Source organism: Empidonax traillii, unplaced genomic scaffold (genome assembly GCF_003031625.1).
Source record: "Empidonax traillii isolate 1590-97213 ecotype Southwest subspecies unplaced genomic scaffold, ASM303162v1 scaffold780:size295419, whole genome shotgun sequence".
Lineage (NCBI taxonomy): Eukaryota > Metazoa > Chordata > Aves > Passeriformes > Tyrannidae > Empidonax > Empidonax traillii.
In genome coordinates, this window is record NW_020955973.1 from 221,552 (window position 1) to 293,640 (window position 72,089).

Genomic DNA, 72,089 nt, shown 5'->3' on the forward strand with positions numbered 1-72,089 from the left:
AAACCCACAATCTTTCTGATTACAGATCTCAGACTTTGTCAGGGATCAGTAAAAGCCCTGATCCCACTCTTTACAGAATCAGACAACTGCCAGTAAGGGCACCTTTTGAATACACCAACTGCTACAAAAGCCCTTCATTGTTAAAGCAGGCTTGGCTAAAAATCCACACATCTTTTTGTGCTCTTTGTATGAAAGATAAAAAATTAAACAGCCTCAGCATACAAGGGTGCATAATAAACAAATATGCCATTTTACTGAGGCCACAAGCTTTCTGAACACTGGTAATTGGTCTGTGTCAGTAAAACACAAGTTAGTGAATATTTTTCAACTGCATGAAAGGTGTTAAATCGGAAAAATGCTGAATTTCTGTACAAGACCTTGGCTGAATGACCAAAAATAACCTCTTTTCTGTAGATAAGCAGAGAGAACAAGGCACATTAAGACAATGGGGCTACTGCTGACCATTAGTTATTGACTTCAAAGGGTCAGCTCCTCAGACAGAGGCTCAGAGACCTTTCTAAATCATGGAGAGAAAAAAAAAAATCACATTCCTTGTTCAAAAACTGTCCACTACTAACATCCAAGGAAGCAAACATTCTTCTGAGATCATCCTGTGCATGAAGGAAGATAAAAAGAACTTCTCAGCTTAAGATGGCCAGTTGTCACTTTAAAAAGCAGAACCTGCTAAAGAAAAAGCAAATTAATTTGTAACAAACCCCAACAGCAAGCAATTAAGGACTCCACAAAACCTCTAGCTAATGAAAGATGTTTCCTTCTTTATTATTGTGTAATACTTTTCACAGAAACATAGTATTTACAAATATACACATATAGACTGCTGATCATAAAATGTTACTGAAGAATTAGTCAAAAAAATCAATTTACAAAAACCGAAAACTTTCCAAAGATATTCTGCCTGAAAAAAATTCCATGAAATTTCAAGGAGATGCTTCTGTACACAAAGACAGGTTTTAGCTCCTCGAGTTCTGGTAAATCAGACGAGTTGTGAACCAGGTGAGCCAAGCTCAGCTGTACATTTGAGATGAGGCAGTTTGTTTTTGTTTTTTTTTTTTTTTCCCAATTGTTCTTTTGTCACACAATTTCTCGATGGTCAGTTCAACAGGTCTCAGGAGGCACTAGTTTGGATGTTTTTGGAAGCTGCAAGCATTGCTCTCACTTTGGCCATAAGATCCTGTAGAAAACAGAAGGAAAATGATCAGTGGTGTCTGAGCTAAATCTGCATGGAAAGGGTGGTTCATGTTCCAGTCACACTGAAAACCTGGATTTGTGATCATCAAATGTTAAAACAGTCCCCAGGCTAAAGGAGTGAAGTAATCTGGAGAAAGCTCCTGTGACAGCAGCTGAAGTTGGGATTTACCACAAGGCTACAAAGTGCTCTGCATAAATATTTAGAGCAGTTTCTACACAACAAAACACAGAAATCGCATCAACTGAAAGGGAAAAAAAAATCTTTAAAAAAACCCCTCCTGTAATGAGCACACAGCTAACCACTGAAGGCTTAAAAAATGAAAAAGAAGTGAAAAGAGAGATGGTAAGACTGAATGTCACAATTACTCTATAATAGAAACCCTTTTTTGCTTGCTTTGTAAATCTGAACCAAAAATTTACACAGCAGAGGCATTTTCACAAATGACAGTGACATTATTCTGAATTTGTCTACTTGTACCTGAGTGATTTTACTCTGCACTGAAGACACAATTGCTGAAGAGATTTGGCCATCTTTTTCCTGAGAAACTCCCCTAAAAAAATAAAGCAAGAATTAGAAATCTAGAGCGTTTTAAAAATGTATTTCACTCATCACCACAATTTTGAGTTTCATTGTACATCTCTCTCACACGTTAAGTCAACAGTTCTCTCATTCAACTAGAAGCCGTAAATCAGAAGAATCACTTGTACAACTGATCAGGCACATCTGAGGAGCAGCCTGGGAATTTTTTTACAGGACTGTTCTATATTCTGTAGAAATAATTTAATTATGAGCCTTGTGCATGCATTACAACTCAAACCACTCTATTAAAAGTTCTACTTCAAAGAGTCATCCCATCTAATGCAAGTTTCCAATTTCTGACTCGGAATGCGGTTGCAGAATTTTCTGCACCAGTTTTACTGGAAGAGCACATAGGGATGTTTACTCCATTAGGCAACAGAGATCCAAGATCTTCATCAGACTGATGAAGTGCTGTGCTCCTTTTACTTTTGACAGGCACACACAGATTGCTCCTCACCACGTCTGGTCAAGGGACACCCTCCCAGTGAAGAGACACGAACACTGCAGGGTCACAGAGCACGGTACCTGGAGCGTTCCTGGCTGGATTCCCTGCTCTCCACAGGAGAGACACTGGTTGAATGTGCGGAATTTTTGTGTGTGGATGGTTTGCCTGGTGACGTGGATGGTGAGGGAGACCTGGCTCTGGATTTGGTACGTGATCTAGACCGCCTCTTCTTCTTCTTTTCATGGGGACTTCTGTGGGAAGAAAATGTTTTATTGAGGGATATTTAGAGCAATATTACACTGAGTCAGCTGGAGATACTTTTCACACTTGTGAAAGATGATGTAGCTCTCTTCCTCAGGATATTCTCCTGCATTCAGCGAGCATCAGTTTTAACTCCACTCTATAATTATGCAAAATACTTTATCAGCAGCTCTTTTTAACATATCACATTAGGCAACTACCATCTCCTGAGGTTCCCACTTGGAATGCTGCTTCAGGGGTACACAGGAATTACTGGCCACTGTTTGACAATTTTCCCAGCTCATAAATAAAAAACCACGGAACCACAGCTATGTAAAACATGTACAAGGCAAAGCCATGGTTTGTTTGGTTTTGAAAAGAAATTACTCCTTTCCTTGTGATCCAACAAGCCACAGGCTCAGAATTATCAACAACCTGCTGTGCTGCACTCAAACCAACCTGGACCAGGCAACATGTCTCAAGTGCAAAATGTTTGCAACTTGGAAATCAGATACACAAATATTTGTCACTACAAGAGCTGAAACAAAAGACTGATGGGCACCTGATGTGTTAATTATTGACAGGAAGGGAACAGAGGTACTCACCTCCCAGGCAATGTGAAGCTTGAAGATAATTCAATTAGTAATATATTAAAGACAGAACTATCAAATTTTTTTACCTGGTTATGAACTTATGTCTGTATGATTTACGTGCCAGTATTGATATTTCTATAATTAGAATAACTAGAGTAATGCCTTAATTAGAGTTGGGCAATAACTCATTGTGGGCATCTCTCTCTAGTGTGTAACTGCAAGAAGTCTATTCAGAAGAAGGGTGTTGAAGCTTCTAGAACATCTTAAAAACACTGTAAAACTTCAGGCCATCTTCCAAGTATCACATTATTTATTCCTTTCTTGTACAACTCGGAGTGAAATAATTCTAAAAATAATTTATGATTTAAAATGCTGAATGGTCAAGCAGGAGACACACCAACACTGCATTAAAAATAGCACAGGGCTGTGAAAATAATTCCTGTGTGTGTTTATAGGAAGAGAAGCATTTTTAAGCTTCCCTATCTTTTCTGCTTAACCAAATTTGCATACCGAATTCCAACAGAAGCCTCTATTATCTTCAACTGATGAATGTTAAAAACTGAATCACTGAAGTATACTCATGAAGTTTTCAATTATACCTACCACACATCAATTAATTAGAGGCTGTCAAGAGATGGAAAGTTATCTTAAGAAACAATGGGAATTTTTTAATAAAGCTGAAAGGGATCTCTTTGCTTCTTGTTCCACAAGAGATATGCAGAAAGGATTTAAAGACAAAGTGGCTTTTTGGTAATAACAGGTTAAAAACAGACTACATGCAATGTGCTCTTGAAAAAGGTACCTCGATTCATACCTCACATTCCACTCTGTCAGTAAAATAACTGAAAAGAGTAAATCAAACTGTTTGCTAAACCGCAGTTGCCCTAAATTGTGTAGATGTGACGTGATGTCAAGAAAGCTGACATCACACTTGCACTACGGCCAGTGCAGGTCACAGGGCTTGCACGAGCACAGCATGAGAAAACGACCCAACAGGAGGGAAATAGGACATTCCAAGCAGAACCTGAACTCCCCTGGCCAGGAGGCAGCAGTGTATCAACATTCACCAGCGTGGTTGTACATCTGGTGTTCAATCACATGCAAGAACAGGGAAGAAGAACAAGAGCTTCTATTACTACATTTTCTGCACAGAAGTTTTTTTTCCATCAAACTGAAGGCCCAGGAGATAGAAAGGTAAGTTCTAGCTGGGGAGTGGAGAGCACACCAGGCAGTGTTTGAGTGTGCCAGGTGCCAGCCCTCTCCAGGCCTGGGCACACTCACTTGGAGCGGGGCCGTTTCCTGCTGTTGCCGGGGCTGTTGCTGATCCGATAGGCCGTGGGGACGCTCCGCTCCTCCCGCCGCCTCTCGGGGCTGTGAGCCCTTCTCCTGGGAGACCTGGATCGCGACCTGAGCACAGAAGAGACACTCAAAGGTTTGATTTTGGTACTTATTTCATTCCTTCTACCTCAGTGGGATTGTGCTGTCACCCAATGCAAGTGTAACACCTTCCAAATGCCTATTTTATACCAATGCAGGGTATTAAGTCTCCAAGACTTGTCAGCTGCACAAAAATTTCTTGTCCATCCAAGACATTTTAAGATGAAGTTACCCACTGCTTTTCACTCCCAACAGGGAGGTTAAAAAAAAGGAATTATTTTTTTGGTATTGTCTGTAATGACAACTTCTGTATTAGTTAACGGAAAAGTTTTCCTTTAGTCCAGCCATCTTTTGTGGCAACAGAGATCTAGCATGATCCAAAAGGTTGTAACGTGTCAACACTTTTTCCTGTTAGTGCAGTTAAACAAACAAGGAAAGCACAAGGAAAACACAACATGAGAAATTCTGGCACACTGCTGGAGGGCTGGCAGCTGTTTTTCAGGAAGGAGCCTGTGCCACGGCCAAAAAGGAAAGGCAGTGTATGATTCCACATCCTACTGACCCCAGTGACTGCTCTGTGGCAGGGGATTCAGATGTGACGAATTTTACAGACAACAAACTTTAGAGGTGCCTAAACCCAAACAGCTGAGATGCAATTAAGAGTATCAGTGTAACACAGTGCATATCATCTTATAGCTGGATAATCAATACAGTGCATTTAATCTCATTAATGATTAAATACAGAGTTAACTGGGTTACATTCCTGTGGTCTCCCCCTCATCAACTCTGCTTTCACCCTTTTTCAACTCCTGTCATACCTCTCCTGCAATTCATCCATCATATTTTTTCACATGCCACCCAACTGCTTTGTTTCCTTCTGAGCTTTGATGTTCAACCACTCAGTCCTCTATTCCCCATCTTAATATTGTCTAGTTATTTTGCTACAGCAACATCCACAAATTTATTATCCAAGTTCTCTCCTTGCTGTCATCTCATCCTTATATATTATCACCAGGTATTTTACAGACTAGAGTGAAGAAGCATTTATTGAACAAGTCTGCACTCTGTAATTAGAAATTAACGATTCATTATTTCATTGAAAACGTTTTCCAAGACCTGCCACAGTTGATGATATTTATTTATTGTCTTCAGGGTGATTGTACCAATGCCTATGTAATAAAGAAGTGCAAAGATATTTTAAAGAGATATACAGCAAAAAAGATTGTTAGCCAATCGATAGCCAAAAGTTTTAAAGAGATGTATAGCCAAACATAAAGAACATAAACAGTATTTTTGAACACAAAGGATATGTTTGGCCTCCAAACCCACCTTGAATGCCTGACAGTTCTATAGGCAGTGGGAAGTGAGTGCTTTGCTTTTGAGTGTGACCTGGATCTGGACTTGGATGATGAATGATACTTGAATGGTGATCGAGACCTCGACCGAGATCTTTTCTTGTGCTTTTTCCTTTTCTTCTCCTTTTCTTCATCCCTGGGAGGATCTCTGCTTCTGCTTGAAGGCCTTTCTGCCTGTCTGACTTCCAAGGTGGGTAAAGTTCTGACTGCAGTCACAGGACATGGTATACTATTGACAGTCTGGAATCAAAGGTAAACAAAGAACAGTGTTCACTTTGCAAGTCAGTGGTGCTTCATGGGGATTATGTAAAGGGTGCATAAATAAGGCTGACATCTTCAAAAACATCCATCTAGCAGAATGTACCAGAGGCCTGTACAGTTCCCCAAAGATACATATGCAAGTTGGTGTATGCATGCTAAGACTGTCAGCTTAACTAGGACATAGTTCTGAAGTTTGCATCTTTAGTTTTCAGAAGAAATGTGTTCTAAAAAGTGGGTGCTATCAGATATCTTTTATTTAAAAGGATGAACCTGGAAATGCAATCAGGAACTACTGACATTTGAAGTTAAGTTTTCTTTCTGAACTCTGCAAAACAAATGTTTTGAATGCAAAGAGTTGGGGAAAATCACAAAAATTATTAAATATCAAAGACAAACCAGTTCCATGCACAGTTAATGATCAAGTGAGTAATTCCAACTGCAAGAGATTAAGCAAAACCACCCTGAGACATTTTCAAATTATCAGCTGGTACCCTGGAGAGTTCTGCTCAATACCTTGTTTAGAACAATTCAAGTCAGGCACTCCAGGTACGCTCCTCATTTCAAAGCCTGTCATTCCCCCAGCTGCCATTTCAAGGCAACTGGAGAAATCAGTTTCCCTCTGTCATAATTTCTGCTCCACCTGCTCTGACACTTTCACCGTTTGATACAAGGATACTTACCATGACTGGAATAAAAAATAACACATTAAAACCTGAAATAAGCAAATTAGAAACAGGTGATCTTTTCCTTTCTTTTTGCCCTTCTCCTGCCATGAATACATCATGGCAATAACTGGCCACATTTGAATAATCAAGAAGCCACCTCTGCTTCACCTTGGAGAGCCAGGACACTTTTCTGTGCTGTAATAACTGCTGTCACAATACTCACAAAACCAGCAGTAAAGCAGTACTAAGGTTTGCTTCAAAGCTTACAAAAATTTTACAGCATGATCATTTGAGTGACTGGTTTACCAGAGGCCCATTTCCAGTTTCACATATTCCACATGTAACTGCAGACACCTCCTCTCCAAAACTTCAGAGTTTCCTAAGAGGCCAGCGCTGCTGACTTTTGTTCCCTGACAATGTTATTCAGCTCTTTATACAGCACCTGATCCTTCGCTTTGAACACTCCTGAATATGTAATAGCCCAGTTTGCCTTGAAGTAGACACCTCTAATAGCTTGAAACAAAATAGCTGTAGGCAAAGTAGAGTTAAGAGGAAAACAAGAGAGGGAAGGAAACCCCAAAGGTTTTCGGTGCCCAAGTTCATTTGGCCGCATAAAACACAAGATCTCATTAACTCCCTTTTTGGCAGAGGCATAAACGAGTGACACATTTACTTCTGGTCCTGCAGTGAAATACAACAGGTGACACACAGGGAGAAGTCCCCCTCCTTCATCACTGTGTCCAGGAGCTGTGGTGACAATTGTCAGTCACAACAACAGGATCACCAGAACAAAAGTGCTGTTTCCCTCGGGGACAACTCTGGTTGCCTTCAAACCAAAAAGCCACCAGCAAAAGGATCTGATTCACCACCGGAGCAGGAGAGAAAGGCAGTGAAAGCACGTCAGCAAGTTGCTAGGCCACAAAGCAAGTTTCTAGGTGTATAAATAATGCCGGTGAGTAAAAATATTTGGAAAGAAAACAGACTTGTCTGGAGCGTCTGGCAAAGAGACAGCGTTGACAGTGGTTTGTATTTTTACTCGTGGAACCTGATCCAGGCAAAATAAGGTAATGGGAACTAAAATTGGAGGCACGAATGCAGCAAAAGATAATTTTGAAAAAAAGAAAAAAAGGAATTAAAAAAATCACACGAAGCACAGAAGCATTTCCAAAAGGCAGGAACACTCTGCTTTACTGAGCAGGCTCTGCCACTTCGCAGCTCAGAAGAAGAGTTTTGGAAAGCATGGAAACAAACTGGTTACCTGATGAATTTTATTATGCATCTCAAGGGATAAGAGATTGACATTTTTTGAGAGCTCTTCTAAGAAGTTAAACTGCAAATGTTCAGCTAGCATTCACTGAATCTCACTTGTCTGTCCATTTTGGGTAACAGCACATTTTTCTGGGCCATTACTAAATGCTACAGTGACAGACAAATTCACTGGCAGAGTTGTTCTTCAGCATTTTATTTGCATGACTGAAGAAGGCTGACTAAAATAATGCTAAAAGATGATTCAACAACTCTTGTTTAGCAGGAATGGGTTAGGAAAGAGCTCTGTAATAAGGAGAATTTATAGCTATATGAGAACAGAAACGAGCACTTCAGTTCATTACAAGTCATCTGCATATTTGCAGTATTCATAAGCCCAGAACACACATTAGTTATTCTGGGGTTACAGTACTTAATCAATACACAAAGCCAAAATTAGAAGTGAACCAAAATGTGCTCACTGCAACAGAACAAAACACTGGTTTGTTCAAACAAAACCAACTGGCAAAGAGCATTGTTGATAACATTACTAACACTGCTGTAATTAGCTAATACTTCTTCAGTAATTTGAATCCTATATTACATCAGAACTGAAAGAGTTAATCAACAATTCTTTTACTTCAGTCAAATCTGAAAATACTCCAGATTCTTTTCTACCACTGTATCTTTTTTTACTGCAGGTTCCCCAGAGCTTACAGTGAAGTATTCTCTGACTGAGAATTAATAAGCAACTGTCCACCAGAAACGGGAGTGTATTATGTTTTGTATTTATTGCTCTGCGCAATAAAGAAAGCAATTACATCGTTTTAGAAGTCTAGTCTCAATAAACTGGCCCAAAATTATTAAACAGAAGAGATAAAAATGTTTCCTGTAGAACAAATTCAATCCTCAAAGACTCAACAGTTCCATCAGGGTTAAGGTGCTGCACTGAAACCCAGCTATTGACAGTACACTGACCATGATAAGGACTTCAAAAGCAGACAAAACTTGGCACCCTCAGTTTTGAAGGGCCACCTGTGAAGAAATTGGTGGCTGTGAATCAGTTTGCTGTATGGACCAATATGCTTTTGTATCTCGAGTGCTATGAAGACTAAAAATCAACACATAAACATTCTTAACTCATCACCTATCTTAATTAAAACGGCAGATCCTGATATTTACCTTTTTTCTCCCTGTTAAAGAATTTATACTACGAGGAATTACAACTCTCAGGTAGTTTTTGGTGGTAGGGTTATTGCAATAAATGAGAATTTCCAAATGCCATCAAGTTATCCACCCCCCAAATGCCACATTACTATGTGACATTTTATGTTTTTCCTTTATCTCATTTTTTCAAAAGGACAGATAGATTTACAAGCAAGTAAACCCATCCTCCCTTCTCATGCTAAACAGAAGATATAGATACCTATAGACACAGATTCTGAAAAAAGGAAAGTAAAGGCTCTGAAATATTCTAAAGCATTTTTTCTGTTAGTACTTACTGGATGGTTTTCATTAGACAATTTCATTTTGCTCCAAAATGAACATAAAGAGAACAGGCAAACAGAGAACGGTGTTCACATTATTTTTCCAAAGAGAGGAATGCAGCAGTATCTGCAGTCCACTGCTAAAAAAGCAGGATCAACTACAGCAATCAGTGTGAGAGACATGCACTGTCTGCAGTTGTTGATTACCCTGTTTCTGCTTGACAGAACTAGAAGAGCATCTCATTTTTAAATGTGGCACACTTGTATTTCACTCGTAAACAGACTACTTTCCACAGGATAAAAAAAATAATTGTTACATACAGGACAAAAGTAAGGACAAGCCATCTAAAGAAACAAATGATAAAACAGGGCTTCAAAACAGAGAAGATGAAAGAGCCAAAAGAAGGAAAGTTTTGCTTTGTGCCACAGAATCTTTATATTCAGAGGCACAACAAACAGATGACATTTGGGACAAGCCATTAAAATACCGTCCCTTTCAAATCATGTGCTTGTCTGACTTTGCAGTGTTGTGACTGTGGATTTCTCTTCTTGTTTAAATTGGACTCTAAGGTTTATACAGGTAACAGTTTGGGTATAACCAACTGTCTCACATGCCTATCAAAGCACTATCAGCCCTGACACAGCATAAAATATGAGAGATTAGCAGGATAATCCATACTAAGGCCTACTACCAAGGATAGACAAATATAATCTTAGTTTTAAAACTGTAGATAATTTTAATAATTTTGGATGATATTTGCATTTCAGATTCTGAAACACCTTGCCTTATTTGTTTTAAAATGAAAAAGCAGTTCAATGCAGCACTCCAGCTAACCTGGAGTACTCCAGCTTGGCATGTCTAGAACTGCAGTGGTTGGAACTACAATCTGCTTCTGTTGGAGGACAAGGAAGCTGCTCTCACTGCAGAGTGACAGCAGCTCCTCTTCAGTGACACCAGCAGATGTGCCCCTTGGTGTGATTTTCCTGTCACAGAAGAGTGTCCGTGAATTATCCACGTAAACACAAGCCAGGAAGTGTCACCCACCCATGTCCTCAAAAAAGGGCCCAGACTTCACCAGCCACAAGGTCATGGGAGTTGATCAGCTGGGCAAACTGAGCTAAAGCTCCACGTTTTTCCAAGTACAGGTTTGAGGAAATATTCTGCACCACTGTACTGCTGTAATAATGCATGCAAGAACAGAGAGGAGCCATTCGTGAAAAGCTGTGCTGCTTCACTGCTCCAGCTCATTTTTCAGCCTTTTTGTTCCTCTTGCTTCATTTCACTTCTAGAAAAACAGGAAGCCATATAAAAGAAATAATTCAGTGTAGAACTGACTATTTTTAAGATTCAGCTGAAGCCAAACCAGCTTAAAAGTGCTCTGTTCTGTGGTATTGACTGTCCTTTACCTGCAGTTAGAAGAATTGATTTCTTTCAAAGATAGAATGTATACTCAGTTCCAGCCTTCCTTTCAGGAGATACAAGGTATCAGGAAAATGTGAGGGAGGTCACAAAAGCTTTGCACATTTAATGCATTTCTGCACAGTGTGATAAGCAGATTCTCAGCACCAATGTTCACTGTGTGTAAACATAAAGAGCATTACTGGTTTTTATACAGCTATTAGGCTGGGGCAATGTCATGGAAAAAATGCTCCTCCCATGGACATTTTCACCTTCTCTTCACTCTTTATTGTACATCTCAGTCCTTACTCAGTTTCTGAGACACATTTTAAGCTACAAAAATCACACCACTCCATTAACTGTAGGACCAGTGCATACCAATCTTTTGTTTCCTGGACTCCTCATTGGATGCTCCTGCCCCCAAAACAGGAGATGAAATACAATAGTGCCATCTTTGGTGGATGCAAATATTTAATTTGTTCCTTTCTGTTCAGGCTAATTAATTTTCTGATTTAATTTCCCCAACTAGTTCCACTGGCCAAACTACAAAACTGATTTTACACTTCTTTCTCTCTCGCCTTTTTACCCAATTTCCTTTTTCTTACAGCCACTGTAGTCACCCTCTTGTTACTTTTGCAATGAGTGTTTTCGAATGCATCTTGTTTCTGAAACACAACTGAAGAAGGTTCCAAAAAACCCAAACCAGTGGTACATGTTTATTTACAAGCTGATTCAGACATCACGAAGCTGCTTTCTGGACTCTCAGGGTATATAAAACAGAGGTTAACAATTCTGCAATATGACTTCACTCATCCTTCCCCAGCACAATTCCTTAACTCAAATGGGCTGTTACAAATAGGCAAAAGCAGGCAAGGAGGGCAAAAGGCAGATTGTTTGGAATGAATGGAGATGGAAGCTTTTTCAAATATGGCAAATGGAACAACACCTTGGAAAACATTCACGTTCCAAAATAAGCTTTTATATGCAAAAATCTATATGCATATATCTACATAAGCATGGCACTAAGCAAACCACACTTTGGAATATTACTTCCCAAGACATGATGGCATTTTAGACTGCTCATTAAAACAGGACTGGCACTCCCAATGCAACAGCCAATTTTATTTTAAAAAGAGAGGGTCACATCACAACAGAAACATTTAAACGCAGAACTGAAATTCTAAATACCATTTAATAACGAAAGCACCATTTCTATTGGTAAGTAGCAATGAAACAGGTTATTTTAAAATTCTCAAATACACTGGAATTTTTTTGTGTAGGGAAAAAATAGATGCCTTCTCTGAAACTGTACATATGAGGGAGAAGGAAAAAGAAGTTTCTAGAAAATCAGCTTTCTGACAAGTGGGAAAGGGTGTGTTTTTTTGTTGAGAAGTTCACTTGCTTTTTAGTAAGTTCAGCTTAGAACTTCAGTTAAGTTCAGATGTGAGCAAGAACATTCACCTGCTCTTCCGAAAAAGAGTCAGCTGTCACTGGTTATTTCAGGCATTCTCTTAAAGAAAAACATCAAAAGAACCTTAGCTTAGAAATATCTGTCCTTGGCAAACTCCCTTGAGAAGGGGAGCAGAACTGCAAGTCTGGGGAGTTTTGCATTGTCATTGTCTCTTTGCATTCACTCTTCAGTCTATAACTGAGAAGAAGTACTGAACACTTGTGTCAGGGAAAATTGGTCAGCAGAAGCAATGAGAGACCCAAACAGGATCTCTTATGGGATGTGAACACACATGATTCTTACATCTGCTACTCTGTGCTGATCTGGATCATCTAAACTGCAGGTATGTCCCTTTCAGTTGTTCTCTTGAGAGTGTTTTCAGGGGTAATCCATGATTTATTTGGAAAAGAAATCAAGAACTGGGAAATTATTATTTGTTAGGTACTGGAATTCTTGCTGTGGGAAAGAAAATGCTGGAAAGCCATGTCATCATCCTTGTAACCAGTCTGTCACAATCAATATCTAACATTTTCTATCAGTATCCAGAGATGACACTTGGCCTGATTAGTGCAACTGGACTCTTTTGTTTTACTGGCTTTCCTGGAAGCAGTGCAATTCCAAACCCAGGAAACTCAGGTTCTACTTCCCAACAATGTTTGTATTTGCAACATGCATCAAAATCATCAATATACACACGAAAGAGGTATCACAACTGATACCCAACACTCCTGAAAGGTGAGCACTCTAATACACAGACCACAGAGTTAAAATGTGGAAGGTCCTTTTCCTTTGTGTACCTGCCTAACTGACCTCAGAATTTGTGCAGCACATTCCTCTACCAGTTCCTTAATGACAGATGAGAGACATAGGTAAGATAACTGGAAAAAGATTAACAGCGTTTAAAATTCAAATTTCTCCCCATTTAGAACCCCTTCCATCTCTTCAGTCACATCCATAACACACTGTCAGTTTTCTGCCAGTTTTATGGAAAAAAAGAAACTTATTTCCTGCTTACCTCATTACTGAAGGAATTCTCCTCCATTTTCTCAGTCTCTGCCTCTGCCAGAGGGTTTTTCAGGGTCTGCAAGAACAGTGCAGCTTTCCTTTTGCGCTCCGCTTGCAGCTGCTTCTCCTTGGATTCTTTGGAAGCCTGGGCAAGCTTCTCCCTTGCAGCAGCTGCTAATCTGTCCTCTAGTTTCTGCTTTGCTAGGAAAGACAATTAAGCACAGAGTAACTCCTGGGGAGCTTGGCTTTCCTTGAAAAAAAACCACACACAAAGATCCCAACCCAGCAAACAGCCTCTCCAGCCTTTCTCAGCCCTTTCTAATACATCCATTCAGCGACATGAAAAGGAATTATCAGATTGAAATTAGGAAATTCCAAGCACCTTGATTCATAGATATGTCATTTGCTTGATGAAGAGCAGTACAGGGGAAGCAAAAACTTTTAAACTTAAAAAAAAAACCCAAATGGGGAAGAATGGGGGACATTTGATTCCTTTAAAACATCTTTTCATTCAAATTCACACAGCATGCCCTTCTGCCCTTAAACAGCAACAAGAAAAACCCACACAAAGACTTAATGGCATTGCATTATCAGAGTAGCAAAACATCAACCAGGTGATATTAGTCTATATGAGAGTGCTATATAACTGTAAAATAGCTTGAAGCAATCCATTGTTCTCTGAAGAAAATTAGAAACAAGATATGCCTTTGCTTGGCTCTGTTAATGCAATCTGGAAACCAAAAGGTTAGTGTTTTACTGAAGGTTGTAATGGAAAACTAAAACAAAATTCAGAAAGATCAGGCATTAGGGCAAAGCACTCGGCACCAGTCCATTAAAAGCTTGATTTTTAGATGAAGATTCAATCCTTAACAATAAGGAGGAGACTGTGGTAAAAGAACTCTGATTGCTGTTGACACGAGACAGAAAAGATTCAACACACTAAAATGTCCCACATTCCATGACAGTTCCTGAAGGACTCGATGCTTCATTGAGTTTCCAGTGCCACATGGAATACCTTGTTTAGCTTCCAACTCCTCCTGGGTAAGTTGAGGTTTCTTCTCTTCTGGAGCAGCACAAGGGGTGGTAACCGCTGGGGTGTGGTTTGAAGCACTGTTTGCATTCTCTTGGCCTTCCTTTCCCTCCTCTTCCTCCTCATCGCTGTCATCATCTAATTTAACCCGGTTTTTCTCCAAAGGAAGGAGGTCGTTTTCTTTGGCCTTGATTGCAAAGCTTATTGGAGCAAACGATGCTGTGAATGAATGGGGGAGATTTCACACATCATTAGACAACACACAAGCTGCTTTTTTTTTTTTTTTTTTTAAACAAATTTGCTTTTAAATAAACGTTGGAAACTTCGATTGTTGTGTAAAGACCTGAAAAAAAACCAACAAACCTTAATTTCTAACCCGTTTATGCAAAATGAAACTTCTATGAATAAAGAATGGAATTTCTCACACATTTCAAGCAAAACAACCCACTGCCATATGGTCTGCTGCAATGTGTGTGTTCCTCAGGATGCCTTTTGCATATATCTATCCTATAAGATTTAAATACAGTCATTAAATTACATACCAAGGTTTATATAATATATGCTTTGACTTTGGTTATTCTGCATCCAGGAAACATGCTCAGAAACAGAGAATTCGAGCATTCCAAGAGAAGAGATAACAGCGATTTTCCAACTTTGTCATGTGGCAAAACAAATCCAAAAAAGGATTTTACTTCCTCAGAGGCAGGAGAAAAATCTAGTGCCAATGTTATGTCTGTCTCCCAGCCAAGTCCTGTATTTAGGTTACAATAAAGTGGTATTTGTACCATATTAAAGGAAATGAAAATAAATATTTATAGGAAGGCGACTGTCATGAAATGACTCACTGCTTATATTCCATCCTCAGAATTTGAGCAGATTACTGTTATTAAAGCACGGGCTCCAGTTTGCCTTTTTTTAATAACACAAGAAACAAAACAACTAAGTGAGATGGTAGGAAAGCAGCTTCCATCCATGGAAAGACAGGTCAAGAGTGGATTTTCTGTTTCTTCTTTTTTTTTTTAAATAGCTTTCAGTTCTAGTTAAAAGATTTAAATTTCTAGTTTTAACTGCAAAAAAGGGAAATTTTTAAGGTATCTTTTCCTTATAGGTCAGGAAATCAGTTCCCAGATATCAGTTCTCTCTTCCAGAGAGATCTTCCCATTCTGTCCCCCTGCTGCTACAACTGGAAAAGGAAAAACATTCCATTTAGACATGAAAAGGGGTCTATTTTTCCAGCAGGAAGACTGAGCAACAGGCCTAAAGTACTTCCTCCATATGTATGATTTCAAATCAGACCACTGCTTTTATTCCCAACAAATGACTTCTTTCTTGCACAGAGCCTGTAACTGTCAAGTTCAAAATGACAAAAATAAGATTCTGCTGGGGTCAGTGATGAAAGCCTTCAACTCAGCCCAAAACTGAAGTAAAACAATTTATTCTGTCACACCATAAATACCTGCGAGTCTGATAAGAAAGAAATATGAAAGCAATCAAATTACTTATTTCAGTCCCTTTTTGATGCCTTCAGTGCAAATGTTATTTTTTTGCATGACGGAATTCTTTTCCCTACTTCCCCCCACCTTCCTTTTTTCCCTTATATATATGTTAACAAATCCTTTCACACCCAATAAATCATGTTAATGTACCTTTCACCAGTTTGCCATCACTGACAGCTTTAGGAGGAGGAACATCTTTTTTAGTTCCTGGAACTCCTTTAGAGCTTGGCTCAGATGCATCCTCAGGTGCATGTTCATCTGCAAACTGAGCCTCACTTGGGGTATCACTGGCAGTCTCTGCTGGAACATCTTCAGAGGAAGACACTCCCTTTTCAAAAGAAATGTGCAGAATTACTAACTGGGTGGTTATGAAACAATTAATGCAGTGTCTGTGGAGCTGCAGTTTTGCCAGCCATTTCAAAAATCACATTATCAGCTAATCACATAACAGCTATTTTTATATCACTGAGCACTCATGACCGTAAGTCTGCCTCACGTAAACCCACAGGCTGTAAAACCTACAGACCTACTGTAAGAACACGGGATTTTACAGCAAAGAAAATGTTCTTCAGCTGATACACTTTTGCCAAAAACTGCTTTCAAAATTACATTTTTAAAATTAGACCCTAAAAGCATATACTTTTTTTTTCCCAAAGCATATTCTTAATGTCTTGACCTTCAGGGTCAGAGACCAAACCCATTAACGTTGATTCCCAGGGACAAAACACAAGCTTACAAAATGTTTTTCCTAATGTAAAAATGCAAGATAACTTCTTCAAAAGAATTAAGTTTTACAGGGGTCAACACAGGTCGATTTGTTCCAACATCTTGCTGAAGAACATTGGGCCTAGCAATGGTTTTTTGATACAGTACAGATGTGCTGAGATCTCTCAAGGGGAGTGAAGAATTCCTGGTTGTGCTATTACATGACTGAATCATTCAGGATGATCTCTGAACTCACAGTAGAAAAATTTCAAGATGGATATTACAGAACATTCAAAATATTTGCATGGTGAGTCAGGTGATGACATTAAATAATTTAACATTGAAATGTGTCTCTCAATAAACAGGCTGGTTGCATTCCACTGTTGTTAAGTGTATTTGATGTTGAAATTGAGGCATTGAGCAGATCTTCCCTGCAGCCATTCCCTTGACCAACAGAACTAATTTCTGGAAATCCTCGAAGGGGTAAAACACAATGAAATCAAAGACTTCGTCCTGTATTTACTGAGGCCAGCAGTACAATTTCTTATTAACTTTAATGGCCAGAAGGAGAAGCATCAATTGCATTAGTTGCCTATACATGTATTACTAAAGCATAAAGATAACATTGAAATCATTACTTTTAAAAAATGAAGAGAATGGCATTATCTACAAAGCCATGCAGTACAAAAATGTGCATTGCTACACTTGACCTCGAGGGACTTAAGCCAGCTTCTGTTGCTTCTTAGCTGTACTCATGTACTTTGAACATTTAAAATGAATCCTTTATTATTATGCTTTGGTTAGTGTACAATTTCCCCCCAAGTAAGTGTTAATTAGTCCCTATTAATTATACAAATATTAAGAATTCAACCCACTGGTTTGCAAATAAGACATTCTAGAATAACAACTGACATTGTGGCACAGGACAATTTTGCTTGCAATTTTATCAGCTGAGTAAGATAGTATTTACCACAGCTTATCTTTAAAAACAGTATTTTCACAACATTGTTCACTATCAAAACAAAACATCAGACACAAGTGTTTCAAACAGCAATGAGTATTGAATTTCTTCATTTTCCACAAAGCAATTCCGAGGAGTTTACCCACAGGCCTACCTTCTTCAGTTTAAGGCTCCCCAATCTAAGCCTTGAGATGACAAATGACATAGGGCCTAAAAAAAAAATAGCTCTTTCCCATGAAAAGTTAACATCAGATAATGTAGTTCTGATAGATACTATTTGCAATTTTCTTTTCAGTAAGAGAACAATCTAATGAGCTAGCACGAGAATAGTTACAGACACGGATGCCAAGTCTGGCTATCATCCTTCTAATAACACAGACTAGGAGAGGCAAAGCAAGTAGGAAACTGCTGTGAGATTCTGAAGCTCCAGAATTGTTTGCAGTCATGACAGGACTCTTTAACAAAACCTTTCTTAGAAAAAAGCATGTCAGAAAACTAGTCCAGCCTCTGTGCTGCTGTTGTACAGAGAACCATGAGGCACATGAGAAGGTACAGGCGTTAAAATTCGTACCTCCCCTTTCTGACAGCACAACACTGATCACAATCCTGCACAGCTCTAAACTCCACAAACACACATCCCCTCCTAGAGAAAGCCCGAGGATTTTAAGGTTGTCATTTTATATTGCAACCACAGTGAAGTGGCTTATACTGAAAAAGAATTAAATACCACTCCACCTCACATATCCTTACTTAAATGACGTACAAAACTGAAAAACAACGAAAAAAAGCATCACATCCTTTGCTGCACAATCTCTCCATAATTCAGTGTTCCATTTTTTTAAAATGTCTCACGGTAACACAACAGATAAACCAGTCCTTTTCCCACTTTCACTGCATTTTTAGTAGGAGTATATACAAACACACATGTACCTGGCAGTTGTCACTGCTCTCTTTCTGAAGGAAGAACTGTTTTTTAAATTCATAATATGCATTATACTGGTGCCATGGTTGCAGGAACTCAAACCTGTGAAAAGAAAACCGAGTATGTGAAAATGCACAGGAACATAGTGAATACCAACAATCCCTTTGCCATCTACTTTTCTCTAGCAAAAGGAATATTATTTGCTGTTTACTTATGTCTGAACTTCAGAGGATACAAATTCAGAGCATGCTTACTAGAGACATTTTTGATAGGCTGGGTTTTTTTTGAGAATTTGGGTAATAATGTTTTGGCATTACTTTTAAGTAGGTCCCTGAATTTCAATTTAAAAAAAAAAAAAAAAAAAAAAAGACAGTACTTTTCTACTTGAAACCCTGGTAATATATTTAAAAACGAAATCCTCAACTTTTCAAATGCAAGTTTAAATAAGATTTTCTCTTACCTGAGATCATTCTTGGCACGAACACTGGTTTCAAATTTCACCCCATTCCTAGCAACATACTCAGCCAGCTTATCAATGACGGGTTGGATATCTGGAGGTGGAGGTATAATGGCAACCACAGGAGCAATTGTGCTGAAAACACCAAGAGTAAATGGTTCTTATAAATAGAACATAAATACCTTTCAGACTCTTGCTTTAACAAAAAGGTACACAGAGGTTTGTTCTCTGTGTGCATTCCATTCAGTAAAAGAACACTCCATACACTAAATATTCCATATTGAAGGGCAGGAAGACCCCTGATATGGATGAGTAAATCTGCACAAGGTACCTTGTAGATGTTGTGGTGGAGGTCAGCCCACTGCTGCTGTCACTCGTGTCTGGGGGAGGTGGGGGTGTGGTGCCAGGGGGGGGAGGCACTGCTGCCACCCCTGTAGTGCTGGACACAGTCACCCCTGCGGGCAGGGCGTTGTAGTAGGTGGCAACATCTATTCCTGGAGGTGGAGGTGCCAGGCAGTAGGTGCCATCAGGGAGCATGTAGTAGCTGTAATACATGGCTGCCACCGTTGCTAGAAGGAGACACATTTAAGAACAATGTTCTAATTAGAAGAAAAACACCCAATTAGAAGAACAGTTATTGCAACAGTGCAAACGCACAGAGAATCCTGATTCACACCACACACTAAGAAATGGTACTGATTTCTTGCGTAAAAAAAAACAACTGAGAAAAAGAAGGCAGCTCATACTAATGCACTCAGGCTGACTGAGAAATAGGTGGCGTAAGGGACAGAATGCACAAGTACTGAAGGTTACAGGTAATAAAGAATGCACCTTCAAGGACTCAGGGGACTGAAAAAGAATAAACACACAGGATGAAGCATGAAGCAAACATTCTCTTCCCACCAGCATCCCCACACAAGTCATCAAGACACTCCAGCAGCTGCCTAATCACAAAGCACTTACAATCAGAGGAGTATTCTGCCTGTGACGTTGGCACAGCTGCCCCGTCTGCTGACTGTGCCGTGGAGGAGTTGTTGTCTGACTGCGCTTTGCGCACCAGCGCTGCAAGGGGGTGATCAGGGTCCACCACCTTCAAAGGCTGGAAAGATTGTCAGAGGAGAAAAACAGATTAAATTTGGAAGTACATATTTAAGGCCCAAGAGCATCAACATATTTGGGAAAGCATATCTGTCTAAGTTAATAGACACTGAAAATTCTGTGCAAATTTCTTAATAGAAGTTACTCTTTTTGTAGCTCTCATATCATAATTAACATCTCTGAAAATTCATGGAAAACGAAACAAAAATAATTCCATGTGAACAGAAATGCATGACATTAAAAAAAGTGGTTATTACTGTTAGCCATTTACTGCCATGGCTGGGATAAGCCACAGAACTGCCTTGTCTGAGGCAGCACCAAAGCCATTCCTCTGAAAGCCTCAAATACATCCAACCATCTGTCAGTCCCATTATTTTATCACTGCCCAGACTCAGAAAATAAAAATAACTAACACATCCTGCAAAATTTACATGTAAAGAGTAGTAAATTCTAGTGAAATATTATTTGCTGAGAGTGCTAATTCATGTCAATATTTTATTCACTAAAATCTAAAAAGAAAACATTCTCAGTTTATATACAGAAGGCATTAAATACCTTAATCTCTCCTGCTTCAACACAGGTTCTGTGGGATAAATCCTTGAGTGATGCCCTCAATATCAGAGGGCATCAAAAATAGAAATATAATTCCTTACAAATGGAAAAATAACAATTTATGTACTAGAGAAAAGATAACTCAAAAGCCTATCAAAACAGACTTCAATTACAGCCTGAGAAAAACTCCAAGCCTTTGTCAATAAAAGACCTGAACATCTGCGTATTGTAATTTTTGTGTCCATGAATCAGGTGTTTTACAAAATAGAAAGTGATTTTATTATGGTCAAGTACCTTCATGAGCTCTTCAAGCCTACTGCACTTTTTTGATGCAAAGAGACTCGGATGCAGGTAATTTCCATCATCGTCGTCATCATCATCATCATCTTCCTCAGATTTGACTCTCGAGTCTAAATAAAAGCAATACCTGAATTGTATTTGGGTTTGCTCTGAGTTGGCATTGGGAGAGAAAGATGACACACCAAAAGCATGAATTCTTAAGCAAGACTCAATTATATAAATTGGCTTATCCACAATGACAAGAAGATACTGCCAAGCATCAGCAAGACATCAACAAGACTAATACTGAAGTGTTGAGTCCTTCTGTTGGGCTTGAGCTACATGAGAGCTTCTAAAACCTCCAAAATCACAACAGCTCCAGCAGCTGAAAGCTTTCCAAAACAGTATTTAATTTAAGCAAGGTTTTGAATCATCCCTTCAACCTCAGCTGGGGGATAACACCAAAGGGACGTGACCCCAGGCCAGGCCGGGCCAAGCAACGACTCACGTTTCTTGTCGTCCGCTTTGCTCTCGGAAGGGGCCGCGTATCGTCCCTCCTTCATGGCCTTCTGGATGAACTTGTAGTAGGGGTTGAGGTAGTGGTCGAAGCGCAGGAAGTCGAACTGGGAGTTGCGGGCCTGCTTGGCCTTCAGCATGATCTCGAACTGCGCTCCCTGCTTGCACACGAAGTTGGCCGTCCGCTCGATGATGGCGTGCATCTTCGCTGTTGGGGGCTGGGGGAGGGAGATATCACATATTTGTGTTTCCACAGGCAGCTTGTAGGGTGTGTTACAGCTCCAGAGGGAATTAGAAAGAGCAGGAGCTCCCTGCCCTTCTCAGCTTTCTTTCAGCACTACAAAATCACCAACACAGTCCCAACCCTCCCCAGCTGCTCGTTCAGTTCCCTTTGTAAGATCAGCACAACTGTTTCTGCCATTGCACACCAAACTGAAGGGGAACAAATCCTGGGTGACTTTTGGTGTTACAACACCTCAAGGTTATCTGAAGACTCACAATGTACGGTCTTCACCCCCAGAGCTCCCCTGAATTCTGTTATCTCTAAATATGCAAATATTGTTCCCTAACCAGAAAAGTTTGTTACTTTGCATTTGCTTGGGAGGAACACGTTGCCTCTCAAGACCAACACAAGAACTGTAATTCCTATGTGCTGTCACATTCCCCTAAAGAGTCATCGAACACCTTAACAATTAAAGAAAAAATAAAATTAATAAAGTTATGCAGCATCCACGCATTCCACTCCTGAAATCCCATCTAGAGAGCACTGCCATATCAAACCCAAGAAGAGAAGAGGAGAACAGTTAAAGAATGAATGAACATCATTCACTGTCTTTAATTTCAGACTCAGCCGTTTGTCATGTGCTTACTAAACTGCAGAAACACACACTATGTGTGCCCACAGAGACTGAAGTGTCACACTAATGATTCGGTTTAGCTTTGCATTTTTATTGGTTTAAATATAGAACTATGCTGCAAACCCCAGAAAATGCTTTTTTTGGAAGTTTTACTTGTCCCTTATAAATCCTAGCAAAGATTATTTTCATTAGAGGCAATGAAGTTCTTAATAAACTGATAACAAATTGTGCATTATCGTTTTCACAAGACATACGAAGTTTTTGTGATTCTATCTCTCCTCAGAAGTTATTAACTGATAATTTCCTCTCGCAGCCCACTTTCATAGCATCCACAGATTACTTAAAATGCACTGGTGAAAAAGTCATCTCTGCCCATAATCACAGTTTGAAGCAGTGGAAGAACTCCAACTCCTGCAGTTGGAGTTGCCACACACTCAAAATTTCCCAGCTCACTACAGCCTCTGGACCTTTTTTTGCAGTTGTGCTGCCTGAGTCATCTTCAATATCAAATATTTGCATTTTGTATTGTTTTGTATTACAGAAGATATTTCATATCTGTCTTTACTGAACTGCACCTTGCAGGCTGTGAGCAAAACCTCCACATTAGCAATCTGGCTCTCAAATTCTAACTTATTTCCAAGCAGCTTCCTCCCCAGAACGATTCAAAGTTTACAAGTGACCTTTTCCAGGCTTCTATTCCTCCCAGCAGTTGAAATAAAAAACACAGAATAAATATGTTCCCTGGTGAAGCTGAATGACTAGAACAACACCAACAACAAATCAAGGCTTGCAAAAAACCCAAATCCTCACAATTCCCAATCCAAGGTCAAGTATACATTGTTTTCAGAGCTGCTGTCTGGACATTTGGATGTTTGCTAGTTTGGTTTTTTTTCACTCAATACCAAATACATCTACATTTTGCTTTCTGTTTATGTGAATATACTGGAATTCAATAACTGACTGGGAAATTACTTCATTATTTAAAGGCAGCATATAAAAATCTTCCCTGAATTTAGAACTAGGTTGGTGAGCACCTCACTAATGAAATGCATTACAAATTGTAAAGAAGAGGAAGTAAAATTAGAGTAAGTTGCACATTAGTTTGGTTAAATAGCTCTTATTTCATGTAAAAAAAACCCCACAACAGGATAAATATTTTTAATTAAAAGCTAATGAAGTAGAAAAACACTCTCACACAAATATCCTGTGCTCACTATTAGTTATTCCAGCAGTGTTTTGAATCTTTGCTGGCCAAGCTTATCAAGATGAGAATATCAAGTTGAGCCCACACATAAATTAACACTTTCATGACCATGGGTATAGAAGAATGAATATTATTTGACTTCCCAGTATCTTTTACAAAAATTGATACGAATTGAAAACCCTCATGGTTAGAACTGTACTCAGGTGTCTGTTCAACTCCCCTCAGGCAGCAGGAAAAATACACAAGTTGCAATTAAGTTTAAATTATGTAGCAAATTCTGGTGACATCACACGAAGGAAAGAGCTTCTCTAGACTTCTACAAGCTCATTCTTTCAAGTTATTTCACACTTAGGCTAGTTTCAAACCCAGCCTTTACACTTGGCCAAGTCCTATCCCCTTCAGATTGGGACTCAATTAAAAAGAATCCAGAGAAAACCTCTTAAACAGAAGCAATCTTTTGGTTTAATGGACCCAGAATGTCAACCCTGACATCTCAGCAAGAATCCATTCCAAGAGCAACTGCCCCTTTCTCTGCATTAACTAAAAGAATATCACAAGTGATACTAAATGCACTCGGAATAAGCCCTGCAATTATTTCAGTGAGAAAAAAAAGAAGATTCAAGAGCGTTCACAGAACTCAAGAATTCAAGAAAGAACATTTGAAATTAAGCCACTCTTTCAGAATAATTTAAAACATACCACAGTAAAGTTAACAGAAAAAAAACCCAACCCAGTCACCAAACCATCAATTCCTCAAAAGTTGGCAGAAGTGCAGCTGAATTAAATTTACACACTCACCAATTCCACATCAGAGGGTACATTCAGTCCTGGAGGGGCAACGAAAGGTTCTTCGTTTTCTTCTATATTTTCTGTCTGAGCTGCTTCTACAAGAAATGACACAAGAAAATACTATAGGACAAAACATGTCAAAGGACCCAAATGTTCAAGAACAATTATTAAAATAAAGTATATCCAAAAGGATGTGCGATAAAGGAATTTATCAAGTGTAACTGTAAATTTGCACTGAAGACATTCAAATATGGTCATAAAGGACAATTTGTTTAACGTTCTGTTACTTGCTACAGCAAAAATGTCCCTCTGAAAATATTTTGCTCTACAAAATTTTATAATAATTCAAGTGAAAAGTTTACTTTAGAAAGTAACTTGTTGTAATATCTATTCTACTGGCTTTGAGAGAAACTGTAGTCCAGTTTTCCCCTCACAAACTAGACAGGACACCTGACCATGGGAATTCTGGGCACAGCAGAGCAGCCTCACCACGCATGAGATGGCACAGTGATCACTGCACACAAACCAGGAAACAAAAGGGCTTTTTGGTTGTTTTCTGGTGGGTTGGGTTTTTGTTTTTTTTTTTTTTTTTTTTTTAATGAACTCGAAGGGTTTAACTCTCCAAAGACACAGAGAAATTTTAGCATCAAGGAAAGAAGGAAGAAGCAGACAAATCAGAATGGGAGGGTTTCTTTTGGCAGCAGCTCCCGCTAACACTATCTGGGGACGGAGTCTAAAACAAATGAATTAAACCCCAGAAGAGAAAACGCAATTCAGCATCAGACAGAGCACAGAAAAAACCCTCTGTGGAATGCAAGCAACACAGACACTGCCCTGACACAACCTCTCCCACACAGCAGCAAAAAACACCGAATAAGCTTTAGCACCTAAAATGATCCTGCACTGCAGCACACACACCTTGGTAAGAAAAGCACATTTCATACCACAGTACTTAGGCAACCCAACTGTTAATTAAACAATCCTCACTCAACTAAGACATGGTTCAAAAACCAGTGAAAGCTTCTTTAAGGCTTCATGCTAAAAATACAAAGTTATTGTAATTAGAGATGGGAACATGAGAACTTAATTCTGTACTTTTAAGGTCATGGAACAGGCCCACTATGTTGAAGACAGACTCATTTCTGATAATTAAGATGACAAAATCTAAACTTAAAAAATATATATTCTTATTAATTACTATTCTATGTTGACAATTTTATTTTCCTTCTTGACTAAGAAACAGTGTCAACAGACAGCCAAGTGAGGAATTATTAGCTATTTCTGCATAAGGACCTGCAAGACAGCAAAATTAAATTCCTGACTGCTGCAGTATTGACTGTGCTGTAACAGAAAACATTTAAGCTCCTCAAGAACAAAGTCTGCAAAAACTCAGTAACAGAGTCCCATAAAGACTTTGATGAAGTGCTTGGAGAATTTTTAATTGCACTTGAATGACACAGATATTTTCAGCCTGCAACTGCAAGACATAGAGGTGTAGAGTCCTCCCTCTCAATTCACCCTGGCTATTTTTTCCCCTTACCTCTTTGTTTTGCAGGTTGGTGCTCCTCTTCCTCAGTGGGTTCTGAAGGGTCATAATAATCACTGCCATAACGGAATCCCACTGCATTATAGGTACCATCCTCTGCCAAAGCTTCACTCAGTCTTTTATATTCCTCCTCTTGAACAAAAATGCAATTGCCAACATTAGAACACATTTGGAAGCTAATTGATTAAAAAAAAAAAAAAAAAAAAAAAAGTAATAATTCTTACTTCAGTTTTAAAATTAGAAGTTGTCACCTGATCATTTTTTAGCTTTCATTAAAACCTGAACAGAAAAACACAGCACGTAACACGTGCTGACCACTTAATTCTTCTTGAAGAGACACAGGCTGTGGATTAAGACACTCTAATGCAATTATGCACATAAAGCACGGAATTTCACTTATACAACACTAAAAAAGAAGCACAGTGTGTTTATTTGGGGGCGTTTTGGGGGAGGTGGGGGGGGGGTCTGAAATCCCAGCCTGCCCTCAGGATCTGGGCAGTTTCTGTGTGGCTCTACAGTTAAACTATCCTGAGGTCCTCTCCCACACGCAAAGCCTCCCGCTTTTCGATTCCACTGGGTACTGTCAAGATAACATCAGAAAAAGAGAGTATAAAATTAGGAGTAAATTTAATTGCACAATAATTTCTTTCAACAGTGTGCTAAACTCAGGAAGTTTCCTGGAGCAAATACCTTGCCTTGCCTCCTCCTCAAGCAAGTCCGTATGCAAGGCTAAATACCTCTCTTCATCACAGAGGGCTTCTATTCTAGCCTCCTCTTCCGACAGCTGATAATCTCTGTTCCACGTGGAATACTCAGCATCGTACTCAGAGAGGTCATGCAGGTGACCACGCCCATCATACCTGCAGGATGAAACAGCTGGTCAATGCAAAGAACTTAGGGCTTGGGTTTATGTGACTACTTAAAATACTTACCCATTAATAATGAAAAAAGAAAAAAAAAATAAAGTACTTATACGTTAACGCGAACTCTCCCTTTTTAGAAGTTACGATTAATTTTGCTAATCATTTGTCACCAACTATCGAAAATTTAATAGTCTAAATTCCTCTCAAAGAAACTACTAAATTATTAACAATTAAAGGCAAAAAAAAAGGTATCCTTTAATATTTTTTTTTTTTTTAAAGTGGGATCCATTTCCTTAACAGCTCTTACCGTACGTGCTTCAACCAACCAATCAATGCCACTTGCAAAATACGTTTTTTTTTTCTGGAAAGTTCAAATAGCTTACATTCACACAAACCCGAGTACATAAATACCTATCCGTAAGAACCAAACGGTCGAAATTTCCTCGCTTCTTTCCTGCTAGTCCCGAACTCTCAGGAGAAATCTTCACCATAGAAACTTGCGTCCATTGGAGGTAAAATCATGGCTAGGCTCGGCCCCTAGCCATTTGGCTGAGGAAATAAGTTCTGGGTTATGTGATAGAGAGACACACATACATAGGAACAGTAACATAAACATGCAATTTACGGAGGTTCACCGCAAAACCGGCAGAGATCGGCGACGGACAGCGCCCGTCTCCCAGGAGACGGTTTGGTTTGGTTTGCAGGAAAAAGCACTGCCCTGGGATAATGTTTGTGCACCAGCAAGAGAAACTGATTGGAAAAGTAAAGTGACAGTAAACTCGACTCCGCTGAGGTGTCTTCCCACACACACACAACTCTTGGCTTGTGCCAACTCGCTAGACCAAAAACAAAGAAAGTGAAATATTCTCGTGGCAAAAAAGCGAGCGGAACACACGGGTCTGGTTAATCAAGCTCTGTCCACAGGCAAACTTCAACCCAAGTCTTCTCATGGCAATGTGCTTTTCTCAGAATGGTGATAATGGAGACTTCCTGCTGCTGGAGATAAAAGGAACCTAAGCTTCCAAAGGAGTTTATAGGATTAGCAATTGCAAGCTGCCTCGACTCACAAAAGTACGTTGTTCGGGTGTTTCGGTGCTGACATACACATACTCAAGTGTTTGCTCCCTACAATTTCTGCACCATCTGGGAACGGGGCTGCTGCTCCACAGGACCCCCAAAACAGCCTCTACCTGCCCATGAGATCTGTCACAGATGTGACCTGGATCACAGGGGTGCAGCGTGACACCTCCATCCTCGTGTCACTGAGAGCGGAGCACAACCACGAACACCGAGGGCTGTTTTTCCCTGTGTTTGTGCTTATTTCAATTTATCAAACTGATTTCAATGACAGAGAAGTCATTGACAGTACAGACACCAAAACAGTGCAAGGGCCATTTCTTTTTTCTCCAGTCTTATGGAAGGGAGTGGAAAGACCTTCCCTTACTGACATTTTTCCAAGCCAAATGCAGCTCTTAAGTCACAACAAGAAAATCAAGTCCAGCACCAAAGGAATGATGAAATTGAGGGAACAAATATCTACAGTATGTCATGTGATCCTTTTCAAACCAAAATCCTTCCCACTGAGGTTTTCGAGGTCAGCCACAACTCTTGAATTATTCTTTCAGTGCTCCACTGAAATACAACCAACCTGACCTCCCATCTTCCCTCTCTCCAGCAAAACATCCAGAAAACTCTTTCTGAATGAATTAATTTCTAAATCCCACTCTGCACTGCTGAAACAACAACTCAGAGACCAGAGGGAACACCAAAGCAGATTCTACTCCTCTCTCTGGCCACCAACGTGGACCTACTGCATGAACAACAACCCAAAAAAAGCCGCCTCTCATACAAAACTTGAGCAGCAAGCACCCAAAATCAACTCCACTCTGACTAATACAGTGAATCGTGGCAGAGGGAAAAAGTAATTAGGCCAAGAACTGCTTTTGGGGTGTCCCACCAAGAGCCTGCAGCCAGACTATGTAGGAGAGATAAGAAATCCCCACGTGCTCCGAGGTGGGTAAAAACAACCCTGCGATGCCCACACTGCACCGTTCTCACCCAGAGAACACGCAGCGCACCTAACAAGGTATTCCCAACACAGCCGAGCTCCCCGGGACTCCGAGTGAGAAGCAGAGGATGTTCGAGGTCCGCACTGAAAAGGAACAGCCCATTCCCCGCTCTCCGCCGCGCCCTGCCGGGAACCTCCAGCGGGGAACGCCGAGCTCCCAAAGCAGCCCCCGGAGCGCTTCTCCAGGGGGAGCCGCCCTCGAACATCATCCCCCGCCCTCACCTGCCCACAGCACAAGGGGGGGAAAAGAAAGAGGCTATCACAGGAGGAGGGCTCGCAGCACGGTCTGGGGGGTTGTGTTACACCGACCTATCGATCATGATCTTGGGGTCTCCCATCCAAGGAATAAGGTGCCGCCCCTGTTCCTGGTACTGGGCCTTCTCATCATCCCGGAACAGCTTGCAGGCATAGCCGAACACCAGCAGCTCCACACGGCTATTCCCGCCTCCACCTCCGCCTGCTCCGGGGGGCCCGGGCACCGCTGCCCCGCCTGACAACAACATCAGGGGCGGCGGGCCTGCTTCTTCTGGAGTCCGTCGAGACCCTCCGGCCCCTCCGTACATCGCCGGGGGCCGCAGCGAGGCGGCGGCGGCTCGCAGGCACAGCGACTGTCCGAGCAGCGAGTCCCGCCAGGGCCGGGCCCGCGCTAAACCCGCCGGCCCCGCAGCGCCACGGCCGCCATCAACCCGAGACAAAATGGCGGCACTTCCGCTTCCGGTGCAAGGGCAGGGCCGAGCTGGCTCTTGGGATCAGCAGATTCGCCGCAGGCTCCGGCAGGCAGAGCGTGAAACCCGGGGGAAAAACTCAGCCTAGAGAGGCTCCACGGTACCGGCGAGGAGCGGCGGGTTCGGCGACAACGGCCACAGGGCTCGACGGGGACGGCGCGGGCGGGGGAGCAGGCTTGGCGAAAGTGCGGAGCGCAGGGGGGGTGGAGCGGCGCGGAGGCCCCGCCCCCGGCGCGCGGGGGTTCTGAGGGGCCGCCTGAGGCGGCTCTGGGGGGTGGGGTGTGCGCTCGGTTCGTCTGGGGCGAAAGGGGCCCCAGCGGGGGAAAAACAACAACCCACAGTAAATTTTTGATAAATAAAAATTTCCAGAGGGAGAGGGAGGCTGAGGGGGCTTGGCCCCGTGTTGGGGCCTGCGCGCGGAGGTGCAGCAGGAAGCGGGGATTCCCCTCAGGCAGCGCCCAGGGAGCTCAAGGGGAAAGGAAAGCCTGGGAGCCAAGGAGGGAATCGCAGCATTAATGATGTTGGAAAAGTCTTCTGACGCTGAGTCCAATCTGAGTCCCACATCCAGTCTTCCCTTAAAAAGAAGAGGGGATGGCCTGGAGCGCTGAGGGATATTTATATATATATACACACATGTGTGTATGTTTATATATATATATATATATATATACACACAGATGTATATATGTACATAAAGGACTATTTCAGCTAAAATGGTGTGACCTGGCTTGACATTTTCAATATTGTTTATCTCAGTGTTGTTACTTTCATCACTCTTCCAAGAAGTACTGAGAAACACGTTGTTTTGCATATTTTACATAAAATTCTGTCAGGAAGCACAGGCAAGTTTTGGTGATTCACAGAGGGGGTTATTCCACGTCCTTTGTAACCGAGGGCTGGGGGTGCTCCCAAAGGCAGGCAGAGCTGCTGGGGTTTTCCTGTGGGAAAAATTTCCTGGCTTCATTGTACACAAAGGAGCGAAACATGTGAGATAGTGTGGGGAAAACAAGGCAGGAGCAGTGGAAGAGACAGGGATAGTTTGTATCAGCATCTAGAAACACCTCCTAGCGTGTGAACCTGCCAAAGGAGGATTCCAGAAGCGTCCTTGGACGTTTTATTCATCTGGAGTAATGAAATCTGAAACAATAACATGAGGGGGGTTCCTCAGTGTCTTTTGGAGCGAGCTAAAAAATCTGAGTAAGCTTTATAATGCTGCTTTTAGGTAGCTGTGACTCGTATGCAGTTCCACCTGCCGTTCCCCAGCCTTGAAAAGAGGGTTAAAATTCTACTGAAGTTAACATCTCTACCCCTGAGTACGTGGAAGGTGCCAGTAATCATCTGATACTTCAAAGTTATCAGTGAACATAGGTTGATGCTTCAGAGAGATCTCAGTGTGTGATAAAAATAATGACTTAAGTTGTTTTAACGAAGACAGAAGTTCTGAGTGTAGCAGAAGTCTGATTTTTGAGGAACAGATACAGACCTGAACACCAAGTATTACAGGTGGGAATATGCTTTGATTATTGTGCAACAATTTTATACCAGCTGGGAAACATTTGGAATAAAGGAAAAGAGCAGGAGAAAACTGTGGAAAGAGCTCAAAATAAAATAAAACAAAATAAAATAGAAGTTTTGGATGGGGAGTATAAGAAAGCAATGTGTACTGGGGATTTTTTGTGTTCCGTAAGGCCTCTGGTAATGCAAACAATTCAGCAGAAGGATGGTGTGGCACAGAAAGGGCTCTGTGCAGCTGAAGTGGCAGCGTAATAAGATAACTTCAGACCGTTTTAATGAGATATCAGCCTTTGAGACAAGGACATGAGCTGGGCATGAGTCAGATAAAGGACAAAATGGAAAACTTGGTTGCAAAAAATGCAATTACAGAGAGATGGAGGGGGTGATCTCTTTAATGGTGAGCTGGGGTTTTCCAAAGCTGAGCCATTTGTAGGAGAAGCAAGAGGCGACCAGAGCGCCCAGGAACAATAAAGCACCAGGTGTTGATAACATTCCCACTGAATTATTAAGAGCAGAAGGGGGTAATGCTTTAAAAATTAATTCGTGGCAGTTTGGTGGTTTGTAAATAATGGAAAGAAATCGAAAAGGGGAATCACGTGTCTGTTTTTGAGAAAGGGGACAAAATGAATGCTGAGGCCCAGGGCAGCACCTCTCTATTCATCACAGCATGGGATGTTCTGGGCTGCTTGTGATCAGAGGAGACATTCAGAGAGATTTCTGGAAGAACAGGGCTACAGAACCAGAGTTCTGTGCAGATTATTGTGTAACTGAGGAAAAGAAATAGCAGCATAAGCAGACTACTTACAGGGATCTTCAGTGTCTTCAAGAAAGCTTGTGGTGGTGCATTATGAATTCCCATCAGAATAAAAAAGTACCTATCCTTTTTTTTTTTTTTCTCAGCATGTGTGAAAAATTAAATTTTTTCCCTTTTTTTATTTTTTTTAACTCTACACCAGCACTGGGAAGGAATCTTGGTGCTAATCATAACATATGGTATGCTTTTTTACCATGTTTAAAGATACATCCAACTTTAATATCTACTACTAAAAAAAAGATACATTGAACTTACTATAGACTTTTAAAATCTTTATATGGTAGAATGCCCATTTTTATTTCATTCAGACCCTTGATTAGTCCCAGCTGTTCTGGCTGTGTTGAAGAAAGGGAAGGTGTAATGGGGAAAATTTACAAAATTAATCTCCCTCCCTCTCACTGTTTGTATTTTCATTTTGCTATGGGTAGGAAAGCAAGAATAAAGAAAGTAAAATGAAAGATTTTCTTTCCTAGGCTGTCTTTTTTTTCCCTCTGTCTTATTGGGGGTGTAGGCATCTAGTATTGTTCTGCAATTTAGCTAAAAGTGTATAATAGCACTTACTATTTAGTTTTGAAGTACATTTGAGAGAAAAGTGTGTTGAGCTGTCTCTAAAGAAAAGCCCCATTTCTGTCATCTTTCAGTGACATAAAGGAATTTTCAGCATGCCAAAGGAATGCATCAAATGTTATTCCAAGCACATGGAAGATGTAAATCTGTAGCTCTGGAGCCAAAGACCCTGCAGACACAGGATGGGGTAAGCAGTTCAGTGCAGAAACACATGCAATTTTTTCAGTAATAATGAAGCTGTAATTTGGAAATGAGATTTGACACAAATTCAAAGAACAGCTGTTAAGGGGAATCCTCTCTGCAAAAGAAGAAAAGGCTATAGCTGAGCAGGTTTTCTGAACACAAAAAATAAACTTATTTTCCCTGTGAGCAACATCATTTGTTTAATGTTGTGATAGCATTCCTTGATGGACTTTCTAACTGAACCTTGATGATCATTGTTCTGCTCCTTGAAGAGACACTCGAGACACAAAGAAACAAATGCTTTCTGCCTTTTTTTTTTTTTTTTTTTTTTTTTTTTTTTTTTTTTTTTTTTTTTTTTTTTTTTTTTTTTTTTTTTGTACATTATATCATTTGGAATACACAGATATCAAAATGTCAAAGTCTGCCCTTGTGCAACAGCCAGATTTATAACACTGCCATGCTTAAAGAACCCGAGACAGATCTGTAAGCTTTAATGGATTGTCAGACTGTATTTATTACTAGAAACAACAGGGAAATACAGATTATTAAAGACTGTCATTTTATATGATAGAATAAACACAGAAACCAGGGAAAGGTTTACTTGCAAACTTTGTGGCTCTGACAGTTTGGGGGTTTTGCAAATGAAATAAATGTTGCTGTTCAGCAGCCACTGCTTTCTTGAGGCTTCTCTCCAACGATGCTGAAGCACTCCTGGCCCTCTGTGTGCTTTAGAGAAATCAATACTGCACTCCTGTGAGCAAATAATTGCTAAAGATACGGGCTGGGAGGACTACTAATCATTCCTAGAGGAAAAAGGGAGATCAGCAGCAGTTTGTGTTTTTTACTGGCTTCTTTAATGTTCTGCAACCTTCTGTTCTACAGGGTATTTTTTGAAGACTTTATTTGCACTTGACTTTTAAATGCTTTTCCAAAGAGGAGTCGTTCAAGACAACACATTGAAAAGTTTCACAGGTAGGAGACATCAGAGGAGCTTCTGAGCCTCCTGCTGTGGTGGCTATACTGGCTGGTGATCTTGGTTTTCTTTTAATGCTGACAATTTAATGTCAATAAAGTCAGTTCATTAGTTCCTTTATTCCATAAGAAAAGCCCCAGGAATGTGTAAAAAGATAAAACAAACGACCAGAAATTATTTTTCCCTCCCTTTGTTGTCCTAGTGTTTGTGAACAAAATGGAATATGATTTGCTCTGCTTTAGCTTGGATCCTTTCATTGTTGTTTGCCTCACAATTACTTTCTAATTCCTGAGAATGTTCTCCAATAGCAATTTCTTAAGTGTGTTATTCTGTGCAGAGTCATCTGCCATTCATACCACGGGGGATTTTGTTGATCCATAATGGAAAGTAAAACTTCAGTCCGTATTACAGCACATGAGCCTTGAATGCAATCATAATTTACTCAGGTTTGATGGAAAATTAACTTAAAATTTGACAGGGTCGAGCTGTAATGTTGATTTTGTCAAATAGAAACCAACTGTTCCTTTGTGTGTGGGTGAAGAGGAAAGAAACCTTTTGAAAGGAACTGCTGATGGAGTCTACCCAGACTGCAAGAATCAGGACACAGACAGTTTATCCAATAACCTGTGGGCAGCAAAGTTGCTCTCTTGGTAGTTTGCATGAAATGATGTCATCATATGGACTTAGGAGGGAAAGATGGTTTGTGTTTAGGCATAGAACATGCAAAAAATGCTTCTTGAAATAAACATTTCTTCGAGTCAGAATATAACTTTTAAAGCTGGGAACTTTTGGGAAGACAGCTTTTACAAATCCAAGCAGGCTCCAGTGGACCTATTGGTCATGCAAGGGAGTAATGGCTCTCCAGGAGTGTGGGAGCTGTCCCTGAGGGACACATCAACCACAGTGGGACAAGAGGCTGCTTGTGGCTCTCTGTGCATCCTGGAGTTGGTTTAAAATTCCTCTGTGCAAAGGCCTTCAGCAAAACTGTCCTTTGGGAGGCCACACGACCTGCAGAGATGCCAAGGAAGAAGGCTGAAGGACCTGCATACTGATATGGCCAGTCTGAGTAATCAAACCCAGTTATTTTTTTTTTCCCCTCCAAGAATTTGAATTTTCTTGGATGAAAAAAACCCGAAGTTTTTCTTTCAGTGTTCATTGTTTGGCTTCCAAATGTCTCAGCAGTGTCAAGTGTTTTATACTGAGCAGCTGCTGCTTTCAGAGTGTGCTGCACGCTGTGCCTTCAAATCAGTCAGTGTGAAGATATGTGTAATCTGCCAGTTCCTTCATATGCTTTTTCTCTCTAGTGCAATTTGCTGTCATCCCTGGCAAAACTCTTGTCTTTCCTGTTCACACATCCACTGGGATCAGGTGAGGCACATGGGAAGGCAGTGGGACAGTTGTCCTTCCATGGTGGATCTGCTGGGTGTAAATGTTTCGTGTTTCCATGATGGCAGCACCCAAAACTTGAATCCAAAATATAAAAAAATGGCTCAATGCCACTCTTCACTGAAGTGGAGTAAACACCTTAACCTCTGCTGTATATGACTGAGATAATGTCCATTTCTGAAGGAGGATGAAAGTGGAAAAGACACCTGCACTTAAAAGTGTGTAGCTGGATCCAATGATTTATTTCAAATACTTCAATCTGAGTTACATCTGAGTAGAAAATGCTAATTAAGAACTGAAGGAGACATCCTATATCAGAATTTATTAGTCTAAAATTCATTGACTTTTTTTTTCACAGTTGTGCCTGTTGTGCTTTCTCCCTCTATCGATGTCAATTCCCACCTCTTCTTCCTTTTTTTTTGATGCTGCTTTTTGTAACACACAATTCCACGTGCAAGGCTCAGGACATTATCACTCTGAGAGGAAAAACCTGAGCTACCAAATTTGGAAGCGAACTCCAAGAGCTCTTGATGCTACAGAAAGACCCTTCTCTGCTTAAAGCAACCCCTATGGTTTTCCTAGTTTGAAAGTCTCAACTGCATAAGACATTTCAGTCAATACAACTTGTCTGTGCAGGAGAAGCCAAAACAAACACTTCTTTGTGCTGGGTGAGTTATTAAAATCTGCTCAGATTAGTGAAGACACACAGATGAGTCAAATTTGCCATCTCCATGCTGTGTGCAGTTGTGACATGAAAGGAAAGTACACACAGCAAGGAGACAAGATTGATCAGCATGATAAGCTGGAGTCTCAGCACAGAAGCAATCCAAGTCTTGTGATGTTTCCCCTATTTTGGTAGGCTTTCTCATATAAGAAAACTTCAAAGACAGAGATGTCAGCCTGGTATCTGCCTCTGTGCAGCCAAAATGATCTGTGTATCAGTACAGCTGCTCAGGCATGTTTGTGTGCTGGTCTACTCACAGGATGGGACTTTCAGTGGTGTTTTCTTTCTGGCTTGATGCTGTTTGTCATCCTACATCTTTATTTCTTCACATTTTGTATGGGAGTACACTCCTGAAGGCATTAATTTATATCTCAGAATAAATTGATTATACTGGAATTGTGTTTCTTGAGCTATCTGGTGGGACAAAGAAAAACTTTACAGCAATAATTGTGTTAAGGCTCACTTTGTGTTACAGTGAGCCCAAGAGTTTCTACTGCTCTTGACCTGAGGCAGAAAAACTCAATAATTATTGTTGTGTTGCTTCTATTGTGATCTACACAATCTTGGAGTGTTTTAACATGGGAAGAAAATAAACCCTGCTCATCATTCAGTCATTCCTGCTGTTCCTGAAGTAGTTTATGTTCAATATCTTGGTGGCTTCTGTTTAAGAACATAAGGGTTTAAAATATTGGATCAGACAGCTGGTCCCTGTTTCAAGGGAAAATAAAGCAATAACATCCTATAGGGGTTTTTTATGTCTTGGGAAATAGAATTAATGCCTTAGAGATCTAATTTACGGTGTAAGTGGCAATATTTTGGTGACAGGAAGTCAAGTTAGGATGGACAAGAATAACATGCAAACTGAAATGAGAATGTTGATTATACACATAATACACTATGTTGTGAAACTGCTTTAGATTTTTGTCCTAATGATAAAAGTGAGGAAATAGAATCAGCCACACAGTGATTCCTAAAATCTGGAGTAATGGACTCCCCTGTGAGGCTCAGGGTTGATATTTCATAACAAAATTGTTATTTTCCAGGACAGTTTCCAAACAAGTTGATTTTTTGAAGCTTCACTCCATGCAGTTTCCCTAAATTCAGTTTCTGGAAGGGGGAGGATCTTCAGAAGATGATAACATACAAAAATACGAGAGACATACCATAACCAGGCAAGGATTTGCTTAAGCCTTGAGCAGTTTGATCTGCCTTCATAGTGACTCTGCTTCCAACCGGAGGCTGGACTGATAACCCCTCCGGAGGTCCTTCCTAATCTGAGTCATCCTGTGAATTCAGACATCTCTCCTGCTGACACATCCTCAGGGTGAGGAATCAGTGATCCCATTAATCTCAGGAGGGTCTGTCTGTCCTTTAGGGGTGCAGGCAGTGTCGGGTAGAGGGTCAGGACTGCACTGCTGTAAACCCACGATGTGGATTTTGTTCCCTTTCAAGTTTTCATTTCTAGCCACCATTCCACTTGTTCTCCAGCTCTTTGGCCTGGGCTGTGCTGCTCTTTATCATCAAGGCTTCTTAAATGATGTCATGCAGAGGCTGTCCTTGCTGAAGGCTCCTCATTCTTTTCCCACCTTTTCAGCACCGTTTCTTACTCTTTCCCTGTTGCATTCCCTGGGAACTCATGACGAGATGACAATCTTCAAAAGACCAGAGGCATTTCATTGAGCCAGCCAGACAAGACAGCTGTGTGAATCACACTTGAACCCTTCTGCCAAGAGTGGATCAATGAAAAGCTTTTCATTTTAAACAGCATGTGTGGGTGTGAACCTTGCACGTCCAGGAGGGTGTGACTGCCTTGCCAGCCACAGAGAATGAAAAGCAATGGCTTTCTTGAATTTCTGGTCTTGTCTCATAATCTTAGAGTAGATTTAAAGGACCTTGACAAGCAGTGCTAAAGGAAGGCTGTGGGGATTAAACTGAATTAATTATTGACTGTGTTTGACTTCTGTTTGACTTCTGTTCCAGTGTGGAGTGCAGGGAATTGAAAGACTTTGAGCTAATTGAACATCAGATAATCTTGATCACTGAGCTGAAGGTTAGAGACCTGAGCTAGGCACAGAACAGAACACGCAAACTATAAGCAAGGTGTAAACATAAGACTGAAGACTTAGAAAATATTTTCTTTTGAAACAAAGACTCTGACTAAAAAGCTTTGAAAGCCTTTGTGGGAGAAATTTGACAGCAGAGTAGGTGTTCTCAAACATAAGTTTATATCAATTTATGTAAACAGGACATCAGGATTAGGTAAAATCTCCATGAACTCACACTGGAAAAAGAACTTAATGCTGTCAAATCTAGCATTTGCTTAGCAAAGCTGAAGGAACCAGACTTTCTCCTGGGACACTTCTGTCAGGGCAGGCTGGTGAAGAAACACTTTCCTTTCTCCCCACAACGACTGATTCTTGATGTAACTTCCCCAAAGTTCACTTTGGGGCTTTTTTATTGGTAATTTCATTAGTGTTTTTCAAAGGTTTATGCTCTGCAAAAAAATAGGTTTTGTTATCCCAAAGGAAGACTTCTCTCTGTTATGAGTCTTAAAATTCAGGCTGCTAGAAATATAATGCCAAAAATGACTCTGTTCTGTGCCTTTCTCATGTGTGATAATCTGCTCCCACCACTTTTTTTGAAGTCTGGTAAATTTATTCCTTCTTTGAGACCTGAGCATCTCAGAAGACACAGAAAATGATAATCTTTTTATCCCCCCTCCAAATCAGTTCCGTGTTGAATGTGATCTTAGTCTTCCTTTATAAGCAGTTTATTGATTAAAAAAAAAAAAGTAAAAAAAAAAAAAAAAAGAAGAAAAAAAAAGCCTTAAAAATACATCTTTCCTTTACTGGTCTTTATTTTGTTCTGCTATAAATCCAGTACAACCCACTTGCTCCCAGAAGAACGTATCTTACTCGGATGTGATGAAACCCTCTCACAGTAAATAAAAATAAAATTCTCAAATGATTCATTGTATTGAACCAACACAGTGTGACTACTTAGTGTGAGACAGCACCGTGGGCTTTAATTATTTTCCCTGCAATTTTTCTGGCATTTTTACCTGGCTCCCTCCTTAGGCAAAAATCTCTGATGTTATTGAGGTACCGCTGAGAGAAGCCTGTGTATGATATGAGTATGAATAACTTCACTTAATGTTACCTGAAGAACTTCAACATTCCAAACCAATAAAAATGTGCTACGTTCACCTTGGGCTGCCTAAAAATTTATCCCAAAAAATAGTTTTCAGCTTCAAAAACTGCTGTATGAAATTTTCCTCTTGCTTAAGTTTTCATCCTGAATTTTTGTTACCAGAAAACTGGTCCAAAAAGGGAAATGGAACATGTTTTGGCAATTTTTTTTTTTTTTAGTATATATTATTTTTTTTTCTAGAGTAGTAACACCCCTGAGTTTTGGGAGAAGGCTAAAAGGAAGATAATTTATTTATCTCATGTGCTATTTATTTCACGTGCTATTCTGCTGGTCTGGTCATTAAGGTGCAATATTCCTGAGACTTTATTTATACATTCACAGCAAAGGGCCTGTCTGCAGCCAGACTGAATTAATAGATACATTCTCACCCCTCTTTCCTGAGTGAAAAAAGGCAGAAGTTAGATGTTTTGGAAGGCGTATGGAATTTTAAAACTAATCTGTAAGCTTGAATCTCTGAGATGCTTCTCATAATTTCACTGCATGCAGTGCAATGCCTTGTCCTTTTTAAAGTTAGCTGGGAATCTGCTCAGTAATTAGCATTAAAAAAAATTTTAAAAGGAGTTTCAGAGTTCATATTGACTGTCTACATTTCCCCTGCGAAACAAATACTTGGTTTTCCTTCTGTGTTTACGTAGAAATCCTAAGAGTATTTGTTTTTTTCCTAAGTGTTTGATAATAAAGTCTTTGTAGCGGGATGGCTTTAATCCCCTGTATGGGGAGGAGGAAGGCTTGGTTGGATTTCTGGAGAGATGGGAAGCTGTGTGCTGTAGCTACCAACTCTTACAGGTTTGGTTTTTTTCTCCCCCTCAAACCATTATGTTTCAGAAATATTGCTATACTTTAGTAGTGCTTCATGTGGGACTATTTACAGAAGGAGTCAGTATTTCTTCATTTTGGCCTTGGTCAAAGAGGCCATTGAGAAGGTAACCTTTGCTTTCAACTTAACAGCAGAGAGCAAAAAAAAAAAAAGGCCAAAATTGTTTGCTAAACTCTGTCATCTCAGAAGAATATTCAAGCTTCTGTCCTTCTTATCCTCCTCAGGTGCCTTCGCCAAAAACTGAGGTCTGAAAAGCATTTTGAGGGCTTCAAAAGAGAAAACTCCAGGTACATTTTTTTTTTTTTACCTCATATCTCAGAAGAAAGGCAAAAGTCCTAGACAAAATTAAACATTAGTGTTCCTCCCCCCTTTCTTTCTTTGTTTCCCAGGTGAAAGTTATTCAGCTCTAATAAGAGCCAGTTTCTGTGTAACAAAGGACACCATTGTAGTCTGCAGTGTAAAGAAAGTGCTGCTAGTAGAGTGTTTTCTCTGTATCAGCGAATCAGTTACTCTCAGATTTCTTTTTAACTGTTGAAAAAATAAAGCTCTTAAGCAGAACCCACTCACCTTTCTAGAATTGTGTGAAGGAAAGCTATTAAAGAAGCACTTTTTATGTGTCACGAGGTTAAGTATTAAGAATTTGCCATTGTTTTTTATGCTTTGGGGGAGTTTTGAGCAGCCTGTTTGATTTCTGGGCTATGTGGGCTCTTCGTGTCCTCTGCTCCAGACTTTAGATGGCAAGAAGTGTCCAAAACCTTTTCTGGATGTGGAGAAAGCTGCTACTTTAGAGGGTTAAATTATTCTGCCTCGACTGTGGCTGATTATTGATGCTTAAGAGGGCAGAAAAAGTGCTAATTTGATCCAACATTCCTGTGCCTGGAGCACACAGCTCTTGGGATTGCACCAAAAGTTAAAAAAAACAACCAACCAACCACCCAAAAACCCCCCAAACCCGACATCCCCACCCAAACAAACAAATGAACCCCAACTCAAGTAATACCCAGAAAATACCAGGAGAGTAACTTTATTTTCTTCATTTTATTCTCCCCTTGGAGGATCCTGTGTTTGTCTGAAGAGCTCTGTCAGCTACTTGGGTAAGTCCCCCGAAAAATATGTGTCCCCATAATTAGTTACTTAATTCTTTGATGTTTTTTCAGTTAAATGTAAATTTAAGGACAGAATCAACGGTGTTTTCAATTCGATTAACATTTGTATAGCAAATATTTTCATGATTATACTTCAACACACCCAGAGCCAAATTTCAGCCTAAAATTTTTAAAACGCCAGATAAAAGTTCCCAGCTAGAAAGGAGTAGTTTATTAGCCAATCACGGCCTCTTTTGATTTTGGATGAGCAGAACTGATTGCATCCTTAACATATTATTATGGAACTGCCCTGTAATTAAATGCTTCTTTCGTGTTTGAGCAATATAAAAGCCTTTACTAAAAAGGCAGATCCTGACAATGTGATGTGAAAAGGTTCTGTTGTTGAGAAACGCTTCCTTTTATATGCAATATGTGAAAATTATCCTTTCTTGTCCCTCTAAAAGCCTCCTTTTTACAGTCAGCTCTGGGAGCAGGGGGTGACCTGCTGGAGAGGAGCTCTGGAGAAGAACCTGGCGGTCCTGAGGGACAATAAGATGCATCCAAGTCAGCAGTGTGCCCTGGGGGACAAGAAGGATGATGGGATCCTGGGGGGTGTTAGGAAGAGCATGGCCAGCAGGTCAAGGAGGTGACCCTGCCCCTCTACTCTGCCCTTGTGAGGCACACCTGGAATGCTGTGTCCTGCACATGTGCATTTGCTGAAAGTGGCCCTGTCCAGGCAGTGGTCTACACTGTTCTACCCCCTTCTCTCCATGGGAAATCGCTGGAAAAAATACCCCTCTTCCAAACACTTTCAGTGTGCTCTTACTCACCCTGGATGTTTGTCAATGAAAACGAGTGGAATAATCAGTAGTTATTTTGCAGCCACTCCGCCTTTGTCTCTGGACAGCTTTAAACATGCAAAAAGAATGGAAGGTTTCCCTGAAATTTCCACCAGTGTCTGCCAGAGCAGTAAATGCTGCCAAGCAACTCCACCCCTGTCATGATCTGTAAAGATAACTATCAGCTCCAGGCAGGACCTGGTCAATCAGACACTCCCTGGTTAGTGCTCTTTTATCTCCAATCACAAGAGTAACTGCTGGAGGATTGCAGTGAATGCTTCTGAGCATCAACTGGAAACTTGTTGTTTGAGGAAATAAAAGCAAACCAAAATGTATTTGCATAATCCCATCTGGGTCAGGAGTGTGGTTTGGAAATGTGCACAGTCAGGATTGCAAGTGTAGTGGGCTGAGATTTTCAACTTCTAGTCTATGTATTTATTAAAGAGATTGAGAGAGGTTTCATTTGCAATGAAGTAGTATTTTCATGGGAGAAGAAGTATTGGGTCCTAAATAGTGTTTTTGTAAGGATCAGCAGATGGAAACTGAAGCAAGACATATGCCAATTGAGAGAGATTGAACATACATAACAACTGCTGCAATAAAACCATAGTTCTGTGCCCTGAAACGCCTTTGACCTAAGCTTAAGTATCTTTTTGGAAGATTAAATTTAACAAAATATGTGTTAAGCTTTAGTCAAATGTAAATAATTGCACTAAGTCTAGGAGTGATGGTTTATCCATAAAGCCATTTGATAAGACTTTCTGGGTAGCTGGCTCAGGATGCAGCACAACTGCCTGCAAGGGGGCTGGGAGAGGAGTTCAGGACTTGTGGTGTCAGGCAGATGCATGATTCTGAATGAAAAGCGTGTTTCCTATTAGATTTCAGTAAAATGTGAGTGGAAAATCGTGATGGGCCCCAGGATGCTACTGTGTGTATGAAACATCTAATCCGAGAGCATTTTGGGGAGGCTGAGCAACGTACATATTGCACATCACGCAGAAACAGTGTTAGCACAGCTACCAGGCTAATAACCTACTGTGAAAACAGCTTGAACGTGATGGGTGATGGGAACATTGCAGCTCCCCACTTGTGTAAGCTGATGCAGTCTCCCAAACAGGATTCATCCCCATCAGCCCTTATCGGTGAAGAGCGATCGCTCTGTTCCAGAGACTCCTTTTCCCTTTACGAGTGGCAGTAATTGGATGGCAGGCATTTGGAAGACACAGAAGGTATTTTTACAGGTTTGTCTGTGAATCAGAGCACTTGCTCAGCTCTTCTGCTGGTGATGTGTTCAGCCTGACTCAGACTAAGCACACAACTCCCCTCTGTCACAGGGTGTAACCCCTGCTACCTCTTCACAGCCTTTGGTCTGACCTTCGTGTCCACAGATCTAAATATGTCAAATACATCACTGAACACTATTCACTGGTGATTTGTTGGTCTGAATTCTCAAAGCTGTACTCAAGAAGGCAACAGCATAAATGTAATAAAGGGTCTTAAGGTGCCCACTGGGGCAATTCAGATGCTTCTGTGCTCACACAGAGCAGATGAGGTGCTGTGCCAACACCCATTGTTTTGTTTTTATAAGAATGTATTCTTGTGCTCTGAGCTACTCCTTGTTGTCTTCAGTGCTGACAACACAGGGAAAGAATGGTACAATTACCATAAATCAGCACATGGTGCTGGTTTTCTGTTGGGAGAAATATTATTAGAGGAGCAGTTGGCAACTCTTACTGGCAACTTTTCCCATCTATTTAAGTGATAGATAGTAGAAGCCTTACTGCATGGCCAGGTGCATCTCTGGTTGTGCTGTTTCATTCTTTGAACAGGAATAATGTACGGTTTGAGTCACTCATGGTTGTGTTGTAGTCATCTATAAAAACCAAATTTCCCAATAGCTGAAGCATGCAATTTCTTTTAAGGTTTGTTTCATTGATAACACACAACTTATGGGAATTAATCCCTTGTAAAAAACGCAGTGATGCTTTGTACAGAGAAATCTGATTGTGCCAATATATATATTGTGTCATTATAGTTCCTTGATACTCAAGTGCACTCTGACAGATTATACATAAATCCTTTCCTCCAGTGCTGTGGCTTTGTTGGTGATGTGATCCTTGTCTCTCCCACTTGTGTGACTGGGTTGGCTGATGTGGGTGAGAGCTTTGACGTCCCTCAGCTGAGTAGCAGCAGCAGCCCTTTTCTAGGAACTGCAGAGAGATGCAAACAGCATGAACAGAAGTTCAGGAAGGGTCATGGTAGAAACCAATATCTTCCCATTTTTGGATCCCTCAAAAGGAAGCCCTTTGAAGCCTGAGTTTTGGATCCTTTATCAGCACTTCTCAGAAACATTGGATGGGAAATGATACACAACACTTCAAGGCAATGGTACTGGAAGAGACTGAAAGCAGATGGTTATTTAGAATTGTTGGCAGCTGGACAGTAAAACCACATTACAGTGAGGACAGAGTCTCCTTAACAATGCAAGGACCTACTTTCACTGGACTCTTGTATACAGAAAATTTCACAGTGACACTGTCCAATGTCCAGAGGGCTGAGTCCAGCCCTGTTTACAGATGTGAGGTGTGTGGGTGGAAATTGCTGCCCCTGGACTGCAATATTTCCTGCCCAGGCCAAGAGCATCCCTTAGGTGTTTGTTAGAGACACACGATCAGGGCTTGTTTGGTCAATATTCCGTGCCTGTAAGGGGATGAGCTGAAGGAGATTAGCTGGCAAATAATCGGTCCTGAAATGCTTATGGGAAACAGAATTAACTGAGAAAGTTTGAGTCTGCACCAGCCACACACAGCTCCTTGGAAACGGGAGCGTGAGAGTCTCTGCCGGCTGGGGGGAGCCCTCTGGGAGGAAGGAGCTATTAATGAACATTGAATTGCTTACTAGCTATGGATTTCTTGTTTGGCACGATGCTTTATTTGTGCCTCTTCTACAGTCTTCCAGTCAGACAAATTATGATCATGTCGAACTCTCAATCATAATCATTTCAGAAAGAGAGGACTGGTAGAAATTTGCATAATTGCTTTATGCAGTGGATCGGGAGAAGATTTCATTATTTGAAGTACCAGTTGAGGTACAGAATTTTGTGCTGTCTTAAAGAGAAGCTTTTGCAATGGGTGCAATCTGTTTCTGTGTGTACATTATACATCCACGCAGCAGTGACATTTCTTAGGCATGAAGTACCTGAAAAAATGCTGATTATAGCAGTATGTTTATCTGCAACAAAATATTGTACTCTGCCTGAGGGTTATATATTAAGGGACTTGAATCAGAGAAGATGAATTAATCTGGAAATTCATGCAGATTAACACCACAACAGGGATGATACAGTGCTTACATGGTGTGCTGCCACTCTGACCCTCCTTCTCAATTCTAGTCCCTCTCTCTGTTACTGCTTTTATACTTCCAGCCTGATTATTGTCTTTGCCATTCTGCGACAGGGGCAGAAGCCAGTGGAAGTTCATGACAGCATTTTGGAGTAGTTTGAAGCTATCTGAGTTATTTATAGTAAGAATGAAATCCTGATTTCATTAAAGTTGATGGCAAAATTCCCATTGACTAAAGTGGGACCTGAATTCTCATTCCAAATAGGAAATGAGATGTCCTAAGTGGGCATACTATGAATATGCAAAGCCCTTCTGAATGACTCAAATAGTATAGGATTGCAAATAAAATGTCTCTTTAGTATCTCACAAAAATTATTTGTGTAATACACTTTTTGAGTAGCATCAGTTGATAACCTCCCTTCCAGTAATGTGTGGGTTGTATTTTTCTTCGTACTGCCTATTAGGTTAAATAGCCTCGATGTGATGACAATCCATTCACAATCTCTTCCAAATAAATGGCTTGAAAATACAAAGTACGTTTAATCTCATTAAGGGTGGCCACATGGGGAAAAAAATTGCCATGCCATGTAATGAAGCTGTCAGTGATGTCATATGGAAGGTGAAGTCAGTGCAAGTTGTTCTTATCAGCATTCAGGAAACAATTACGTTAAAACCTGGCAGTGAAATATTAAAATATAGGCAGATATGAATTGAATTTTAAAGCTATTAATTTCCCTGTTTTACAGTAACTTGATTTAGCCAGATTTGTACCCAGCCTATTACTAAGTGCAGAAGGGAGAGCTTTGGACAGGGACATAAAGTGTCACAGAATAACACAAACAGGAACAAAACCGAAATTACACTGAATTTCACAGCTCCCCAGAGTCTCCTGCTCTGCTTTCAGGTGCTGTATTGTGCACAGAGTAATTATCAGCTGATAATCACTGTTCCCATCAGTGTACAGTACTCAAATGAAAAAGACTCAGAAAAGTGGCATTAAAAAAAAATCACAGAAATGTTGTAGCTTTGACTTTTGAAGTTTTGTTTCTGTAAAGGGAATTTCCTCTCTTGCTACCCTTTACCTTCATAGCTTGTTCTTGAGCAAACTATGGAGTGATTTTCAACAGCAAAAGGAAGGACCTCATAATTGAGTACTGCATAAACTTCCCTGAGTCAGAAAAAAACCAGAAACCACTTGAATGACATCCTTGGAATAACTGTTCTTGAAATAACTGAATAGAAAGAGCAAGATGACTTCAACAAATAAATATTATGATCCCTAAAGCTGGAGTCCTTTCCCCCTAAAAAAAGTGTTTATTTCTGACATCATATACATATGAAAGAGGTCAATTGGATTTATACCTTTATCTGCTGTTAGTTAGGTGATATTTCCACTCTCCTTTTCATTTGCCTACTTTGTACTAGAATAAATATTATAATAAACCTCCTCTGTTTCTTTGCTAAGGGGGTAGAAATAAATCAAGTCCACTAAAAACACAACTGTGATACTTATCAGTTTTATATCCAAAGGACTTTGGAGGCTTTACCTGAGCCTATTCACAGGGACAAAGCTGTGGTGAAATAGGTTAGGAGGTGAATTGGAGTATAAACCTTTCCTGCCCTACTGTATTGGAATGCTTTTCCACTGGATGACATCTAGAAGCCCAGCCTGCTTCTACAGCTCATCTGGACAGAGTGTGGAGGATCACCTGAGCCACCTGAATAGTCCTTTTCTGATCCTTGTCTTATCTCGAGACCTCTGTTAAATCCACACAGCTCTGTGGGTTTTCTCTGTAGAAAGACTACAGAAAAAAAAAAAAAAAAAAGAAAAATTGCTGTGTTAATGCTGAGAGGAGAGACTGGAAGGTGTGGGCTCTTTGCTGACACCCACACAAACTCACAGCAGGGTAGGACAGACTCGCAAAGAGCACTGCCCTCATCACCAGTTAAGTGGGTTAATATTTCCCAGGCTTTGTGGCCTGTCCCAGCCTGCTTTCTTCTCTAGGGTTTGCAAAACCCTTCGTGCACTTTAAGAATATAGAGGTGATGACTTTGCTGTCAAACTGCTGTCACTTGTCAAGCAAAGCTTGACAGCTTCTTAGCTGCTGTTAGCAGTGCTGTAAAGTGCCACGGAGCAGCCAGCACAGCTGCTTACACACAAAGGGATATAGCAGATAAATAGCAGGTAAATTTCTTATTTAGGATCTTGCTAGAAGGAAGTCATACACTGTGATGAACTTAAATGTCAGTGTATGAGCTCTTGCACACAACTACATAAATCTTTTCGTGGAGTACTTGGCTTGATGGATCTCTTATTTTTAAAAGTAATTTGAGATCCTTAGTGGGTATCTCAAGTATCCAGTTCAAAGGGGAACAACATCATTAGCACAACATACAGAATAACCAGACTGATGACAAGTAATTTTACCAGTATTGTGAGTTAACAGTTCCAGAATGTGCTTAACACGGAGTGTAGGAGCCTCCTACTAGTAAATGGTGCTGTCTAACTCTGTTCAGTGGGGAGGTCTGAGTGATATGTTACCCTCACTGGTGGGCTGCACAGTTTAGACAAATTGGTCTCTGACTCTGAGAGAGGAATACTTCTTTTCTCCCTGACTGTCAGTTTTTACAACTTTTAAAATGTTCCCATTTGTAGCCAGGCAATTATCATTCTGTTATTGTGGCTAAATGGAAAATAGCTTTGTATAGAAACGACAGCACTATGTGAGTTTCAGCGTTGCTGAACCTAAACAATATGCTTTTCATCTCATATCCATATCCATCTGCAATCTTCTTTCTCTCCCCTGTCTCTGAGGCAACAGCAGAGCAGCTGTTTGCTCACACATGGAGGGCATATTGTAAGTCATCTAACTGGTATTCAAATCGTGAGATGATGTCCTGCTTGCAAAGCAGAGGGTTCCTTGGGCTGCAGGCTCTTGTGTAGCTGGAGACAGCACTGCAACAATAGTAAATTTATTTTTGTGAGCAGTTATTTTGCACTTATTTGCTCTTAGGTGGCAGCATATCTGAACGAAAACATGCCAGCAGCTAATCGTAATCTTTACAAAACCAGGAGACTTTGCAAGAAGAAGGCACTTAACAGCTAAAGGACTTTCATCACATGAAATGTTAAGAGCCAGAAATGATTAGTCCCTATTGTGATCTAAATTGTCACATCTCTGACCTTACAGAGCACTGATCAAACAGCAGCAACACACGTGACATGTCTGGTCTAGCTACAGGTTCTCACCCATTGATGCTGCTGTGATGCTTTTGGGTGCCAGGCTGGTGCTCGGGCATGTTCTGGGCTGGGCAGGCTGTTTTCTCAGTGGTCCTTGCACAACCAGACTGGTGTGGCCCTCAGAGGAACAGAGCTTTTCACTAAATCTCTGAGTAGCAAATGAATTTTAAGTTTAGTAGAACAATTCTCACTTATCCTCATTTATAGGAGCAGCTGGAGTGATGTGGGCAGTGAAGTGTTAGCCTTCCTTTTGACACTTTGGCTTTTATCGAGTTCTCTTAGGAACTAACAACTACAGGGAGGTAGAATTTATTAAAGCCATGATGGTTATAAATCCCTTCCAAAAGGTGTGAGCTATGTGTAAATTAGTTCCCCGCTGTGTGTATCTCTTTTCTAATTCTTTTGAATCAGAGAAATGCAGGAGCTCTAAGGAATTATATATATTTTCATGGCCATCAGGAAGGTTAGAGAGGAATTACTTCTCCTCCTGTTATGAATAATCACTTCAAATGAGAAACTCAGTCACTTCAACACTGACCCCTTAACCACGCAGTGTGGAACAGAGGCAGGAAATGTGCTGCTTTGTGGACATGAGGAAAAGAGGGTGGGAGCTCGTGACAGGAGGATTTTGGAACTGTTGCACTGTTTAGACCTCTAGATCAGTGTTGTGTTCAAGAGCAGATGGGAGGCACCAGAAATTGAGTACAGCAGCTCAACTTGGATTAACCTGGATCAAGAAGTATAAAACCCTGCAGCCCACACTGGTTATGATTTGTCTTTCTTTTTTTTACTCTGAGACGTTTGAACCAATTCTATCTCCAAAACTCCTTTGAGGAGGAGATGGGTTTAATTTGGTTATCTGTTTTGTAATGCACAGTGTCGTCTGAGCATGTATTAAGCTACAAGAACATCCAGAGCAGCATTTTACAATCCTGTTAGGATCTTTCTCCATTCCCCCTTGTTTTTTTTAGCTTTCTAATTACTAGAGCTATTTATAATATGTGTGAAAGGAGTGTAAAATATCCAAACAAACCACAAGCCCCTCAAAAAAAAAAACCCAAAACAGCAAGGAGACCTTGTGTACTATGGGAAAATAAGATCTTGTAAGTTTTGAGGTTTTTAAAATGAAACGTTCAAAGGAGATCTCATGACGTTTGAAAAAATTTATGATGAACTATACTAAATTTCCCAAAACTCTGTGATTCCTGCTCCTTTTATGTTTTTCAATAAAACTCTGTCATCATGCTGGAACAGCATGGCTGAGGAGCCTTTGGTAAATGCCAAGTCTCTTTGTTTCAGCTCCCTTGGAGAGGAGAGAAGACAAATGTCTGGTCTGGTTGTAGCACCAGCAAGGCCCAGTCCCTGCCCTGGGAAGGTCCAAGTCTTCCCTCCTTTCTCCTTTCCACAGTCATGGAGGGAAATCCCTTCCCTGTGTTTCTGTCACGTCCCAGGCAGTTGGCAGAGCTGGGAATGGACCCAGATTTCCTAATGCCACTTCCTAATGACAAGTGTCCTCCCTGCTGTGCCACATTTTGCAGAGGATGTGATGGGAACAGCCCGGGGTTCACTCAGCACGTTGTTAACCCTGCAATCAGCTCAGGGGGTGCCACGTGCCTGCTGAATTCTTGTTTTGCTTTTCTCAGCCTGCTGTAGATATGTCTGTGTAATGAAAACTCAATAAAACTTTAATGGTTAAAAAACTCCCAGACAACAGCCCACCCCTTTCATCATCATCTCATTGCAGGCAGGTCATGTCAGGGTGTCACTGGCTCAGAATCTGAACAGTGTCTAACCAGGAGAAGTCATTCTTCACACACGAATCCCAGAGTGAGCCATTGCATTATATAACATTCATGAATTATTCATTGGCTCTGGTTTAACATTCATCCTACCACTGAGGCTAAAGTCAGACGCACACTCGCTGGTAAAAAAAAAAAAAAATAACAATTTTCATTACAGTGGATAACAATGCAAATTGTTATTTTATCCTTAGCTGAAGATATTATTACCATGATAACTTTTATGTACAGATAGAAATTGTATCACTCCATACTTCGAAGTCCTCTGACACCCAATAGTCATTCCTGTAAAGTTGTTTTATATATGTGTGTACGTGTGTGTTTTTATACGTATTTACACAGTCGTACACAGCACAGACTCTACCTTTGGAATTTGAATAATACCAGAGAGGCAAAATAAAAGGACTGTGCACATAACAATATATTCAAGGAGCCAGTATTGCATTATACTTTGGGCTGTGTGCTAAGCAATCCTTCATGTCGGCTTCTCTTTCTTTCTCCATTCATTTTTCATCACAATTTTCCCGTATGCAGCACACACTGAGCACTCAGCACCTCCTTTTTTTGGTCACAAGTGTTACAAATTATATTCTTTGACTTCTTCCCTTTGTTTTTGCATAGCAGTTGAATGCATTGACTCAGAGGATAATAACCTGCAGTGGCTGGCTGTGTCTGGACTGCTGAATGTATAAATCAATATAATTGACTGCTGGTATTAATTATTTCAGCAAATTTTCCCAGCCCGGTGTTGCAGCTTTCACTCAATTACGTATTATTTAGTCCTCCATAGTTATGTAGGACAGTAGCAATATGGGTTATGTAACCTGAAGGACAAGTTCTTTTTTACTTTCAAAGTAATTAGAGCTTTCTTCCTGCAGTGTAAGGGTCAAACCCTCCCCCCCAGGCCCGCTAGGCTGATTACAGAAGGCATGAAAGGCCTTGCAGTTGCATTGCAGCTCTCTGAATGTTGGTCCACCAACTTGAACAGAGGTTTTCCAAATTTGGTCTGTTTCATTACCTTATGGGACCAAAAGACAATAAAATTAACTCTCTGCACTCTGCCCATCTGGCCTCATAGCCCACGTCCCCTTCCTCAACACCTCCAAAAAACTTGTAAAAGTCCTCGAAACAAAGGTCTGAGAGCAAAGAACAAAACCCTACTAGACCCAGATGGAAGTGAGGAAAAGTGCAATGTTGGCCTTATGAACTGGGGTATTTTTTATTCTAATGCCAGCTGGAATTTATCCAAGATCCCCAAACACATTTAGTACGACTTGAATAAAATGAAAAATTGGCAAATACGGTTGATCAAGGTCTCCGTTTAGTTGTGCTGGTGAGTAGTGGCGGAGACTATCACAGCTGTTCATTATGCTTTTCCCTTGCCTTCAAAGCAGGATTCTGCTTTTCGTAGCATCCACTGAGGTTTTGTTTTCTTTGACTTTGTGTGGATGGCTTTGTGTGCAGGGTGTGCTGCAAGACAAAACCTGCCACCGGTGCCAAAGCGGTGTGAGCTCGCAGTGCCAGGGGCTCTGGGCACACAGGCCAAAGCAGCTTGCACAGACATCGGTTTTTTTGGCACTGTTAATGTTCTGAGCTGAATCTGCTTTGCTCTTATTAGCCCTCAGCCATCAGAGATATGAACCTCGCTATCAGAAGCAGATGCTTCTCCTTGTGCATAATGGAGGGGCTTTCCTATGGAGAGATGGAAATGTTTGTAAGCAGAGCCACTTGTCAGCAGGGCAGGGAGAATTCCATTTGCTGGTAGAGGAAGCCCTCCAGGGACTTATCAGTTGCCAGAACCCAAAGGAATGACCCCCACAGTGATACCCATTCCAGGAGCCAGGTTTGGGTCCTGCACAAGCAACTTGTAGTTTACATCCTGAGGGATTGGCTTGCTTAAACTCTGGGACTGGATGTCCCCAGTGCCCATGCAGACTATTCAAACCCACCTTTAGGATTTCAGAGGGTAGCTGGAAAATGGGGAGGATCAGTCTGTGTCATGCATTCACGAGACCTAAAGTTTAATACTAGTGGATCTCGATGTCTGAACCAGTGAGAACACGCTTTTATGTGCTAAGTGTGCAGCTTTTGAAGATGCCAGATACTGTCAGTGCTTTCAACAAAGTGGAAAAAGTCTTCAAATTTTCCACAGTGTTATTCTAAGCAATTGCTCATTATGGTAGGACTATAACTCTTGCTAATTAAAATGGGTACTAGCAATTAAATTAAACAATGCCTTAAAATGCTCAGCTTCACATAATATTCAATGATGGCTCTTTCTGCAGGGAATATTTTCTCATAAGATGATTATGACATGATTTCCTTTGTTTCAGAGCAACAGACTCTTCAAGGACTTGACCAGAACCTCAACCTGCTAATGAGATAAGTGTAGCAGAAGAGGGGGAGGGGAGGGAAGAGTCAGCAAGTAGAACAGCTTGGAGAATTAAAACAAGGGGATCACATCCTCAGATTCTTGGATAACCACCTCATTTCAGTTTTTATTAAGCCCATTTGATCTATGAGTCAAGGATATATAGAATATTTTTCTTGATCTCAGTACTTTATTATTCATGAAATAGCCGAAGACTTTTTCTATTATTTCTCAGCTGTTATAGTGGAGTATAAAACAGCAGAACATTAGATAATGTGTGCATCAGTATATTTGGAAGTGTTGTAATAATTTTTATGTTATTTTAGATTAGAATCCAGATGAGTACTTGCTGCTGAAACGTATTTGAACTGGCAAAACTGAAGTCTGTGCAAATGTTCACTGCAGAAGAGAACACATATTCCAGGCAGGTCTTGGTGTCCCTTTCTCAGTTGTTTCAGAAGTTGCCCCATCAAAATGTGTTTTCCCAGTACTGAATAAAATTACATTCCTCCCATCTCTTCAACATACAAAGGAAAGCACAGAGTTAGATGAAAAACACAGTTTCACTCGTAAGCTCAGCTTACAGGTGAACCATCTGTAACTACAATTGCTTCTTCTGATTGTCTTCCAGCACTGACTTTAGGACTAGACAGTTACTGTGGGTTACCTGGTTCAGGTGTCAATTCACTGGCCAAACCCTGCTTAGTAATCTCCTCTAATTTCTTGCTAACTGTTGACTGTGTAAGTTTATCATTACTTTTGTGGGTTTAGAACTTCATTAACACAGGAAACCAAACTGCAGTTCAAGCCAAGTTCTCACCTGACTTTGTATGAATGTCACATAGTTACAGGTCAGAGGGTACCTTACCAAATTTGAACTGAATTTGTGGACTTCTCAGATAATTTGGTCCATCAGAGAAGGGCCAGCTGCTGCAGCATCCACCAGGAACAACTTGGCACTTAGAATTCCCAGCTGGGAGAAACAGTTTCTAAGTGAATGCCTCTACCTTCTGCCCCACTTTAAATATTTTGTTTTGTTTCTCTTCTAGATGGCCTCACAAATACACACAGAGTAGAGAAGTTTATGCTAATACTTGCAGTTATAACCTCCAGGGACTCTTATTATTTGTCTCTTTGCAGACCTGTCCTGAGAAACAAACTGCCCAGCTGGAGTCTCCACTCTTCTGTTCAAAGCAGGTTTTGGCTCCTGCTCTGAATCCTATTTGTTTTGGGAAGAAAAGGCAAAGTTGATGGGGTTTTCATTGTTTGTTTTTTTTGTTTTTTTTTTTTCCTAGATTCTTCAGTAATCAGCAAGTGCCTGATTTTGTGTCTGGCATTTTCTTGGCTGCTCTGTACGTTCCACTTTCTATGCAGTTACTGGAGAGCTGTGAAGCTGCCTAGAGGTGAGAGAGCGTGAATTTGCTGCTGCACCATTGCCATTTATATTTTGGAGACATCTTCCTTTAATTTTCTATGCCACAAACACTTGCATCACCCTATCTAGGAGTGCTTTATGGTAAAAGCAGCCAATTCTTCCTTTGCTTACTGTTATATTTTTTATAAAAGCACATTTAGTATGCCATAAATGCCTCCAAGCTGACAAAAACGGTGCCTCTCTCATTGCCTGGTGAGTGCTCATTACTGCATATCTTGGAGATGATTTTACTCTCTGCTTTGGATCGCCAGATGAGAACACAAATTCTCCAAGGGAAATGTGGATATTAACTCCATGCATTTGTGCCCTGAATCCCAGAGCAAGCAGCTTGTTGAAAGTTGTGTGCTTTACACAGGGGGTGTGGCACTGCCTGGCAGGACAGGGATGGGGTCTGGTTTTGGATTTTACTCTCTGTTAGCTGACAGTTTTTTGCTAGGCCTGGAGGCATTCACTTAGAAAACTTTTCCTGCACCAATTTCCTTTGAAACCAGCCAACAGGCTCAGAAATGAGGTGGAAGGAATATTAACAGCACATGAATAGGCAGATGGCACAACTGTATATGTTTAATTTCCTGTGGGAAAGCAGGCACAATTTTCCATCAGAAACCTGCAGTTTCGAAACATTTAATGGGAAGTCATTTGAAGCAAACTTCTGTAAATGGCAGGAACTTCAATGCAGTGCCCTAATCTTTGTGCACAGTTCAGTCCCGTGTGAGTAATACATATACTGAAAACCCCCTGTATCTGAAGTGACTCACATTTTGCTAAATTTGTCATTGCCTCTGTGCTGGCATTCCCTGTCTGTGGAATGGGAATTGCACTGCCTCTTACCTCCTGTAGATTGAACTGCACAGAAATCCTGTAAGAAGTGCTACCGAAACGGTGGCAAGGGAGGAGAATTTTGTTTGCAAATTAGGATTTACCCACGATGCAGCAAGAAGGGCCAAATTCTGGGTAATAAAACAAAGATCCCATTCTGGCATTTCCAAATGCCTGAATGCTTGACTTTTTTACTTTGCTATCACTTTTGTAAGCTCCTTTGCATGTATGTCTGCATTATGACAGTTGACTTGGAATTCTTTTAACCCATCTGTGACACATCTTCCTGAACAGAAAGCAGTTCCAAATCCAAAATTTCACTGGAACGGGCAAGTAAAAATCTCTGCAAAAGTACCAGGAACACCAGCTGTCTTCTGCTTCCTCATACCAAACACACTGAAAGCAGAAGCTGTGAGCAGTTCTTTTGCATTTTGTGGTTGGAAGTGGTTTGACACTGCAGTGATATGATAAAAACACCCGAGGAACCACACGCCACAGACAGAGAGCAGATTTCAGGAATGAATAACTCAGTATTGCACCTGGTCTCTTTATGTCAACAGTTTGTTCAAGTCCCAAGACAACATTTCCAGAAAGCAGTGAAAAAATTAGTCTTTGGTAACGTTCTCCTGACTGACTCTGACAAATGGTGTTGCCATCCTGAAAACATATTCTTGACAATTCCTCTGTGTACCTGGAGGGTTACCAAATGTGTCTGCTCTTCCATGAGAGCTTAGATCTCCCTGGGGCTAGCAAGCCTCATCAACTTTTTAAACCTAAGTTTTGGAGATCAGTTTGCCTTGAGAGAAATGATAAATAAGTTCTGACACGGGAAGGAGTTCTTGGGTTCCTGTTCTCGTTTGGCTGTCAGTGTGTGATGAGGATATCTTGAGAAGGCAGGATTTCTTGCAAATTAAATAACCCACCTGTGGTCAGGACCTGGATGGATTATGGAGGAGAATGTTCATGCCAGTGTATGCCTGTGAAAACTTGTAAGGAAGTTTTCAAGACCTTACTAGAACATGGTAGGTACAACTTTCTCACTGATTCAATAGCCAGCTCTTCTGCTGAACCCTTCTGCAGGAGTGTTCTTTGTTTACAGCCTTCACACATTATATCCTAGGGTTCAAAACCTGACTCTGGATTGCTGACACCAGCTGGAATTCAAGAACACTTGATGAGTTCTGGGCTGCCTTGGGAACCCTGCTTTGGTAGGATGTGCCTATCGTGTCAGTGGTCACTTCTGAAACGTTGGAGAACAGCTGTGGGCTGCCAAAGGGACATAACTCTTTTATTAAGGACTTTTTATTCCTTAACCATATGCTCAGAAAATAACCTTGCAATCATTGCCCTGCACTGCTGAGTTATAATAGAGCAAAGACACAAATATTGAGATTTTATCTCGTTAGTGCTCACTGCTCTCTCTTATTTGCCTTCATTTTGTGAAGGGCACAAGGAGGAAGAAAAAGGTAAAAACTGCGGTGGATTTTGTGTTCTCCTCTTTGATGGAGCAAGAAGACTAATCTGAGCCTTGATGTCAGTTCTCTGTGGCAGGAAGGAGGACTGGGTGGTAGGAATCTCCTGTGAGAAGAGAAATAGTCCAAATAAAGGTTCATAGAGCTGTTCTCTCCCGTTCCAAGGAACACATCTGTGTCATGGGGACAGTTGGTTATTAGAGCTGTGCTGGAACAGGCCTCTGGGGCTGCTTTGCTTTCTCCCTTGCCTAATGTCATGTGCAAATTTCTCTATTAGACTTGGAGTGATTGTGTGCCCTGAGATGCTGGAATGTTCCAAGCTGTCGGTGTTTCAGCATCGTGCCATGCACAGGGACATCCATAACTAAGTAAATGATGACCTGAAGAGGCAAAACAGTAGGAGATGAGGTACTTCAGGCAGGAGCTTCAGGTGTGACTGCTGAGCCTGTGGAACTCCAAGTGCTTTGTAAGCACAGAACCTCTAATCTTCTGTGCTGTCTCCAAGTTGGTACTTAGAGTTGGAAAGACCATGCTTGCCTCAAAGGGTTTTGTCTCAAAAAGAGGCCCTAGAGAAGATACCAGGAAAAATCTGAAAGGGAGAAAATGGCAAAGGCTGAAAAAGTTTATTCATAAGGACTTTCCAAAATTCGTCATTGTCTACACACCTGAAAATGTGACTGCTGTTTTGCCCTTGAGGCAACAGATAGACTAAGTTATTAGCTAACGCTTTTATTAATGGAGAAAAGAGGGAATGGAGACACCTTAAGAGCCTCCTGTTCTCATTACTGGAGTGGAGTGTCCTTTGTTTTCGTAATCATTGTCGGAGTAAAAGGTGCAGCTCCTTGATAAGAAGCAGTATCTAGTTAAAGATGCACCATCACTCCTGCCTTTCCAGGGAACTGTTTCAAATGAAAAGACAGTGTCTGTCAGCTCTCTGTGAAGAAAGGTCAGGCCATCAGCCACCTTTGCTTATCTTCTGCCAGCCAAATGTATCACCAACAGACTGCTGCTGCCTCACGAGCTCCTCAAACATTTTGCAGCTTCTTTTGCCAGTAAGGAGCCAAAGATAGGTCCCCCAGACTGCTGATTGCTCCTAACATTGGGCTGTGTGTTACAATGGCTGTATTTTCCTCTCTAGTGATTCTCTATCCGTATGGTGAACGTGGATTGTTGTCCTTCTTACACACACACAAGAAACACTTTGGGGAATGAGATCGTCCTGCAAAATCCTGTGATGTGCTCATGACCAGTGTTTTGATTAAACTGTCTTTCCACTTCCTTGGCAGTCAGGCTACCAGGACTGAGTCAAACCATCTAAGGCAGCAGCTTGCACACTCAGTGACATCATGAAGCCTCTGGGCTCTCAGGCACTGTGCGTGTGGAACCAGTTTTGTTTCAGGCCCTACACATCTCACACTGCCCCGTGGGCTGGTCCTGGTCAGTGTGATGAACTGCTGGGTGCTCAGCAAGCTCACCCTCTTATCTGAGAATCTGGGTTAATCAGCTGTCCCCAGTGATCCTCTGGTTTGGAGGCTGTCAACTCCAACGTCATGGATGTTTATTTTGAAAATTGCAGCGTGCTTTCCAGAATGGTGTGTTTAAGTTCACTGTGAATTAAGAGTGACAGAGCACTGAAGATGAAGATGGCATTTGGAGGCAAGAAATCAAAACTGACAGCCTCCAAAAATGGATTTAAGGGGTAGTTGACTCGTGGTAGTGCTCAGGAGCAATGAGAGGCAGTGGTGTTCACTGGAGGAAACTGAATAATGAGAAGCAGTCAGTGGAGGAAGGGATAGAAAACAATAACTGAATGGCAAAGTCTTGCTAATTCATCTCAGCTTTTCTCCTCATTAAAAAGCAAACAGGAAAAAAAAAAAAAAAAGCCCACTCATTGCTAAGCAGCAATAGCTATGAGGCTGCAATTTTAAAGGAACCTAGCAGGCTATTAGAAGCTTTTGCTCTATTTGGAAAGGTTAATTTGCACCATGTTCCCGTGAACTGGAATGAGTTTTATCTCAATATTTGGCAACTAAAGGCACAGAGAAGTGAGAGCATGAGGTGATTTGTTTAAGGTCACACAGAATATGACTCTCCCTAGCTTGGACATGGTCCTTGGCTAATGTGTCTAAATGACTTTTCAGTGCTGTTTTCTGCTCTGCCACCTTCCAGGCAGGAGAGCTCTGACCTTGTGGCACCGCAGCAAGCAGAGCTGGATGGCACTGTCATGCCCAAGGTGCTTTTTTTACTGCCAGTGATCAGGGTGGGTTGCATTAGAGCAAAGACTAGAGATTTAAATATCAGCTCTAATTATGCTGCGGGACGTCTGGTAAGAACACAGGAAAAGTTGTCTGCTTGTCCTGAAGGTCTGCAGCATTTTCCTGGGGATACCAGCAGCTGGAGGAATGCCAGTCAATGCATGGGGTGACAGAGGCATTAATCAGAATTGTTGTTGCTTCTGTGTTTTCTAATGACTCATCTGTTCGAGATAAATTATGCACAAGGAGAGGAGACTGTTAGTGTCCTTCATGATGTGTGAAGCAGAAAAATACTCCAGTCAACTCCCAGAGTGTGAAAACTATTTTGTATTTCAGTAATTCCCTTATTAAAAATGAGTAGAACCTAAATAATGCAGAAGTGACTGCTCTGTTTTAATTAGTTCCTTCTGTTTGCATTTGTTTGCTCAGCCACAGCACTCAGTGCCAGCCATTGACTGCACAAGTGCAAGTGATGGCAAGAGTTCTCTTTATGTGCTTAAGCCATTTGTTGAGTGTTCACTTTCCCATTTTTTTTTATTTTCCTTAAAATAGTAAAGGATTAGATGCCCAGCTCCGTTTGAAATTCAGTGGATGATGGACATCAACTGCCTTAGGCTTCTTTGAAAATCCCATTTGCTCTCACTAAGTGACAATTATCAAAAGTTGCGTTTCAGCTAATAAATATAGCTGGGCAGCAAATAACCTGTTTGTTCTGTGACACGAAGGAAATGGCATCTTTCCATGCAACTGTGGGAAAACTGTGCAGGCAGAACTGGGAGTAAACCATTGGAAAGGCAAAAATATGGAAATTTTTGATATTCCTTGTCCCACCTTCCCTACACACAAGCATTGTTTGCATATACAATGAGATGTTTCTGTTTAAATTTAATATAAACTGTGTGCTGACATGTTGCTGTCTCTAATACAGGGGTGTGTACAGTGCTTGGCAAAATATTTGTGGAGAAGGCTTTATGCATAAGTGTAAGAAATTAATGACATAGTCATAACCTGGAAAAACCAGAAAATACGGAAGAATTACGAAAATATGAAAAGCCTTGAATGATTTGACCTTATTTTGGACATTAGGTGGCAATGATGTTGTGGTTCCTGCCCCCTGTTCCCAAAAGTCTGTGCTCCAGGAGAATGCAGGTGGTTATTGAAAGTCAAAGTGTAGGTCAGAGCGTGTCAAAGAGAGATAATGATTTGTGGGAAAGCAGAAAATCTGCTTTCACACAAAAATGAGAGAGATGAGAAGAACCTCAAAAAGAACAAGGATTGTTTTGTATGGGGGCTTAATAGACTGTGCCTTTTCTTTGTTAAGAAGGTCAGATAAGAAGATGCATCTCCATCTCCTCACCTCACCCCTCTCTCCTTTTCTTCCCATGTGTTCTCTTGAAGTGACTGATCCACGTTAGAGGAAAAAGAGCTGCAGAGATATAACTGAGCTGGATTGATTTCCAGGTTTTGATGTTGCCTTTGCATCTTTCAGTCCTGCATTCAGCAGCTTTCCAGTAAAATCTTGCCCATCAGCTTCCTGGCGTTTGTGTTTCCTCAGTGTTTGTGTACTACTAAGATGCAGATTTCCCAGAAACCACAAGCACACAAAAGAGAGCTATTTTTCCTTAATTACTTCATTTACTTCGATTACTTTAAATCATACTGATAATGCTATCATCTGGATATTTGTGCTTCTAACTCAAGATTTAGGATGAGATCTAGTTTTCTCTGGTTTTGGTTTTTTTTTGGTTTTTTTTGTTTTTTTTTCTTCAGGAAGTGGCCTTCCCAAACAGCCATAAAATGGGACTGCCTTTCAAACAGGCTTATTCTTTCCCATGAAGGAGGATTTGAGTTTTTAACAAATATGAGCAAAAGATCACATCAGAGAGTCACCAATAACACCGGGTTTCAGCTGTTAGTTTGTGTGATTCAGACTATTGTCAGAACCACAGACCATCATTAACTTTCTCTCTGTAATAGAGCGTAACACCAGCCAGGGCCGGGATGCTTGGTTAGCATATGCCACAGTAATTACAGAATTCATAATTAGCCACACAGTCTAAAGGAAATGGATGACAAACTATCTGCATAATTCATGACATGTCTCTGTTAATTTGATGCTGCCATGCATGAAGCTCAACTCCCGTTTCCTACCAGTGGTTGGAAAGATGTTTATGCTGACGCACCCCTGGAAGGACAGAGATGTGAAGGATGAGGGTGTTGTACACTGTGACAAAAATGAGAGGGGCAAAATGTTCTTCAACTGTTGTGCAGCGTCTCCCTGTTTTAAATCATGAGCAAAAGAGATCCTGCTTGCACAAGCTATTGCCCTCAGGATGTTATCAGTCTTGATCTGACCACAGAGTTCTCATAAAATCTCCACAGTGATGTGAATGAACATTTCATCCTGCTCTGAAATACTTTGTTGCCAATAAGATGCTTTTCATGCAAAAATTGTTACTGTTTATGACTGCAAATGAGAAGAATGTGAGAAAGTATTGACAGAGGAGCATTCTGAGGAATGTTTTTTTTCCCCTATCATTTCGAGGCTCCTCAGATTTTTAGACTAGTGCCATGTTAAACCTCTCCATCCACAGCCCAAATCCACGTGTGGACATGGATGAGGGAGGGCTCTGAAGGGAACAGGTGGAACTGCCCATGGAAATGTAGCTGTACCTTCAAGCTGCTGTTCCCTCTCCCAGCTCCACCCCTGCCTTCAAAGGCAGTTTGAAATGCAAATACGTTTATGTTCCCCTTTGATCTAATTTCATCTCAGTAATTTCTCATCGTGTTATAAACCACTCAGAGTGAATAAACCAGTAATTAGACATTATGGCTGGAGTTAGGTGTAATTAGCTATTTAAAGGAGAGCTAATTATGCTGTTAATGGAATTTCTCATTTTGGGGGAGAGAAGGGAGATAGTGTTAAAATACATCTATAAGAAGCTCCAGTTAATGCATAGAATTAGCAGTCTACTGGGTTTGTGTATTTTGCTCTGTAATTCTTCAGCTAAAAGATGCTCCATTTTACAGAGAGGTTAGCTTCAACTTTTGTTTATGGGAAACTGCTGTTTATTAAGTTAATGACAATAAAATTTTTTCTGAGCTATGCTGCTCACACTGAAACAATTGCTTGCTTTCCAGAGAGGATTTTTTGGCTGCTCATTTTATGCTGGTTGGGAAAATGTCTGATTGTGTTGTCTGGGTCCCAGAGGAGGAGACATTTGTGTATTATATATATGAAACCCGCCTTGAAGAATGTTTTTACATCACGTATCTTGAGCCAGCCTGGAACACAGTGAACAAACAGAGGGCAAACAACTTAGCTGAAACCTCATTTGGCATAATATGACTCTCCCTGTCTCTCTTCCTCACTCTCTCTCCTTGAAGGAAATTAATTTCCTGTGTTGCCTAGTGATAGGTACTGCTTCTGCTGGCTGCTCCTGAAAAAGTCCGGACTGTTACTGGTGTTTCAGTTTTTGTTTCAATTCCCAGTATGCTCCTGGATTTCATTTGGCAGTAAGTGACTCTCTCTGTTTGAAAAATTCTGTCTATAATGTAGACCACTTAGGTATCAAGTGCCTGTGAGTAGATATATTTAACTCCCAAAGTATCATCATTTAATTCAGGAAGTGATTAGCCTTTGAGGGTCACTTTTCCCACGTATGAATGTTAACAAAGTTCCTCTCTGAATCCACCCCAGCCAAAGTGAGACTGATAAGACAGAATTCCTTCTCTTTAAAAGTTGCTTGACCTGTGTATGTCTACAATTTTCTCACAGTTTAGCCAACAGACCAAGTAAGAGTCTCTGCAAAGCTTTAACACCTCCTTCATCTGCCAGGTTTTCCAATTTTTTGTCTTCCTGCCTCTATGCCACCCTTTCCTTCAGCTTTAGCTGCTTTTGCTGTCATTCCATCGGATTGGGAAAGAGAGAAACAGTTCCAAACACTGGAATGATGTGGTTAAAACCTGCTTTGAGCCATCACACTGTAGCTGCAACAGCCAGTCAAGCTTTCCTTTGTAATTACCATAAGTAATTAATAACTACCCAGGAGCAAGTTTCAGATTAATTAACTCCCACCAAAGTTGTCCTCCAAAGTATTCCTTTGACCAAAGGATCAAGGTAACCCATTCTAAGTTGAAAGCTGGGCAAGTGCTTTTAGCTGCAGGAGAAGTTCCAATCAGATTGGTAGTTTTCCTAAACTTTCTTTTGCCATTTTCCTTGGCTGTTTGGTGTTGCCCAGGAAAAGGTGAAAAATTAAAACTTTCCCACTGAGTAAGGTTGTACTGGTTTCTATTTCTTACATTATCCCCCTGAGTATTTCCAAATTTTAGAGTCGTTATTTTCGTTCGTATCTTAATAGACTAAGGAAAAATAACTGAGTTAGTTCCCTTGCTTTGTCCATTGAGCTGAACAAACTCCAGGTTATTGGCCATCTCATAAATTATTTTCGCAAATGTGGACAGTGAAGAAGTGAAAGTAGACCTAAGAGGTCTTTGCTGCTGACCTCCTTGGGACACCACTGATTTTATCAGAAGCATGATTTATTCTGCAGCCCACACCATGTCATGTAGAGCACAGATCTGCTGCACTGATGCAGGTAGCTAATATTTCTTAAAGCATTGAAGGAATTTAGTGATGAAGCACTAAATTCCCTGTTTCCAAATAGAGATGTTCTTCCAATTCACCCTCTCCCCGGAACATGAGCCCACCTTCCTTCCCTACTTTGCAATGCAAGGATTTCTTGTATATTTTATTCCAAGGATATCAGTTCTTCTTCTTTGAGTCTTGAAGCATCAATTAATTAAGGATAATCTCAAATAAGAGACCAGAGAGTGATACTAGGTATTGAATATTTGCTTAGGAAACACTAGATCAACATGGTGGTCTTTGAATTTACCAGATCTTCCAAGCTGCACTGGTGATAAACTATTGCAAACTTTCCTTCCCAATGCTTTTGTTTTAAGTGTCCAACATTCACCCTGCCTGTCAAACAAGACAGATGAGCACAGTTCCAAATCCTCTGTCAGGATTACATCACTGCAAATGATGAGGCTTTGGGGAGATCGTGCCTGCCCTTATCCCCTAAAATCTATCTTGGGAGGATTTTCGTAATCTCCCTGAAATCCTGGATTTCCAGAACTCTTCACAGAACTCTGCAAAGCCTCTCCTCGTCAGGAGCTGTGCAGGGAGGCAGTCACATTGCTCTGCTGCAATCTGCCTTGGTGCTGTTAATAGTTTCTCTACAATTCCTTGCATCATCATGCCTTTTTTTTTTTTTTTTTTATAAAGTATCTTTAAAGGCAGAGGGATCACATGAAGTGATCACTTAGAAAATGTACTTTGAAGAGTCTAGAGTCTGATTTCCAGGTTAGGCTTTTATTTGGTGATGGCACCAGACATTTTGTTTGTTTAAGAATATAGCAAGAAAAAATGTTGTAGGCAGAGGTAAAATCTTTTAATAGATCAGGTGATGAAGTGGGAAAAATGAGCCTTATGTATCCAAGAATTTGTCTGGAGATGCTGAAAAGAACTTGTATAACTAGATGCTTTTCTAATTTGCCCAACAAATCAACTGATCTTTACAGCTACTTGCAAACTCTACCCTTGGTTTAAAGGAGAATTGAACAGCCTTTATTCTACTGAATATTTGCAGTTCCTTTGGGATGATCAGGGCCTTATGTAAAAATCTAATTATTATGTTAATGACTATTCAAATGGCAAGGAGTAAACTACAGAGCTCCACTTGCAAGGTGACAATAGGAAGATATCAATCATTAGATTTGTTTCTGTAATACAAAAATTTTCATGGTCTGTTGAAAGCAAACCCCCCTGGGGGGGGAAAAATTGCCTTGAAAATCGATGAAGTCATTGTAGTTGTAATTTAGTGTTTTGATAAAGCTGAAAATTAGTCAGTTAATATTCTTTTCAGTGAGGAATAAGAAACGAGAATTATTGCATGTGCAGTTTTCCCCATGATTATTGATATATATGTATGTAGATATATAATTTTCTTTCCCTCTAGACATAGAGAAATAGGAAACATTATTAGCAGAGAAAAAAGACAGCTTGGAATCAAAAGATGATTAAAAATGCCTCTTTTCTTGAGAGCACCATTGTGTGAGGGCAGGGATTGAAGAGAGAGAGAGGATTCAGAGGCTGCATCATCACGACCCTGCAGCAGCCGGGCAGGAACAAGACTAAAAATAGCAACGTATGGGCCGAGTCAAAGGACTCAAAGCTGTGTCTCTGCAAGATGCTGAGCAGCTCCTGAGTGTTTGGCACCTGGCAGGGCTGAACTCCTGAACACTGACACCAGGCTTTGATTTGTGCCTTCGGTCTCTCCCGGGTGTTGAAGATGAAACAGCGGAACGAGCTGAGCCGAACAAAAAAAAAAGTTAGAAACGCGTAAAGTTATGTAGGAAATTAACGGTGAAGGGGTCACTGTGGTCTTGGATCGTTGAAAGGATTTACCTGCAAACCTCAGGCGCAGAGACAATGGCCCGAAACTCAGAGCGCAGGAACACAACTCAGGGGAAAAAAGTTTTAAGTTTTAAGCAACTGGGCTCCATGAGGATCAGTCATGTATTTCTAACGCTGATGTGGGGAAAAGGCTCATTTCACATTCTTCTCTGGAGGAATAAACGCTTTCAAAGCCGTGAGCTGTGCAGAGACCACGCTGTGGCAAGTTGCAGGCTGTAATTCAATCTGAGCATTTTGGAGCTTTGTCAGGCTTGATGTCTAAATCACAGCCACGTCTTTCAGATTCCGCGGTGCGTGACTGTGGTGTGTAATTTTTCAATAACTTCCATTTGTATCAACAGCAATCCAAGTGTCTCCCACCAGTTGTTAAGGAAGTTGTCTTTAACAGCAGCCTTGTTACGTCTGCTCTGCTTAGAGACCTTGTGGCATGGCCAGGTAACTGTAGATTGCTACCTTCAGAGTAACATACCATAAATGTGCCTACAACACATAAAAAAGATCACTGAGGAGGAATCTACTGTCCTTTCCCCTTTCTCTTACGCCAGCCATTAGAAAATCAGTCACGTGTTGCAGCACAGTTGATCAATTGTGCTGTGTACCAGTGATAAATTTAATGTACTCTGCGCACGGAAATCCCATTAATGTGATTTTTATGTGTAATATATAAGTATATGGATTCTATTAAAACCAAAAGAAACAGTAGCACTGGTTGAACTCCTTTAAAAAGTACTTACCTTAAAAAGTAACATGGCGTGATCCTTAGTAAATTTTTTAACTTAATTTGCCTTTGCAGTGTTCATTTTTATAATGCAAGCTTTACTCCATTAAACTGTCAGATAAAAAGTGAGCTAACAGCCTGGCTGCATTTTCATCTAACAAAGGCTACATTTAGTGGGCTCAATTACAAGTGGAAGCTTTAGACAGAAATAGAAAAAGAAGGACGACAGAGCAATTTATTTTTACAATAAAACTATTAATTCTTGCACCCTCCCCTCCTTACAACATTCTGAAGCTTAATGCTACATTAATGAGGCACTTTTAATATAATTACGGTGGCTTTTGTTCCAGCTTTCCCTGATTTTTCAGTTGTGGCCTTAGAATTAACTGTCCTTGGCCAGAGTGGAATGTTCCCTTTAATTGGGCTGAAACTGTCATCTTTTTACGATTTCCTGCAACATCTTTTGCTGGTTTACACCACTTGGGTTTAGGGAGAAGGAAGAGAAAACATCATTTCCCCGTGCTCCTCTCTTGGTGTAATTTAACCGACCCAAAGATCGTGGCATCACTGCTGGGGTTCCCACAGTCTGAAGCTCAACATTTGGCCTTTGAACTGGTTCTCCTTGCAATCTTCAGATGCATTGTCATTTATTTCCTTCTACAGCACTCTGAAGAATACAGGATCTAACAACTCCTAATACAAGTAATTATCAGCAACAGGCTGAGTTGGTCCTGGAACCAAATATGGCAATTACCCAAAAAGTCTTTAAAATGCCTCTTAAACAATGATTTGAAGGAGCAGATTATTTATACACCTGTGCAACATTTAATCTTCTGGTTGCTGGTCGGCTCCTCCGTTAGGCTCGTGCTGGTTCTTATTTGTTTGTGGACTGTGACTAAGCGGGTTGGTGCTGCACACAGCCAGTTAGTTTGCAGTCTCAGAAGGATGGAGGAACAAATGGACCAGAGCAGCTGAATTCCCTCTTCATTTTTAGCACGCTGCCTTCTGCTCAGTGCAGGGCACACAGCGCTTTGTGATTCAGCTCACCACCCTTCCCCAGCTCTGCTCCTCAGCTCTGTGCACATGGCTGGCTGCAGGGGCCTTTGATATGGTTATGAGATGGCACTTTGAGTTACATCTCTCTCTGGATGTATGAAATTTATGCCATTACCCCCCTGTGCATATTAAGAGAAAACTTTTGTTTCAGGCTTAAGGTGATTCTTCCGATTCCTCTTTATGGTCTGCTCCATCTATGAACTTCATGAACTGGGCATATCCCCCCCCCCCCACTTACAGCCCCAGCAGTTTCAGACACTTTGTGCATGAGGTTGATCTTTGTTTTAAGGATTCAAGAGCAGTTCTACTGGTTTGGTTTAATCTGCAAGCACAACCTCAGAAACAGGCTCTGTTGCCCCTCTTTACCTTCATGTACCTGTGAAGCAACAAAGTGATTGCATTGCACTGCAGGGCATTTGTTCTCTGCTGCCTCCTCCCTTATGAACAATTTGGTTCTTCACCTCTGAACGTGGCTCTTCCAGAAGCAGGTATTTAGAATTTTGTCTTCTGAGGTTTGGTTCAGGGAATAAGAATTAGAGACACAGACATCCCACTGCAAATGAGGCCTGCTACTCTTTTTTTCATAAAGGTGTGAGGACAATTCCTTCAACGCTCCTGGAAAAAAAAATCAGGGTATTTGCTTCCTTAAGAAGAACTTTTTACAGCTGTTTCTGTTCAGGTGAAATTCCTTGCAGTGAAATCAATTGTACAGCCCTGGGGATGGACAGAGATAATCTGGTAAAATATGGAGCAACCCACAGTGGGAAAGCCCTGGTAGGAAGATAGAGACTGTGCCTGGGAAAAAAAAACAAGGTAAATGTTAAAATAATAAAAAATAAATATTTGGTTTGTCTTGGAGGGATAAATGGCCTGTCCAGGTAATCCAATCTGAAGGGATTCCTTTAGTTGAAAAGACTTATGAGAGAATTGTTAAAATTCCCTAGGTAGAAATACATGAGATGGATTGAGGCTGTGTGGATGGGAAGATGAAGACTCGATCTGGGCTGCCCATGGAGAATTCAGCAGCAAAGATTTAAAATTAAACCCAGGCAGGAGGAAAGAACTGCTCCTGTGGAAGTGTGGACAAAGGGGTTGTAGGTTTGGCAGTCCAGCACTTGCACATGGCATTGGCATCGCTGCTCTGAAAACTGCCCAGCCCTGAGCTGTGGCAGAGCCACCAGAGAGGGGAGTTTGTGTTGGACAAAACAGGGTTTTCACTGCCAAGGTTGGCAGGAGTTGATAACTGAGACTGTCTTTACTTTCCTGCCAACTTTGGAGCCTGCTTGGTCTTGAAAAAAATCACAAGGACCGCTTTTTTTTTTGCTTTAAAGCCTAAGGCCATGCACTCTGGTTCCTCTGGGGTGGAGATTAATATTTAATGACCAGTGACTCTGAAACTGAAAAAAAAAGAAATAATGGTCAACTTTGACCTGGTGTGTTCAGGGTTTAGGAGAGTGTAATTCTTTATAAGAAGAAATCTTTGCCAGATATTTAAATCTGGCATTGTCCAATGAATCATTCAGTGATGAAATATTCTGGAACCATTATAATTTTGAAGAATTAATCATGCATTAGACTTTTCCACCACCTAATGTAGCAAAGAAGGGTACTCTTTAAATATTACTGGCTTCATTAACTGAAACTAAATTATTGCTCAAAAGCAAGTGCATGAATTTCATCCTGAGAGATGTCTGACCTGTATATATTTCTGCTACTGGAGTAATTATAAAGGAAATTGTATTGTCATTGTTAATTTTGGTCTTGCTGTCAGCAAAACTTGTGGTGCTCACTGTCCATTTTCTTGAGGTACAGGAGGGGTTTGGAGCTGTGTCAGCACTGAGGGAGAGGTTTGCTGTGTATTCCCATTTTGTGGGTATTTTCTTGGACAGCTTTTATAAAAATACACCCCCCAGAAACTGCACAGTACCTAAAAGACAGTCTATATATATACAGAAAGAGAATTAAACAGCTGAACCCACTCGACTTAAACGTGCACAGTATGAAATCATTTTTACTGATAACACAAAAACCTGCTTGGTGTAATAGGCCTTTCAAATCTACGTGCTCTTTAAAAGCAAGGATTTCAACAAGAATAAATTTATTATTCTTTCTTTTTGCTTGTGCAGGTTGTCTGTGCTAATGCCACTTCTAAGTAACTTAACTAAAATGTGCCAGAATTATGCTCTGCTATATATAGTTGAAAATGCCAGATATAAGAAAGCTCATTTTCTCCTGCAGAAAAACAATGATTAGATCCTGTTTTAAATGAGGTTATGTGAGTGCAGTTGCTGACAGTTACTTCTTCAGATATGTCCAGATTGTTGTAAGATCAATAACTCATTGATTGAAGTGATAGGAGAGCTACTATTAGATTTCATGAAGTCGTTAATTAGCGAAATACCAGTAGTGCTTACCGAATCACTAGCGTTTTATTGCTTAATTATATGCCTAACTAAGCATACCCTCTGCTCTAATTAGTGGAAAATGAGTTAAAAATATACAGGATATGGCCTACTTCTGTATGCAGTCACAGCTTAACTAATTTTCTTTAATTTCCAGATATCATATCAACATTATAAAATATTCAACACATGTATTTCATAGATCTGCTACCATTAATGTCAAATTTGTTGATGCAGCTTAACTAATCTAGAATTAAGTTTAGAAATTAGAGTTAATACACTGTTTATGAAGGCTGCCAGTTGAAAAAGTGCTTTAACTGTAAATAAGGCATATTAATTTCAAGTATCTGTGCTCACATACAATTTGATTCCAATGTGAAACACATTCAACAAGATTAGAGGTACAGAACCCCTCTTTAGGATGATTATGGTCCTTCAACTCTAGAAATATTGGCAACATCCATGAAGGATCCAAAAGTCTCCCTCTAGCAAGGATTATGTTTGCTTTTAAATGACACCTGTAAGTCGAAAAATACATTATTTTTTTTTTGTCATGACCAGGCTTGGTTGTGATTAGGTGGAAGCTCTGAGCAGTATCTAACTCTCTGTCAGCCTCAGCAGATGGTGGGAAGGAAAGTGAAACCTGAATTCTGCCCACCTTTTTGTTGGTTATGGTTTGGGGGGTTTTGAGGGGTTTGGTTTGGTTTGGTTTGGTTTGCAGCTGTTTGTGAACAGGAGGATTTTCAGGTGACCACAGGTTTGAAATTCAAGCTTTCTCTCTAGTTGTGCCCCCAGTTATTAATCTGTTCAATCAGAGTATCCATCCCAGAGGATGCTTTGGAAGTTCTCTCAGTAGTCAGGTAGATTTGGGAACTGTCTGGAAGTTATCCAGGAAATGTGAACGAGGAGAAATCATGGAAAAAAAAGAGTTCATGGGTGTCTGTTCAAACCAAAGGTACCACCTCTGGCCTTGGAAATGCCTGAGCTGCAGGTCACTGAGGGCTGAGATAAGGACCACGGGATATGTGCTTTGTTCTCATGGACTTCCTCAGGCATTCCCTGCTGGAGACAAAACCCCAGGCTCAGGGGGCCTTTGATCTGACCTGGTCCAGCCAATTATTAATTAATGCAAGTCAGAGCCTGCAGCAATGTGCAATCCACTGCAGCTCTGCTGCTGGAGGTGGACTACTGGGTGGTCTCCTGCTCCACTCTCAAATCTGCAAATTAAGTGAACTGAACTCTTGCTTTAAACCCTGAGGTTATAGGAGTTTCCCTCAGCTCCAGCTAATAATTTGGCCCAGAAGTATGAGAGTGTAGATGGACACTTTCTTCATAAGACATTTTTGTGTGCATGCATGAAGCTATAAAAATCAGAATGAATCATATAGATATAAACCTACTTTGAATAAATTTTCTTTACTGAAATGAACATTTTAAGTATTCCCTTGCTTCAGCTATTTTGATTTTAAATATTTTGATTATCATTTTAGAATTACATCTTGTGTGAATGTGGAGCAACTAATTTTCAGTGTGGAGTCTTCTACCCCTTTAAAATATATATCCTATAGCAGGTTTGAGATGAAGTTTAATTAATATATGTACAAAAATCACTTTCAAAACTGCACATCCCAAACTGAAGGGTACAGTGAAGCTGCTGACATAGAAATCCCTGGCAGCTGAGATAAACACATTTGACAGCATGGAATTAAGCATGACAATAAGAAACCAAATGAAATCTTTAAGCATCAGGTCAGAGGGAGAGTGAGTGAAAATTGTGCGGTGGGAATTGATGTCGTCGGCTGGAGTGAGGAGTATAAAACCAATGGTGTGTAGATGTCCCTGCCTGAACAGCACATAACTCCTCAAGAAGGGGAGAAGGTTTTATGGAGTAGTGGTTAGCCCTCCAGTGATCAATAAAATCAGTTCTTCCCAGGTGATCCCACTGGGCATCTCCTAGTGCACATTGTCAGGACAGACCACCTCAGCCTCTCCCGCTCTCAACTTCTGTGCATGTTCAGGGCTTTCTTCTCACTTATTCCCCATAGGGCAGATGCATAACCTGCTGCTGGATCAGCACTGGGAAACTGTGAAGCCATCTCACCATAAAGGTTTCCTGGCAGAGATTCAGTGTGGAGAAACAGAACAACAAGCCAAACCTGAGATCAAAGAGCAAGTGACCCCTGCCACAGGCTGGACAACGTCCTGAGCAACCCACGCTGCTCAACCCTGCTCTGAGCAGTAGAAGATCTCCAGAGATCCCTTCTGACCAGTTCTGTGAGTCTGTAAAATGACATCTAGCAGTGTCTGTGTCAAAGTGAGTTTTCTTGGTACGGCAGAACATCTCCCGCCAGGAGCATGGAAGGAATTTAGGCTCCTCCAGAGAAGTCAGATGCTCATAACAAACATCTTGATATATATGGGAAATGCCTGTAGGGAGGTAGGTAACTGTTATTATCTGCTGGCAATAACACATTTCTTCAAGGAGTTTTATTGCCATCAGTCATATTTCCCTCAAGTGCGCTCAAGGGGCGAACAAGGCTGGAATATCCAGGAGGTGAGTAATGTAGCTGGGGAGAAGCAAAATTCCTCAGTAGTGCCAACTTCTGACACTTAAAAGTGATGCCATGAACGCACCTCTGCGCTGCTACCCTCACAAATAGCATTCCAGGGGAGTGGAGCAATCCCTTTCTGCATAAATCCTTCTTTGCCATTAGACAGATTTTGAGTTTTGCAGCAGTCCTCAGTCGGAGTGATGGGAAACACAGTGGGAACTGAGAGACCACAGGAATTTCCTACTTCATCAGTGCCTGGTGTGTTCTTGTGCAAGCTTCACATTGTCTAGATGAAAAGGCTCTCTGGAATGCCTGATAATGACCTAGTCTGTATGTCACAGGGGAAAACTCCAGATCCTTTCCAGAATGTACCTTTCACAGAGTGCCCAAGGTACCATTTTACAGATTCTCAGTGGTATTTACACTGCTGTCCCTGTACAGTCCTGGCATAAACCCCCACATGGTTGAGCTCAGAAGCTTTGATCCAAATTTCATTACGTGCTTGTCACCGTTTGACCTTGTAAATTTACTTGAAAAATCTGCTCACTTAATTGTTACAAAAAAGCGGAAACCAGAATGCTTTGAAACCTGGGGATCTTTTCAGATTTTATCCTGAGCTGTCCAACCTCAGGCATCAAAGAGGAGTCACCTTTTA

General features: G+C 40.8%; 1 protein-coding gene across 3 annotated transcripts; it reads right to left on the bottom strand.

The window, feature by feature from the left end:
• Positions 1–756: 756 nt before the first annotated feature.
• On the bottom strand, positions 757–29,362 carry SFSWAP (splicing factor SWAP). Of its 3 annotated transcripts, XM_027901367.1 has the most exons (19): positions 28,964–29,074; positions 26,998–27,135; positions 26,414–26,583; positions 25,718–25,855; positions 24,187–24,272; positions 21,320–21,545; positions 20,827–20,942; positions 19,846–19,981; positions 19,214–19,451; positions 18,886–19,017; positions 18,434–18,527; positions 15,988–16,165; positions 14,327–14,560; positions 13,322–13,512; positions 5,774–6,039; positions 4,349–4,474; positions 2,315–2,485; positions 1,688–1,760; positions 757–1,192 (listed from the first exon to the last, which is right to left on the bottom strand). In XM_027901367.1, the coding sequence occupies exons 2-19, from the start codon at positions 27,075–27,077 to the stop codon at positions 1,127–1,129; spliced, it is 2,721 nt and encodes a 906-aa protein (XP_027757168.1). In that variant the 5' UTR covers positions 27,078–27,135; positions 28,964–29,074; the 3' UTR covers positions 757–1,126. The 3 variants fall into 3 exon arrangements, with proteins under 3 accessions (XP_027757168.1, XP_027757167.1, XP_027757169.1); XM_027901366.1 differs by lacking the exon at positions 26,998–27,135 and having other exon boundaries at positions 28,964–29,362; XM_027901368.1 differs by lacking the exon at positions 28,964–29,074 and having other exon boundaries at positions 26,461–28,782.
• Positions 29,363–72,089: the final 42,727 nt, after the last annotated feature.

Bases quoted from the DNA above. Each gene is read 5' to 3' on its own strand.
- SFSWAP (XM_027901366.1), bottom strand. From the start codon at position 29,217: ATGTACGGAGGGGCCGGAGGGTCTCGACGGACTCCAGAAGAAGCAGGC. The intron at 25,856-26,413 runs GTATTTGCTCCA...TTTTTGTTCAAG, and splicing joins TGAGGAGGAGGCAAGGCAAG to AGGAGGAATATAAAAGACTG. The intron at 21,546-24,186 runs GTGAGTGTGTAA...TCCCTCCCCCAG, and splicing joins TACCCTCTGATGTGGAATTG to CCCCCAACAGCGAAGATGCA.